The following is a 72,089-nucleotide window of genomic DNA, read 5'->3' as shown; positions in this document are numbered from 1 at the left end:
AAGTTATTTGAGATTGCTGTGTTATTTTTTATTCGTCGTTTTACATAATACATACATAAAGGTACACTTAAAGGTTTCACTTTTTGTTTGTTTGTTTTACAATGTGTTGAATAGAGGGGGACTTATTTGTCTTCATGGGTTAAGGAGAGACGCGATGGAAGAGTTTGAAAGAGCAATCAGTTGGTGAAATTTATAGATGGTTGAACTCTGGACCTCCGATCACAGTTGGAGGTGTTTGTATTGACCGTCTAAAAGGAAGAGAGCAACGGTACCTTAGTAATTCATTTATGATATTTGTAATATGTCTTTAATTAGCATTGGGCGAGATTTTATAATCCCTTATTGTTTTGACAATGTGGTCTGCATAATGTGTAACTGGTGAAATATGCATGATGGGAAAGTGAAATAAAGTTGCGCGAAGTGCGCAAAAACTTTTATGGGGAAAATTTGCCGAAACCAAATTACAAAAACAATTTTATAACCGTGTCGGTCTGTATTCCACAGTTGCGCGAAGTGCGCAAAAACTTTTATGGGGAAAATTTGCCGAAACCAAATTACAAAAACAATTTTATAACCGTGTCGGTCTGTATTCCACAGGGGGCAAGATGTTTCTTTTCCTTTCTCCTAACCATGACCAGGGAGGGTAATGTCTCCTTTTCTTCTTCTTTCCCCTCCTCTCTTTCTCTCTCCTCCTCCCTTTTCTCTGCCTTTCTTGAAAGGGAAAGTATAAGTAACGCTGAAAATGTATAAGAAAAAATACGAAGTTGAATAAAGTTGCCAAGACCTTTAAATACAGTTTGTGATATATTTATTACTAGTGTAAATTCTTAACTGATTCACACAAGCAAGCAGAAAAAACACTCACGTGAAATTTACGTGACCCGATAAGCTGCTTATAGTTGGGGAAGGGGTTGGCGGCCCAAGTCTTTGTTGAGGTCCGGATTGGCGGCGGTGATGTAAATGGCTTCCATAATACTCCACTCTGGTACAATATAGGATCCGAGTCAAAAATGTGGACATCTTTATGTTCAAAAGTGTGTTTGACCGCTTTCATGTAGGAACCAACAGGCAACGCTTCTCGTTTATGATCCGGCACTCGTTTGGACAGTGTACACTCAGTTTCACCGACATACTGTGATCGGATGTCCTGGCATTTGATGTTGTATATTGTCCCAGTACGTTCCAGAGTCTTCGATTTATCATTGGGCGAAACACCCATGCCACGGTGGTGTTCGTAGGTGAATAAGGCAGTTACGTCGTATGACACAAGACATTTGCTAGAACTAAGTTTGAACTGAGACAGCTTGTTAACACGTTCTTCACTGTTCTTTAAATGAGTACTGGACTTGCCGAAAAGAGGGGACAGAATATTGGCTACGTATTTGGCCATTGACATCTGGCTTTGTTGTAGGTGGTAGACCATCTAGGCCTACTTACAACGATCGGTCTCAGAGGGCAGGCTGGTTTGTGCACTTGGGCAAAACATAAGAGTTTTCAGTTGATTTACTAGTTTGGTCTTATATTTAGCTCTGGGGTCCTTTTTAATGTTCTCATAAGTGTTTCTATCTCTTAAAAGTTCACTTGCCTTTTCCTTGTACGTAGCATTATTGAGCACAACAGTAGATTATTATTATGTGATTATTATTTTGATCATCATGGTTCAATGAACATACAAGCACCTTTAAGATGTAATACTTGAATACTATGTACATAACGATACAGGAAGTCACTGTGTCATTTCATCATAAATAAATGGTGAGTCCATTTAGCGAATGACCTATTTTTGTTTTTGTGCGCAAATGTTAACCGTTATAAGTTGAAGGTAAAATGAAATAGTTCCATAACATTCTAAGTATGTAAACAAGAGTTTTTAGGGAATTTAGTGGAATTGGGGATTTTGGCTGCCATCTTTGATTTAAGTTAAAATTGAGGTGGCACCTGGGCTTATTTTACTTCACTTCTTTCATCAAAAGTAACATATATGCCAAAAATGGTTTTGGTAGGAAAAAGCAGTAGTTTTTCCCTGGGATGAACCTGCCTTAGACACAAGGCCGGATTTCCCATCGGGCCAGATCCTTTTAGCCTGAAAGACAGTGGTTAGTTATTCCCAGTTTTGTTTTCTCAATCAATATATTTTTATCGGTTTTTTTTCCACGGAAACAAAACAATTATCTTCACAAACGCGTCATTCTAATGTTCGCAGTATTATGGTTATGGTATTACCCTCCAGCACAGCCTAACATATATAAGGATGACGTTTGTTAACATGCTTTCAACCACTTGATGCGATATACTCCGTAATTGACCGGTAAATTTGATTTTGATTTTCACAACCGAATAATGAGCCAGAGACTTTGGGAGTTGCTGCCTTTTAGTGTCAAAAAATCAGCAGGTAAGTAGAGGCTCTACTAGAGCATTGATTCTCTCCAATAACGATGTTGAACACTTTTGAAGTCTTTAGATGCGTTACATAGAGAAACTACTCCCCCATTCCAGAAAAACACTATTTTTTATTATCTTTTTTGCCTAAATGAAACATAGCTAAATCCTAATCCTTAAGTTCTAACTGGCAATAAAAGTCAAATTTTAACATTTTTGCAATTTGAGGGAAAGCTTGGTCCAAATCCATGCAATTTTGCACGTTTTCTTACAATTATAGTCACAAAATTGTAAGACTTGGCACAAATCTAAGCATTCAAAATCTTGAGTATAGGGTAAGAGTTAGCTCATAATATTAATATCATATGTAATATTTGTTATTTGGTTATGAAAAAGATTGAAAAATTAGAATGCTTAACTTGAAATTAGTCTTTGTTCAAGTCTTAGGGCTTGATTGTCACAGAATACGAAAAAGATCAAATAACGCCCTAAGAATGACCAAATATTAAAATATTACTTGAATTGCCAGTTGAATGCTGTATTTTTCTGGAATGGGGAGTAATACATGACAACACGAACAAATTAGTAATATTTAAATCAGCGTATATCCCCAGCAAACACAAAACGTTTTCGGCATCATTCACAAAAGGTTATAAAACGTTGCCAGAAAACGTTTTAATGTCGGGTTATATAAAGGGTATATTAAGGGTATAAAACGTTTTCATAACATTGAAAAACATTTTTTGATAATCAACTGCCCAGCAATCACAAAATGTTTTACAGAAAACGTTTAAATGCCGGGTTATATAAAGGGTATAAAAACGTTTAAATAACATTCCAAAACATTTTTGAAAACCTGATACAAAACGTTCTAAACAGAATGTTATTTTTGCGAAAATATTTTGCGAAAAATGTTTCCCCAAAATATTTGCAATAACGTTTTAAATACGTTTTTATGACCTTTATGTAACCCGACATTTAAATGTTATTAAAACGTTTTGAAGAAAACATTTTAAGAACATTTCTGTGTTTGCTGGGGCAAATATTTTAACATAATGTTATTTAAGTGTTGACAAAATATTTGGCAAAAAATTTTTGCAAAAATAGTTTACAATATCATTTTTTGAAAACATTTTAGAAATATTGTTGTAGTGTGTTTTCATACAAAACGTTTTAAAACGTTTTCATGACCTTTATATAACCCAACATTTTAATGTTATTAAAACGTTTTTACCTAAACCAAAAGCCAAAATATAACTTATTTAAAACGTTTTAAAAACGTTTTTGTGTTTGCTGGGCATCGCGATGGTTATTGTCACCTGTTGGATTTAGGTGGAGCAACTGTTTTTACCTCAACAACCCGGGTCAAAACGGGTCAAACGCCTAAAATACAAAGGTGCACAAAGTTGCCGAGATTTCCATTACAGAGGTTTGTGCATCTTTGGAGCAATTCTGAAAAATATTTTTTGAGCAATACATTTGGCTAAATCCAATTAGGTGTAAGTTGGGACATGTGTAAACATTGCAAATAAACCAAACATTCAGTTTCCTGAATACACAGGAAACTGCGTTTATACCCAACGTAGTATAAATCTTTCGACATGAAAGCGAACAACCACGGTTTATATTTTTTTGGAAAACTTCATTGTGTTATTATAACGCAGTACAAATATCTCGATTCGGAGAAGAAGAGTTTATTGGTGGACCGCGAAGCGGGAACACCCTATATAAATGTATATTACTAGGTTACTAGCTTACTTACTAACTGACTAACCATTTGGTCTTAAATGGGCATATCTCGAAATGACACGAAGCTATAACCCTCCGAGTGGTGTCAAATGAAAGAGAGAAAAATAAGAAATACAATGAAAAACACCGGGGGTTCTACTCCTAATGCTTTTAAAGTTGCGTTAATTTTACTTCCCTCTCCCATTCGGCCCTGATTTGGTAAAACAACCTAACTCGAAGATAGAAGTTTTACCTAATTAAGGCTCTGCTGAAAAATATTTAGACCTGCTTTGGTAAAAACCTCGAACTTTAGGAACACAATGATAAGCTGGACACTTGGAAAGAAGAAATGGCATGAAGGCTTTTAAACTTTTTTCAGTAAAGTCCTAATTAGGCATAAAAGTCTATATCGAGTTAGGTCGTTTTACCAAATTAGGGCCGCATTGCAAAAGCTAGCTACAATTCAGCGCAGCTGTGTCAACAGGTTAGGACACATACGTGGCAACTTGCCAAATATGTATTGGTGAAATCATGGAAGTACTTCCATGGTGAAATAAAGGTCCTATAGCCCCTTATAGGATTTCACAATTTTGTGCAATGGAGATGCATATTAACCTTTTAAATGAAGAAATAAAAGAGAGTATAGTCAGTTAAATAAAAACAACATAAATAATGGAATTAATTGAATTAATTAATGTCATCCGAGATTTCAACGCCAAGATAGGTAGACGTCAATCCGGAGAGAATTCATCATGTGAAGGTTTGGAGTTGGCGAAAGAAACAGAAGAGGAGAGATGCTACTTGAATAAACTACACAACAAAACTTGGTTATTGCCAACACTTTCTTCAAAAAGAAAGAAAACAGATACTGGACATGGGAAAGCCCAGGAGGTCCAGTGAAGTGATCACGAATGTGGACATTGGCAGCGATCACAGGATGATTAGAGTTAAGATACTATTGAACAAGAAACTGGCAAGACTCAAATTCATCAAGAATCCTAAAAAGAACTTAATATAATGCGACTGAAAGAAAGGAGGGAAGAATTTCAACTACTAACACTCAAGAGTAGATTCACAGCACTGAATATGGAAGATATGGATATAGACTCAAGATCTATACTTATATCCAGCATAGTGACAGAGGCTGCTGAAGAAAGAACAAAGAAACAAAAAACCAAAGAAGATATTGAGATCGAGGAGCTAGATATTAAAAGTAAGATACTCAGAGAAATCATAGACAAAACTACTACTCAGAAAGTGAGTACAAGGAAACTGTGAAAGAAGTTCGAAAGAAGAGGCGTCAGAGACGTAGAAGAAAACCAAGAGAACAAATTGAGTCCATCCTAGAAAGTGGCAAAGGACCAAAACAGATCTCCGAAATGAACAGTAAGAAAACTAGAATCAGCCAGATGAAAGACAAAAATGGTATTCTTACATCTAGTAGAGAACAAATACTCAACATCTGTGCAGAGTTTTACCAAGACCTATATTCCCATTCTAAACAAAGTAAACCAAACTTCTTGTCTCCAGATCAAACAGACATACCAAATGTAACTATTAAAGAAGCAGAGACAGCAGTAAAACAAATGAAAAACAAAGCACCTGGCACTGATGATATATCCAGTGACGTGTATAAGAGATGCGGAAATCATCACTCAATTAACAAGACTTTACAACCACATATTGACAGAAAAGAAGATACCAGCAGCCTGGAAGGAATCCAAGATCATTCTTCTACAAAAGAAAGGAGATAAAGAGGATATCAAAAACTGCCGACCAATAAGTCTGCTATCACATGCATATAAAATGTTCACACGAATCATTCAGAATAGAATCAAGATAATCTTGGATGAAAATCAACCTAGAGAGCAGGCAGGCTTCAGAGAGGTCTTTTCAACAACTGATCATCTACATGATTTGAACCAACTGATTGAGAAAACAAATGAGTATCAGCTGAAGCTTTGTATAGGCTATATAGATTATGAGAAAGCTTTTGATTCGGTGGAACATAGTGACTTATTTGCAGCCTTAAGACGGATTGGAGTTAACGAAGGGTATGTTAAGATTTTAGAAGACATTTACACAAACGCCACAGCTACAACCCACATAGATAAGGATGTCTCCAAGCCTATCCACATACAGAGGGGAGTACGGCAAGGGGACACAATCTCTCCAAAAATATTCACAGCTGCCATGGAACAAATTTTCAAACAACTAGATTTAGAAGAAAGAGGTATTAACATCGATGGAGAATGGTTTACCGACCTGAGGTTTGCAGATGATGTAGCCCTTACATCACCATCAGTTAAAGACTTGGAAGTTCAGCTAAATAGTTTGAACACTGAGCGCAAGAACATTGGATTAAAAATACACAAAGGAAAAACAAAATACATGATCAACTTTGACACTAGAGAGTCCATTGAAATTGACAATGAACCGATAGAGAAAGTGGATAGTTACAAGTATCTGGGCAAGACAGTCAAAATAGATGACAACACAAGAGAGGAATTCTTACTGAGAATCAAGGCTGGCTGGTTTTGTTTTGGCAAGTACAAAGACATCCTTTGTGATAAGAAGCTACCAATGACATTGAGGAGGCGTATGTATGATCAATGTGTGTTACCCGCCATGACTTATGGCGCTGAAACCTGATCGACAACTAAAGATCCGGAACAAGAACTCACACGACACAAATCATGATTTGTGCTATATATATAACAAAATTGTCACTATAATGTTGGAAAATATAAGCAAAATTAATATCAATGCATAAACCCACAAGAAAAATGAACGCGTGTCCGAAAGCATTGCGCGTATAGTACGCTGAATACATGACCCTGAATTAACAATGCATGGTTCTCATTTTTCTTTGCTTTGATTGGTTCTCGCTATCTAACAGTTTATAAATAGACCCCTAGTTGTTAAATGGAAGTAACATTTGCTGTCATGTTGTAATATCTAAAAGTAGAAGATCTGTTCATGAAAGTTTATTTATGCTGGTATATATGAATATTTCACGATTTTCTTACTTTGTTACTTCCTTTTTCATTATAGATGTCAAAATTCTGGTAGTCAGCATTGGTCAAAGTATCATAAGAGCACTAGTGGTAGTCGAACAACAACAGCTGTTTGACACACCATTCCAGGGACTTACCGTTCAACATAAACTGCAAACCATTATACTAACTTGAAGATGTAGGTTCTGAATTAGAACTTACAAAGTGTCACAGTTTAACACCAACATCAACTATTAGGTGAAACAGGTTTTAAAAAGATTGCTGCTACGCAAACATTTGTTATAAATCCTTATACATATAAATTATTAAAATTGACTTTTACTAGTATATAAAAGCTTACTGAAAAGACCGCCCCCAAAAAAAAAAAAAAAAAACCACGACGAAATGGCTGCAAAGTTGCTATCAAAAGACGCAAGATTTGTGTGTTATTGCTGCAAATCATCCGAGGGATGTTTTACAGATTGTAGTGGGTTTATGTGTCAAGAAAATGGAATGATACACAAAAGCGTAGTCTTCGTACAAAATTATATAAAAACCGTTTCATTTGTAGATCTTCAGTCAGGAAAGGTTGATATCAAGACGGTTATGAGACAAGATAGAAAGAAGAATGATGGTGCATGGAAGATGATCAAACAGTTTGGTTCTGGAAAATTGTCATGTGGTCGTGATATAGCAATTACATCGGATAGAAATTTCACTGTAACTGATTTGGATACATCTTCTGTTCTACAAGTGTTCAATCAATCTGGTACTTTCAAACGCAAGCTAGATATCGGCCAAGGATTGAAGTCTAGACAAAAATCTTACCCTTGGAATGTAGTAGTTAGCACATATGGAAGGATATGCACCACACAACAGACATCTCATGTGAATGTTTATGACACAACCGGCACCTTTAAGTATCAATTCGCCACCAGGTCTCCCAGCAATATATCATGTACGGCACAAAATGCAGTACTCATGGGTCTGGCAATAGATAACCAGGGATGCGTACTGGTGGGAGAATGGACACAACAGTATATCAGTAAGCATTTGCTAGATGGATCCCATATCAGTAGCATTAAGGTGCCGATATCACCATGCTATATTGCAGTCACCTCACAGGATCATATCATTGTTTCAAGTGGATGGGGAGGTACAGCACATATTCTTGACACCAATGGCAACATCGTCCATACACTCAACCCTCCTCCAAGTGTGAATACCTGGAATCCTTGTGGTATTTGTTATACATCAGATGATGAAATCTACTTGGCAAACTGTGCGTATGGCGGTGGTTGTGGAGGCATCTACCGATATTCTAGTTCAGGCCAATACCTAGGATGCATCATAAAGGATGTTGAATACCCTGCTGGTCTTACTCTTAGTGATGATGGCAACACATTGGTAGTTGTTGAGAAGAAAATTGTGAAGGCTTTCTCTAGAAAATGATCTTTTGGTTAATTTGGACATCTTGCTATGAAGACATAATAGTGCTAATTAAATCATAACGTATACTGGTACTTGCAGCCTATATAAGGTGTTTCCAAGTTCTATGTTGCTCTATATTATAAAATTAACTGGTAGCATATTTTGTTTGACCCAACTGGTCAGATTGACAATGGACATTGTTGCGATCTGTTATAATGACTCATTATATGTGATGTGATCAAGCAAACTCAGTCTGAATTTGGAAATATTAATTTTGAGATATAGCCAAACAAGTATTTCCTTTTTGTTTCCTAAAGTTTTTGAAACTCTTTAACTGCGCATATCTTTTGGTTGTCCAAATTCAATGGGGTTTTCTGCAAAATGTAGCTATGCAAAATTAATGTTGTTTACAATCCTATAAGAAACCGAAACTTCAGACTGAATTTGCTTGATCACACCACATTATAACAAAAGATGCAGTTATGTACAATGTATTGTTTTACACAATGTAAGTACAGATATGATCTGCGCCATAAACCAAACATGTGTGCCAATTTAAAGGCCCATATAAAATTAACAGATGTGGAAATAGGAGTATAAACTGACCAGTAGATACCGGTTGTAGTCCTGCTTATTCATGGCATATTGGATGGCCTAGGGGAAAGTTAGCCCATATTAGCAAGATTATCCTTGCCTTCAAGGTGAAACAAACCTACTCATGTTACCCTCTGGGCTCTGGCCATGGGCTGGCCTGGTGTCAGATCTTACCCAGGGAAAGATGACGTTCCAATATATGCCTTTAAGAGAATGCAAAATATGCAAACAATGCACACCATTATAATTTTTGAGAACACCGTTCAGTTCCCACCTGATATTTGTTTAAAAGGTCACTCCGTGTGATACGCTTGTGTCTGTCATAATAGGACAAGGCACAAATAAGATAGGCTAAAAGCCTATAATATAAGCATACTGACCTATATGAAAATAAAAGAGAGAAACAAATAAAGATAAATTAGAAAATAACAACAAATCAATTGAACCATTTTACATGAAGCCTTTTAGCCAAGAGAGAAAGGAAATTCTTAATGCAATCTCAACTGCTTATATAAGTCAGCAGTCATCTCAGGCCAATTAATAAAAGACACTTAATGTAATGTTCACGTGACCCATGGGCGCCGCCATAAGAAGACCACCAAGTGATCAGTAGATGTGCTACAATGATAACAGATAGGAACTTTCAGACTAATATCATCAATATTACTATAAATGTGATAGGCTAATTTATTACACATTGAGAGATTCAGTTTTTTTCAAGAACTAAATTTTGGAAGTTTTTACCGACGTAAATTACCGACGTAAAAAAAGTTATCCTCGGAAACTCTCATTTAATACTACAAAGTTGCATAAAAACCGACAAAATTGCTAAAAAATCGCATGCCGCGTTTCCAATTGAAATACATACTGTGACCACCTGCTATGCCAAAGGTCACTTTTCCAGACTTCCTGTCTACAAGCTGTAATGTCAACACCCATCTGGTCACATGGGCATTAAAAGTGCCTTTATTTAAAAAGCCTAAGATGACTGAACAGGAGCGAACGCAGGCAATACAGAACGCAGCTCAGGTAATGAGGGAGGCGCGATGTTTTTGGCCAGCCAAGAGAGGATCATGAAATGCGTAAATATTATGGCCGAAGAGTGGCCATTATGTTGTGATGGGATGTGATGTGCCCCCTCATTTAGGAAACCAAAGGCTCAATTAAAGCCATTTCGTGCACCATTATAGCATGACCAAAACAGAAGCCAAAACGGCAACTATTTTTGTATCCATACACATAGGTTGGCTGAGGGAGAGAGAGAGAGAGAGAGAGAGAGGAATAGCAGGAACAAGAAACAAGCAAAAACGAAAGATGAAAATAATATAGTTCGATGAAAAAAGCAGAGTACAGAATAAAGAAAACCGAAAGTGGGACAGAAAAGATATATGAGGAAGTGAAAGAACGAAGAGTAAAGAAATTCTAAATTTATATTGAAAAACAAGAAATGGAAAAAAGAAAGAGGTATGAGGAAAGGAAAAGAAATGAAATGAAGCGAAAGTTGCATTGTTCAAAATGGTATCGTACTGTAGTTTTTTGTGTAAGAAAAAGATGTACTAAGTTGCATGATTTAAAATGGAAATTGTACCCAAATAATAATGTTAAATCACTTCGTAAACATTTTAGTAGTACTAAGTCTGCAAAATGTGACCCACTCTGACAAAACCAGGAACAAGTCGCATTTCTGACATTTTATAATTTAAATATAAATGTAAGTACTACAAAATAAGTAAAAATTATATAAAGACCATTTTGTAAATGACGATTTTTATATTTTTGCTTAATTGCTATTCTGAGAGATGGGCAAATTAGTTTTCTGCTGTACACAAGATTAAATAGGGATTATTATTTGAAAATTGGATTTTTTATGGGAATGTCAAATCAAAAACATGTATGGTGACTTGTTCCGGGTTTTCTTGGAGTGAGTCACAAATATTATTCATGCTTGAAAAAGGAGACAATGGTCGACACATTTATTGTAACAAACATCTCCTCTCAGCTAACATATATCTATATATTAGAACTCCCACAACATATGTAATGAAAGAATATAATACAACTTTGTTTCAAGGGGTACTTATCTACCGGTACGGATCTACTACTTTTATTTATTTATTTATTTATTTATTTATTTATTTATTTATTTATTTATTTATTTATTTATTTATTTATTCTTTCTTTATTGAGGGTTATACTGCTTAAGTGACAAGCACTACTTTTCAAATAGGCCCTCATTGTATATATGTTATAGCAACAAAATATTTACAAAATATCATACAGTATTTACAATGTATTTGCAATATATTACAAATAAGTATAATGGTATTATCAACTACAAGATAATTATAAATACCATGATTCAAAATACAGAAATACAAGAATTGTATTTATATACAAAAATCAAGTAAGCAAATGAACAAAATGTAGATAAAGAAAGACAGGTCTAAATTTCTTTAATTTTTTTACTGAAATTGGCATATTTTCCATCTGAGCTCTTAATGTCGGTGGCAAAGAATTCCATGCATAGGCGGCTACTACTACTACTACTACTACTACTACTACTACTACTACTACTACTACTACTACTACTACTACTACCTACTACTACACTACTACTACTACCACTACCACTACCACCACTACCACCACCACCACCACCACCACCACCACCACCACCACCACCACCACCACCACCACCACCACCACCACCACCACCACCACCACCACCACCACCACCAGGATTAAGACCACTCTTAAATCCACAACATTATTAATACTACAATGTAAACTCACGATTAATATTTAGCTCAGCACGTGCGGTTTATGCAGACTGTCACCTTTCGGACTATAATAACAGTCGTGGCACTTTATTAAAAATTTCTATATTTAATGTCAAGGGTATTATTGTTATTAATTCCTTTACACGAGAAATGTGTATGGGTATAATAGTACCCAAATCAGAGGCTACATTGTTATCACGATTAACACCCTGAGCTGTAACACTACAAGGCAATGTAGCCCCTTGACCATGTTGACCCTGCAAGTATATCTGCTTATTTTCCTCCATTTTCCCTTATTGTTGCTTTACCTACAACTTCAACCAATTAATGTTTTATGAATCTTTCACAACTTCATAAGCAACAACGGCTGTATGAAAACTGTTAAATGCATTAATGGGAAACAGCAGAATTATCACTATACGAGTAGTGAAATTACCTAACATATAGGAAAGAACAGGAACCAAGTTAGTTGGAGACTCGGTCGCCCATACAGTACTCAACGATTGAATCCCCCATTCGGCAATATTAATGGCAGCAGCATAAAGTAGACCATATTTTTGAAATCTGGTTATTTTTACACCTAGTTTTTGAAGACTGGCCATAGAGAGAATATAGTAAGTCTGTGCCCATAATTCAAATATACACAGGACCGAAAAAACGAGGAGAAAGGACACTTTCACGTCAGATAAATCATCAGACTGTGATGAATATGTAAGGACAGTCAGTGTTCCAATCAAACGAAGGAAATGGTAAATAAATGCGGGAACGCTGGTTAAAATAAGAGCGATTTCTACGGTGTCTGATCTCCGCCAAACTCCCCCTTTTATAATTCATATCCCCAAATTTTAGTTTTCCCCCTTTTTGCGAAATGCTTTCCCCCTTTTTCAAATATTTCCCCCTTTTTAACTTTCCCCGTTTTCAAATAGTATCCCCTTTTCGACTTTCCCCCTTTTCAAATAGTTTCCCCTTTTCGACTTACCCCTTTTCAAATAGTTTCCCCCTTTTCGACTTTCCCCCTTTTCAAATAGTTTCCCCCTTTTCGACTTTCCCCCTTTTCATATAGTTTCCCCCTTTTCGAATCACCCCTTTTCAAATATAATTTCCCCCTTTTCAAATAGTTTCCCGTTTTCGAATTTTTAAATAGTTCCCCCTTTTTATTTTCACCCATTTTGTAAATAGTTCCCCCTTTTTACAAATAATCCCTTTAACTTTCCTCCGCTTTTCACAAATAGGTTCCCATTTTAAATAGTTTCTCCCTTTTAAAATAATACTCCCTTTTGTTTTAATACTCCCTTTTTGTTTGGGTACTCCCCGTTTTCCGTGCGTAGGCTTTACCAGTAAGCCTGGACCCTGGAGAGTACCGTGCACTCACTAGAGCTCATTCCGCTACATCCATTATTGGAAAGGCGTTCTACATGAATTTGGATACCAACGTAGGTAGATTTATAGCCTGTTGTGCAAGCGCCCGCTAAATTCAATGGGTTAGGGATCCGTCAACTTTTATGTACGTTTATAGAGGGGCTGTACAAAGAGCAAACCCGATATGATTGATAACCCAAATGATGTTCAGAATGTTAAACGGGTGAAATGGCATGCATAAATATTTATGCTGGTCAAATTCATAGCAATGATGTTTGAAAGTCTGTGAAGAACTTGTCTATAAACAGGGATATGTCAGAGACAACAAACAACTGGCTGCCATTGTTACAGAAGCCTAGATAGGCCTAATAAGAATTGTTTGTGCTATATATTCAAAAGGTTTTTTTTAAAGTTAGCACCAAAGTTTAAAACAAGACAATAAAAGCATACATTTATAAAACGGGCCTGGACAAAATGGGCATTGCATATTTATGACAAGTGTGGCTGTGTGATTTTATGCAACTTTATTTTTAAGCCAGTTCCGAGTAATTTTCGCTATTCTTTGTTTGTCAACAATCCCGTTAACAATAAAAATGTGCTTTCTAATCAAAGGCTCTATGGCATATATTCAATTGACCAGACAAATGAACCAGGGACTTCGGTCAGTGGTGCACGCCTCAAAAATCCAAAAAGAATTAGTAGGCCCTATATGTTAGATGAAGAATTAAGTAGCAATTAAGCCTAGTCTTTTTAAAAGTCGAGACAAGTCCAAAATAATAACGATTAATAAGGCAATCTAATTGATTCGAATTCCAATCTCCTGGCCTTTTCCTGGGTCTATATTTAGTTGCATGATATAATTCAGATTATGATTTTTCTTCAATGTAGATCTATATCCTATAGAATTAGAATTCATAAATTACATAATAAGTATCATTTTATTCATTTTATTTAGCTCAAGAATTTGTATCAGACAATCACGTGCTTTCAACGTGTAGGCTGGACCTATTTCAATATCGAAGTACATGTATGCACGATCGAAGCATGAAGGCTGGCACTATAGATGGTCGGTGCCTACTGGTTAAGCCTACGCATCGTCAAACGGGGGATAAAAAAAGGAGTAAAAATTTAAGAAGGAGAAACTATTTTAATGGGGGATATCTGTTTTAAAATGGTATTATGTAAAGGTGAAAAGAAAATTCGAAAAGGGGGGAAACTATATGAAAAGGGGAAATTCGAAAAGGGGGATACTATAGGCCTATGAAAAGGGGGAAATTCGAAAAGGGGGTTCTATGAAAAGGGGGAAATTCGAAAAGGGGGAAACTATATGAAAAGGGGGAAATTCGAAAAGGGGATACTATATGAAAAGGGGAAATTCGAAAAGGGGTTCTATGAAAAGGGGAAATTCGAAAAGGGGGAAACTATATGAAAAGGGGGAAATTCGAAAAGGGGGAAACATGAAAAGGGGGAAATTCGAAAAGGGGGGAAACTATATGAAAAGGGGGAAATTCGAAAGGGGAAACTATATGAAAAGGGGAAATTCGAAAAGGGGAACTATTTGAAAATGGGGAAAGTCGAAAAGGGGAACTATTTGAAAAGGAGAAAGTCGAAAGGGGAACTATTTGAAAAGGGGAAAGTTAAAAGGGAAAATATTTGAAAAAGGGTGAAAGCATTTCGCAAAAAGGGGGAAAACTGAAAATTTGGGGAGATTAATTATAAAAGGGGGAGTTTGGCGGAGATCAGACACCGTAGATTTCCCCTCCTCTTAAGTATTTCAACGTCTGTACCTTATGGAGTTTAACAGCTTTCCACGCAGATATAAAGAATAAATATTGAACTCCGTAAATTGCTATTCGAATGCCCTCCCAGACGTAGATTACTTGGAAGTTCATTTTCCCAATGCCTTTAAAGTGACCACTGAAAATGATGTAAATGACGACATAACATACTGCTAGAAAGACGGAGATTCCAACGAAAAGCCGAGTCTTGAATTTTTGTCGTGGAATATTCGGCGCGCTTCGAAATAGATCAATTTCGCTACTTCGGTCACAGCTCTGCTGTTTTGAGCCTGCAACGTTAATGGAAGACGCTGGAATGCTTTTGGATTTTGGTGGAATTTTGCCCATTGTGTTCCAAAGACCAAGAAGAATGGTAACACTTATGGTTAGAAATTCAATGAAAAATGGCTCAAGAAAGTGATTTACGTCTTCAAATACGGTATTTATCCACGAGGAATTTTCTTTATAGGGGTACGTAATGTTGGAGCAGTCGGTCGTAAGCCAATACAGGGGCTGAAATGTGAACGAAAACCACAACCATAATTCCCCGCCTATCATTAAAGCAAGCAGGTAGCGAAAGATTGCGTAATCTTCCAAAATGATCTCTCTATGCCATGTATATAAGACAAAGAACACAATCTGAACCGTCAAATTCACAAAAAGGATCACATATGTTGCAATGGCAGAAATACCTAGAAAGTCGTTGGAGAAAGATATATCGAATTCGTATGTAATAGATACGATCAGCCTCAGCTCGCAAACCAGGTGTATGAGGGCCCCAAGTCCAAATATTATAATTGAAATCGGAAAGTGTTTTGCCCTATTTGCCGGGAAATTTCCCGACGTAGTCACCAAAGGCTCCGTTATTGTGCTATTCTCATCAAATTCGTTTACAGACAGTGGCTTTTCAAGAGATGATCTTGTTCGAGTTGATGCAGATTTGGTTTTCTTTGAAATAATTTTGATATGTCCACTCGCTCTCCATCGTTTCATATATAATACAACACAAATCCAAATCATCGTTAATACACATGCATAAATAACTTTGAACACTTGAAGAATATCATATGTGTGTTTTACGAATGACTGCGTTTGGGTTCTGCAAGATAATAAAATCGGAAGGATAGATATTGCAACTCCACAACTTCCAAGAAGGAATACCAGTATCACGGCGGAATTGTGGTCATGACTGTCTTCCTTCCCTGTCGATTGTCCTCGATGCCATGATGTTGACTTTTTACTGTTGCCCCATTGTCGTCATCTTGACTTTGGGTACCTGTGTAAGGCTCAAAGTCATCGTGTTGTCTTTCGACAAGATATTGGTGGCGACGTTCAAGATTGTCACTATCCCGACGTCCACGTGGTCCACAATTAGGTGTGACTGCTTCGTCTGAGTTCCGAAGTTTGCATGGTATAACTAGGAGTGGCGATTCTTCATCAGTATGACCAATCTGTATGTTATTACAATTAAATAAAATGAGGGAGTAAAATCACACTTTAGTAAAATATACACAAATGTACCGAAAGGAAATTACTGAATTGCTGCAATTTACAATTTTGAAAAGGTTGATTGTTGTTACACCTTTTTATTTAATTGATAAAAGTAAGTTCAAGCAATTGGAGACCTGAAGAAAATAAGTAAGCCTATTGAATTGTTCCTCGAACAGAGGCGTGAAGTATACTAGTTTTAAATTTATTGAAGTGATTTTAAAAAGCAAAATGATCGATGATACATTAAAAACGGAAATGTGTTTAAGATTCATTTTCCATTTCTGGTATTAGGAACGAGTTTTGTGAGCAATTGTCGTCAAAGAACTATATCATCTTGTATAGTGTTGGAGTTTTAGCGGGTGTTACTAGTATATTCATTACCGATTCTAACACATCTAGCGTTTGCAAAAGTAATTTAATTCACCTTGTCAGTAAAGGTCTCCTCGTAAACTTCCACAATTGTCGTGTTCCTCGGCTTAGTTCTGTCATCATTAGAGGCCATTATGACTGTAGATGTGTCGGTATAATATTCAGTTACTTAATGTTGAAGATCCACCAATTCTATAAATGGTGTCATTAGTATGAAAGGTGGTTGTTTCTTCAGTGGCTCTCGTGCGTCTTCAATCAGGCAACCGCATGTTAAAACTAGCCATGGTCAGTGTCCGTCAAAACGCGCTACTGTTTCTTGCACAAATACTTAGCACTGGGCCCAGTACCGTGACCTGTACTCGCTGGAAGTAGCGCTCAGAAGTGCCTCGGCCGTTGTCCGAGGAACTATAAAATACTGTGCGAAGTATTCTTATCATACAACTACTAGTTTCATGACTAATTTTAATATTATCAACAACAAAGCGTATAGAAACTCAAATACACTGTAAAAACAGTGTTTAGAAAGTGGTGGCAAGAATGTGTTTAGAAACTTTATGTTTAGAATATGGATGTCAGATGTTTAGAAATTAAACACCATCACTGACCAATGTTGAGAAATTTGACACATGATGTCTAGCTTTTAAACATGTTTACAAAGTGGTGGCAAAATTGTGTTTAGAAACGTGTTTAATCGCTAAACACTGTTTTTACAGTGTATGTGTATAGGCATAATGCCGTTTTGCTCTACTCTGTAAATTATAATCAGAAAGACCCATGTATGCCTCTATAGCGATCTTTAGAGAAACCGATTTGCGCTTCCTGTGTAATTGTGTATAGTTCCTTTGAATTCAGGTCGGATCCATAAATGCTGATGGCCTATGCCCGGGGGCCTATGCTATGTATAAATATATAAATATAAGTTAAGTAAAGTGTGAGTATTGTGGCGGAAATGGGCGTTGAAGAGAGAGGGCTTCCTTCACCTCAAAATCTAAAAAAACTAAAAATAAGATCTTTTAAAATCGTGTTTTCATCGAGAAAATTGCTCCATGGGGTGCTGGGGAAGATTTTTATCCACTCAAGTTTTAATATAAGAAAGGAAATTAATTCTTAATGCAATCTCAATTGCCGGGCGTGCGGCTCTTATATTGTTCAGTGTTTTATTGTTGCTTTATCTACAACTTCAGCAAATTAAGGTGTTGTTTTAACCATTCTTTTACAACTTCATAAGCAATAACAGCTGTATAAATCCTGTAAAATGCAATAATGGGATGTAAGACCAATATCACTATACGAGTAGTCAAATCACCTATAGGAAAGAATTGAAGCCAAGTTATCTGGAGATTCGGTTGCCTCCATTACTCAAAGATTGGATCCCCCATTCGGCTATATTACCGGCAACTTCATAAAAGTAGACCATATTTTGTTTAAATCTCGTTAGTTTCACCCCTATCCTTTGAGGACTAGCCATAGAGAGGATATTTATATATATATATATATTTTTATATAATTCAAATATAATTATACAGGACCGAAAAAACCAGGAGAAATACTACTTCCGTATCAGGCATGAATATGTAAGGACAGTCAGTGTTAACATCAAACGAAGGAAATGGTACATATATCCAGCAACGCAGGTTAGAATAAGTGCGACTTCTCCCCCTCTTAATTTTAACGTCCAATATATCTTATTGAGTTTAAAAGCTTTTCATGCAGATATAAATAACACAAATAGCGTAAATTGCTATTCGAATGCTCTCCCTGAGGTAGATTACTTGGAAGTTCATTTTGTCAATGCCTTTAAGGGATCTAAAATGAGCGTTTATTGCGTTTCGACAGTATTTTTTGTGGCACATGAGAGCACCTCAGACCTATCGAATTGTATTCTGAATACGAAGCACGTATTTCTGATATCAAATAATTTTCATTTTTTGAAAATCACAATATAGTACAAATTTTATGACAAATTATAAAAATTTGATATTTTTCAAATTTTTGATATATAACAGTCCTCGAAGTAAATTTTTATAAATCTAATGATATATTCTTAAAGTATATGTAGCTGGGAGGAAAAGCCGACGATCAATTGAAAATTTTGACCTTTCATATTGAAGATATGGATTTTTCCCCAAAAGACCTAATTTTTTGGTGTTTTGGAAAAAAATCCATATCTTCAATATAAAAGGTCAAAATTTTCAATTGATCGCCGGCTTTTCATCCCACCTACATACACGTTAAGTATTAATCATCAGATTTATAAAGTTTACTTCGAGTACTGTTAAATATCAAAAATATCAATTTTTAATGCTTTGCCATAAAATGTGTATTACATTGCGAATTTCAAAAATCAAAATTATTTGATATCAGAATGACATTCTTCGTATTCAGAATGCAATTCGATATGTCTGATATGCTCTAATGTCCCACAATAAATACTGTCCAAACGTTCATACCCCTTCCCTTAAAGTGACCACTGAAAATTATGTAAATGACGACATAACATAATTGCTTTTCATATATACAACAAAATCATGGCGTGAATACACATGCATAAATATCTTCAACAACTTGAACAATATCATACGCATGTCTTATTGCGTTTGCACGATCGGAATGATCGATATTTTGCATCCATGTCCTCGATGCCATAAAGGGGACATGTGCGTTGTCCGGCAGGTTGGCTCATTGTTAGCTCTTGTTGTCCACATGACTTTGGGTACTTGTGTAGGGCTCAAGTCATCTTTCGACAAGATATTGGCAGCGACGTTCAAGGTTGCCATTATCCGGACACCCGCCTTGTCCACAACCATGTTTCATCTGATCGAAGTTTATTTGGTGCAACTATGGCGAATCAAAGCGAATTTTCATCAGTATGATAAGTCAGTACCTTAGCTATTAATTAAAATGAGGATTAAAATCACACGTTATAAGAGTAAAAAATACAGATATGTATATAAGGAAGAAATACATTTCCCCCCAAAAGACCTAAAATGTGTATCTTCAATACCAACGGTCAAAATTTTCAAATGATCGTCGGCTTTTCCTCCCAGCTATATACATACACTTAAAAAAATGCGCAGTGATTAATAGTGCGCTACGCAGAGGCACAACGCCTCAGACGTTGATCCACAAGCCTCATACAACACACTTTACAGGTTGTCGCTGACCACTACGGCCCACACCATTCCATAAACCATTTAACAACAATACAGGGACTTTGCTGCTTCAAGAGCGTACACCCTAGACATTCCACAAATAACCATCGCAACCAGGACATCGCAATTTTACTTCGAAGACTTTTAAATTTGAAAAAAAAAAAAAAAAAAAAAATCAATTCTTAATATTAATTTGCCATAAAATGTGTTACTTGATATCAGAAGGACATTCCTCGTATTCAAAATGCAATTCGATATGTCTGATGTGCTCTAGTGTCCCACAAAAATACTGTTAAAACGTTGCTATGCGATCCCTTAACATTATTTGTTAGACATTTTTATTTTTTATTTGATAAGAAAGTTAAAACAATCTGAAAATCTGTTTTTTAATTCTTTTGATGGTAACCTTTTTTTGTTAAAGGGGGTGACTTCTTCTGATCATCCACTCCATAATTCGTTTTGTTTGATATTGCCTTTGTTTAAGTTTTAAAATTTATATTTATGTGAGCTGTTGAAATAAAACAAACAAACAAATAAATTATCTTGATGTTCTCTGGCAACACTACTGGAGTTTATAGTCTCAACTATCGATTTGTAGGGCCTATAGGCAATCAGACTTTTAAAACTTGCAGTGCTCTACTCATATACCGTATATCATAATAATTAATTAATTAAAAAGAGTGTAAAATTAATAAATAAATAAAAAAATAACTTGAAAATATATAGACCTATATAAAAAAAGAAAGAAGAAGAAAACAACAACAAAAACAAACAACCCCAACCCCAAAACCCCCACTATAATATAATAATACATAGGCCTACACATCCACACACCCAAAACATGCATGTACATAAATGTATGATAAAATAATAAAATAAAATAAATAAATAAATAAATACATAAATAATAAAAATAAATAAATAAATAAATAAATAAATAAATAAATAAATAAGAAAATAAATAAATAAATAAATAAATAAATAAATAAATAAATAAATAAATAAATAAATATTCAAAGTTTAGACCTTATAGAAACTTTGAATTTTTATACGCGCTCCCTTCTTGGGATTGAGCACTCTCAGGTAGTCTAACTATGAATACATGTTGTAAATAAATAAATAAATAAATAAATAAATAAATAAATAAATAAATAAATAAATAAATAAATAAATAAATAAATAAATAAATAAATTAATAAATTAATAAATTAATTAATTAATAAAAAAATAAAATAAATAAATAAATAAATAAAGAAATAAAAGAATGAATAAATAAATAATGAAATAAATAAATGAATAAATAAATAATAAATAAATGAATGAATGAATGAATGAATGAATGAATAAATAAATAAATAAATAAATAAATAAATAAATAAATAAATAAATAAATAAATAAATAAATAAATAAATAAATAAATAAATAAATAAATAAATAAATAAATAAATAAATAAACAAACAAACAAACATACAATCATCCAAACCCTAATCATAACACTATACCAAAATATGGTCTCAATCAAATCAATGAAAATAAAGTTCCCGCGAAATTCAATTTAATTGACATGATAGGGACAATCCGTGACCATGTACCACAGGCTGTACATATTCGATGCAATGAAAAAATGTCTGGAATTTCATTATGGGGAAACTGAAACTCGTGATTTTTGAAGTAATCATTGAAGACGAAGACGCAGAATTATTTCGACCAGGAGATATAATAAAGGGCTATGTTAGGATAGTATGCTCGGAGCCAAAAAAGGGTATTCGTGGTGAGTTACAGATCTTCAAAGTGCAGACATTTTATGTACAAAATTAAGCTTACATCAACATTAATGATCAATACATCATATACATTAGGTATCCCAGGCAAACCTTAGACTAGTTAACACATTTGCTAGTCAGCGAAATTCGCCGAGACCGGGGCCCAAACACAATGCATATTTACATAGAAATTTGAATTTTTTTCGAGAATAGGTCAGTGAAGGAAACCTACATAAATATGTTTTCTATACTTCACTTGACCCAAATATATGATTTTTTATGGTGATAATCAAGTCGCACATGGAATTTTGGAGGGATTTTGATAGCAGTTCCATTAAAAAAAGCTGCTATCGCCATGAGACTAAGATCTAGAAACACCCCTAAATGCCGTTTTGGGGAATTTTGCTAGCAGAATCTTTTTGATGAAAGTCAATCTTTGACAAAACAAGATGTAACTTTGTTACGGAAAGTGCTTTGACAAAAATGTTTTCAGTTTTGGCTTTCTTTACTCAAGGGCTTTAATTTGATATGTAAAATGATGCAGTTTGATGGCAAATTTGAATTCACCTAGCATACCTAACATGTATGATCATAATGATGTCGTAAGCTTCTAATATAGTACATGTAGGGTAAGGGTGCACAACACCAGTGTCCGAAATAAGGAAAATATGGAGGTTGTCCCGAGGACAACAAAAGCATAAATTCTGCTTGTCCTCAAAACATTTTGGTTATCCCCAAAATGTGTCATATTTTAGAGGTAAAATATAGTGGTTGTCTGGGACAGGAGCTATGAATATGGTTTTCCCAGTGATTTTTGGACAAGAGGATAAGTGCTTATTTCGAACACTGCACAACACTATGATATATTCATAACAAAACACACAGATGGATCAGCCCCGGGGGGGGGCACTCAACTTAAATTTTGGTAGGGGTGTGCGGCGCGGAGCGCCGCACTTTGGGAACTGAGAACTGATTTTCGGGTAAAATAGGGGCTTGAAGAACTGAACTTTGGGTCAAATTATAGGCTGTTGAGCTAAAAATTTCCGAATTTTTTCCAAATTTGAGCTTAAAGAGCTACAATTGTCTCAGTTTGAGGCTCAAAGAACTGGATTAGATTCAAATGTGGGGCTTAAGGAACTGCCGGAGAGCCTGAAAAAGGGACCCTTGACCGCCGCACATACCCGTACCACCTTACCATGTGAGTGCCCCCCCCGGGGGATCAGCACCTTTTTTAAGCACCAAGTCCAGAGGGCCATCTAGTGCCGTACTATTACGCTATGTTTTAGATTCGAGAAGGATGTCGGTATTTACATCCTCTGTTTTACATGTTATTTTCACCCTTTTATGACTGTATAAAATTCCCTTTGTGAACCTATAGTGATAACCACTTACTTCTCACTCTATTGCAATACTTCAGGTTTCTCGATGTGCACTGAAAAAAGTGAAATTTCTTGGCCCTTTCTTGCAAGTCAGTTGGAGAGCTCAATCCCCACGTTGTTCTGTCAAAATTGATCATGGTTGACCCGGTATGACCTGTGTCATCTGCAAATGACATGGGTTATTCCATTGTTTCTTGAGGGAGATTTTATAGATGGCGCTATTCACTGTTTGGATGAAATGGTCAGCATGTCCACCAATGTGATAGAAAACACCCCTATTTGAGAAATGGATGATCAATATGAGGTCAACACAATCAATTAACCTTTAGGGCCAGTCATTTTGCATTTGAAAATAAACAGGCAGGACACAACGAGATTGTGCTGAAGACGTGACTACAAATTGGTCTTTTTTAACGAATGCAGAACGACTTTTTACGTCGATTGTACACCCAAACCTTCTATTGTATACAAGCAACAATTTGGAGTGCTTCATATGTGCAGGTGAGACAAATTAAACTCAAAAGTGACATCAATAACACCATGCCCAAACGCGGTAGATAGGAACAGTTCAGTCGATTTTATAGTATGTATAATCGACTGATTATTCTGTCTAAGTGCCATCGTTGATGGCAAACACTCGACCTGGGCCGATGTTGTTTCAGGCATCCCTCAGCTCAGGCCGGGGCACGGACCACGGTGCTTGGTTCGTGCCTGCTGTTTCTCGATTTTTTACACATATGATCTTCCTGATAACTTGCAATTGCAATCATCTATTCGTCTATTTGCAGTTGACTGTGTTTGCATGAAATTCAAAATAATTTTGATGCTGGGGAGCTCCACCCCTTGGTTAAATGGGAGAAAAATTGGATTGTGTTTTAACCCTACAAACATGCAAAGTGTTTCATACATATAATGCATCTATAACTCATGTTAGATCCCCCAAACACTTTGATTGCAAACTTTTTGACATAATATTGAGTGAAGCTGATGGCCACCCCTACTCGGGCGTGTTTATCACTTGTAAACAAATTCACTTGGAATTAACCAAATAACATCCAAAGCAAACCGTACTCTCAAATTTATCAAGATAAATGTATGTTTATATTCTTGCCCATAATCCACCAAGGAAGCAGATACATGCCCTGTGACACCACTGGTAAAGTACTCATCAGCTGTATGGAACCCGCACACCAAAGTTCTTTCCAACAAGATCGAAATGGTCCAGAAAAGATCAGCCCGTTTTGTTTTCGATTACTATGGTGCGTCATGATTTGGAGTATAGGCAAGGTGTTAGCCAGGGGGCCGTCCACCCGTGTTTTGTACGGCCAAAGTCAAAAATAGACTGGTGGAAAAATCATCAACACGTTCATAAGACGGCAGAAAATTTAGTGAATCTGGAGTCAACAAGTTCAATACTTTATGTGCTGAAAGTGACTTACAGATTTTAGTGTAAGATGAATGATTTTTTTAAAGCAATAGTGGCTTGTCATGTATACTGTATTAGTTATGTATCAACTTAATGGAGATAAAAATATTGGGAGTTATGCAGACCTCTTAGAATTCAGTATGTACGTTGAAACAAATGTGATCGATCATGTTGCAGAATCGATATTGGACCCCATGGATCGATATTGGATCCTGGCTAACAAATTAATTTTGGACAGGCAGTTTCTGTATCCTGGCTAACACCCTGGGTATAGGAGAAGGTGGGAGTGTTACATTTTTTCATTTTTTTTTCATGACTTTTTGTCCCAGATCTCAAGAATGGGGAGGGGTACTGAACTAGTTTTGGTCTCATCTTTTGCTTATTTATCTAGCTAAAATTGTGAAAAGTAAGAACTTCACACTTTATTTACTTCTTGAGATATTCAAACGATGTGAAGTCAGTGGTGGAGGATCCTATGGTTGCTGAGGCATGTGTTAAAGTATCGGAGATGTTGATTTTTAGTGCCTCACAAATATATATTTTTAATGTAACTTCATAACCCAGCAAGGTATTGAGATGGATATTATACCATTGTTTTGGTATTTTTGTCTAGTTTGAAATGTGACCAGTTTTACTCCGAACTAAGTTAATTTGTTGCAAGTGTGCTGCATTCTGTCATGGGTTATAGCGTATAAGCTTTTCCTATATGTTACTGTACTAATTAAGTATTCATTTATGATCAGAAATGTTCTGAAGCTCATATTTCATATTTATATGATGAGGAATTCAAATATATATGCTACTGGTTTTTGTGTGGGGCATGGAGGAAAAAAGTTTTGATTGATAATGTCATAAAATCATACAAATTATGACTTTTGAACACCCTATATCATTACAGGTTTGCTTTTTTTGAAAGTCTACAATGTTATTAGCACATCTAAAAAGGTTTTAGCAGAAAAAGTTTTTAAGTTACCGGTAGTAAGTAAGAGAGACCTGTACACAAGGTACACAGGCTCACCATCCTGCAACAAACACGCCTAGGTCACTTACCGGGTCACTTATCTCTGTCAACTGACAAACTTCTACAGCCTATATGCGATGTAAATCATGGCATCTTAATTCCAATGCCTGTCAAGTATCCAAAAGGTCACTGATCCCAAACTTGGCTTGCCAGTCTCCAGGGGAAGGTCAACAAAGTTGTGACCAAACATTTGACTACAGTACGTCTTTATTTTGTGTTGAGATCATAAATTTAAAACTATCAATTATATAGCTTGCAATGTTTTCTATTAACCTTGCCTTTTGATGAAATGTGTTTTATATATTTAATTGTTATTTGTGCTGTTTTTGATGTCTACCCTGCATGGGTTTGGGTCTTCCCAAACCCTGTCCTGGGTTTCATGTTTCCATTCTTTGTGTTTTTTAATGAATAAAGAGTGATTTAAAAAAAAAAAAAATCTTGTTTTTCTTCAAACAGGTATCCAGGTTAAATTCAAAGGCAATGCCAGAACTCAATGGTCAGAAGAAGAGAAAGCTGATGATGATGTCAAGTACACATCAAAAGAAAAATACTTTGAAGTCAAAAAACTCCTAGCAGGGAGAGGTAAGTGCTTGGTTGACAAATGACTCACTTCACTTGATCGCATCACAGTGTTACATGTACCTCGATCCATGGTATATCGTTGGGACTATAAGGAGTCCGAACTTGGAATACATATGTACATTTAATATGTAGCCCCATGTGTAATGCTCTATGGTATTAAATCTACCATATTTATATTAGAAACGCTAATTTGAGAAGGGGGATTATTTTAAAGTTATTAGATCGTAATTGTTCATGTAATTAGAAGATCCTATATCTTTAAATTTAAAGTCTCTACTGACTTACAAGTGGTCTAGTTCATAGTCACATAATCTGATTGAACAATTGCATGATTCTGGGACGGGTGTCGTCTATCAGGCCTTGGACGACTCCAAGTCATGAGTATTGATGTGTAACATGCTTGTAGAGGTGCATATATGTAGCGGGTGTATGCATACAATGTAGACCTAGTGGGTAATAGTACTTGCACACGTTTACAGTATGCGCAACTGAAGACATGAAGTTGCAAACAAGTTTTGTTCATTGAGATTTTATGAGGGCAAATTTTGCTATGCCGGTATCCACTACTCAAAATATTGGACCTACCTGTCGTCTGTCACATGGTAGAGGATATTAAAAACAAAAATTCCTATTGTATATATTCTTTAATTCCATGTGTCCAACCTTTTCTTCTAGATGAATCATATGAGGATGCAGATCTGTGCCTGAATACAGGAGAACACAAGTTCCCATTCTCGTTTCACATTCCTCAAATCCCATTGCCAGATCCATTTGAAGCAGAATATGGTCATGTCCGATATAAAGTCATGTCCAAAATCGACAGACCGTTTAAGTTTGACCATGTAACACAGAAATTCTTTAGCATAGTTGGAGTGGGATTGGATCTGAACACAATATCAGAGCAAGCAGGGGTAAGTCCTTTTATTTTCTCAACATATGTTGTATCTTGCTTTAAAAAAATAAATTGCAAAATCATGCAATAATGAATGTAATCAGCGTATTCCTCGAAATATAGATTGTGCTTGTTCTTAAAATGTTATAAGTTGTCCAAAAAATGTGTGATATATTTGTGTGCAAAAAAAAATCAAATTTGCCATTCCATCATGCGGATCTCATGCGGATCTCAATCACTGGCACCACCATGGTTCAATCAGTGAAATGGTTCATGAAAAATTTTGAACTAAACATGCTGCTAAAAGTGGACACCATGGCATACAGTGTGCATTATGGGTGGTGATTGGGAAAAAGTAAATGAGAAATTTGTAGTTAAGAGAATACTGTCAGAGACTGTGATGATACAATGACATTCAGATATGACGTCAATATGAACTCTGAGGTAAAGTTGTCCGCCTTAATTTTTGGACAAGCGAACAAGAGGACAAGTGCATTGTGAAGTGCTTATTTAATTTCGTACTTGGTATATAGTGTCTTTGCTAGAAATTGTTATAATTGTTATAATCTGTCAAAGACATTCATTTTCTCTAGCCCAGGAGCTAACTGCTCATCCAAAATGACAGGTGAATGATTGGCTAGCTAAGTAAACGATATGGGTTTAAATGCATGATATGGGACTAAAATGCATATTAAATGACTTCTGAAACATCATCTGTCTTGCAATTTTTCTGTAGCATAACACAATTCTTAAAATGTGACACGATCTGGTCCATGGGTGCCAAAGGCGGCAAATTTGAAACTGAGATAAAGGTAAAAATATGGAGTAAAAAACAATAAAATACATAAGAAAATAGGCATCCAAAAACTTCATAACTTTAGAAACTTTGGTGTTTTCAGTAAATGATAGGCTATTATTGTATGTTTAATGTAATAATTACAGTAACTCAATTTTTAAAAATGCCTCCTTTGGCCCCCCATAGACCAGATTGTGTCACAAATTGAAGTTAAAATTTTAGATCTGACAAGTTACAAGTGAGAATGAAATGCAAGAAAGTTCAGAACATATTTTGAGTTAGGAATGTATGTAAAGTGTGCATAGGTTTGAGGCATTGTACCTGTGTGTAGTGCACTATAAATCATTGCACTTTTTTTCTTTCTTTTTATGTATGGGGGTGTGGGGATGTGTATGAACCAATTTATCAGAGATGACAGAAAAATAATGGGGAGAAGAGAGGAGAAAAGAGAGAAAAATAAAAGGGTAAGAAAGAGAGGAAGGAAAAGAGGAGAAAGTCACATAGAAATGAGGAAAAAAGAGAAATTAAAGTTGTGTTTATATTATCATTTTATCATGTATTTTAGACACCTAAAAAAGATGAAATAGAGAAGCGAATTTGCTGTTTATGCTGTGAGAGCGGACCTATCAGAGTATCAGCAGAAACAGACAAATGTGGTTATGTACCAGGAGAAGACATCTGGGTGACGGGCTATGTTGACAACCAAACACGTCTTGCTATTGTATCTTGCAGTGCTAAACTTATGCAGGTAAGTGCAGGGATGTAAGTTTTCTGTATTTTTACAGAATTCAGGTTTTTTTGTAGTCCAGATTTACACAATTTCTTTTATTTTCAGCCCATTTTGGGGCTTTTTATCCAGAATTTACTTGCTTTTTCCCCAATTTTCCGTATTTTTTCTTCAGGGTTACTTACATCCCTGTAAGTGTGCTATTCCATTTGAACTTCTTACCCCCTGTGTCTCCATTACCTCATTCCCAGTTGGACTCTATCCAGGTGGAAAGCTTTGCATGTTTTATGATAAAATCCAGCTTAAAACTTTGGCAATGTAGCATGCACAACCATAACCTAGTGAATTAATATATTCCTTCTTTATTTACACACAGCTGGTGTCATATCGTGCTAGACGTAAGGGTGTGGGAAAAGAGCATGTGAAGAAAGAGAAAAGGAAGATAGCCAGTGTGGAGGGAGAAGGCTGTGATGGAGTCAGTACATTAACATTTGAAGGAAAACCAATCATTGTACCAGCATGTCCTGCATCGGGATTAGTAGGGTGCAGTATCCTGGATATTGAGTACTATGTAGAGGTAAGGGCAGATTCATTGTAAGTTGTCTGAAGTTATGGCAGCATTAGGTTACCTACAGGTCTGATGGCTATGCATTGTGCTTTCACTGTGATGCGCACTGATGCAGAACTGTTTCAGTTTCTATTGGCATTATTAAGAGTAGACAAGATATTGTTGGTCATTATCATTATTATTATCTAAATCGATATATTATTGAAAAACAACACTTTGATCTTTTGGAAACCATACACTTTGAAAACTTGCTTGATTATTGTTCTGAATGAGTTATGTACGTTTTTACAACATAACTCAAGAACAACAGGACCTGCAAAAATATATCTGTGATATTTGAATTCTTCTACACACTAGCTATGAAATGATCAATGCATTTTTGTCAAAGCTCACTACCATTCACAAGATGCTGTGAACTACCAAATTGAAACAGTTTAAAATAGTTGCTGACCTTAAGCAGGGTTTTCTTTAAGCATTTTGCAGAAGGGGTATATATATTCCATTTTTTGTATTCTTTCAATTGTGACTCTTTCCTCTGAAGCTTTATAACACATTCCCAGTGGGGTCACTCAACTTGCAATACTGACCGCACGATCGTTACCAAAATTGCGGAAAAAGGGGTCATTTTTAGGGCTTGTCCGCGGACAAAATTGTCAGTGAAATTGGAAAAATAGGGGTGTTTTATCGCACAAGTGTCCATGAAATTGAAAAAAAAAGGGGTTCTTATTAACTTTCTCCCGATCCCCGTGGATAGCTGGCCAGATTCATAAAACATTCATAAAAGCCTCGTCCTTGAAATGTTGAAATGGTCAAAATAGCAAATGTGTTCTCGGAATCTAAAAATAGGGGTGTTTCAGAGTACCATTTTGTCCTTGTTTTGGAGTAAAAAAGGAGGTAAAATTTCACGATTTGTCCTTGAAATCGACTGCGAAAGGGGGTAATTTGTACTTGTGGTAACTGTCCTACGTGTCCCCACTGCCAGGGAGTGACCCCACCGGGAACACATTACCCAGAGGGTATTTTTTTTTCATTTTAACAATGTGTGTCTCAATTTCACTGAATTGTTGAACCAATTTTTTTCGCCAGAAATCTTAAAAGAAGGGGGGTGGGGACCGAAAATTTTTGATGTTGAATTGAATCCTGCAATATCATGTTTTCCTAGTATTGTCTAGTATTGATTGGTGGTGAGGGTTCAGAGGTATTAGGATGTTAAAATGAACAGAAATAAGGCCATAATACAATTGTTTGTCTGTATGTGTCCTGACAGTCATGACAAGCATGGCAGGGAATGGTACTTGCTTGACCCTCAATTTGATATGTATTTAGCCCTAATAACTTTTTTCCACATTGTACGTTTTGTGGTAAACACCAGTCACTTGTGCTGACATGAAGTAATGGTGATTGTTAATGTACAATTCAATTCCTTGTTCAATTCAGCAACTAAGACTATAGATATAAAACAGGGCAAATATGACACAACATCTAATGGGGGAATAACACAAAAGGTATAAACAAAGTTAAAAACCCAACGTTTCGAAAAGACAAAACTTTTCTTTTTCAAAATTAGAGACCTGCTCTCAATCCCTACTATATTCTGTTCCTTGGAATATTCCTTGGAAAAGAAAAGTTTTGACAAATGTCGGGTTTTTAAATTTGTTTATACATTTTGTGTTATTCCCCCATTGGATGTTGTGTCATTACCTGTTTTTAATTTTCTCCATTGCTAGTATGACACTGTTGTAACCTTTTGGATCCATGTTTTGGTTCCCTGCTGGTTAGTTGCAACAGATTTTCCCTGTTTTTATATAAAAACTAAAGAAAGCAGTCTTGCATGATGATTGTACTGCAGTGGGTTTTTTTTATCCATAATAAGCAATTTTGCTGTATTTATTAGTAAAAACTGAAATTTCCACTTAAAACTTGAACCTAATATCTTGCATTGTTTGTAATTTTTAGCTCCAATGAGTAATCATGCATGTGCTTGTGTGACGTGTTTACCCCTAAAAAACAACATCTGGTGTATGTGTGCCCATCAGCGTGACAAATAGAAAAGTAAGTGTTGAAATGTAATTCTCTTAACCCCATGAGAACTACCTGCCGATTGGCCAAAAAGAAGGTTTCATTATCAATTGGCCCAATCAGCAACATTGTTAGAATAATTTCACCACACCAAAAAATTTGGGTGAATTATTTGCAAAGCTCCATTCTGATTGGTGATTAAAGTGGAGATATCATGTAATTGACCAATCAGGGGCAATTTTAGATAGGCAGGTAGTGCTCAGGGGTTAACTGTGTTTGCATGAAAAGTTCAGATGCAAAATATGATATCCATGCATTTTTCTCAATATGAGATATTGGCAAATATAACTTTGGTAAAATATAAAGGAAATAAGAAGAAATTCTGTTCTACCTTTGATCGTAGCTGCAAATATTTACCTTGAAATTTAGGGTAGGGTATCAAAAAAAGGTAATATTATACTGGTTAGGGCAGATGTTGGTGGTAAAAAAGTTTGAAAATGGCATTTATCCGGTTCTGCATCTGAGCTTTTCTCAACATACCAAATGTTACTATTTGTGTAGGTTTTATTCAGTGGTTGTTGTGATTGTCCCAATCTTTGTGTATTTGTGGTTCAATCTGGTCCACAGGCAGTATTTGTAAATTCCAGAAACTGGCCTAAAGTGACGCTGGAGGGGATGGGTAAGGGGGAGGGGGTAAAATGAGTTGTGCATATTATGCTCATATAATACTAGTGTAAAAAGTATACATAGTCGGTGCGAAAGGTATTGTGTTTTTGACACATTTTTATGCCTCCATCGGTGTTATTATGTTTCCTGGTTGTCCATCCATCCGTCCTTCTATCACTCCCGTCATTCTGTCCGAGGTTGCAAGTGCTATTTCTCGGAACTTGGAAATTTAATTTTTGTGAAATACTTTTGCCAAAATTGTAATGTAGAATTAAATATTTGATGTATCCTTAATTATTTACAGTTTGAAGCTGATGTGAGAGGGACACCATTTGATGCTATTGTCAAAATACCCATCGCTATAGGGCATGTGCCCCTCAGTAGTGCCTTCTCACCAGTGACGGACAATGCCAGAGTGATCACCAAACAACCATCATGTAAGTATACTTTTTTTGGCTGTTGCCAGCTTCATGTAAGGCAGACAAATCTCAAACTTAAGCAACTTCAATGAATGGGAAGTGATTATGCTGCTAATGGTGCGTCAGTTAAATGCCAGCACACACACTCTGTTTATCATGTAGAAAAGAACTGGGTTGCGCTATATACAGTTTGTTGAGCAAATAAAGTGCCAGTGTTTCATGCTGTGCTTGATCAGCTAATCAGAACCCTGCTTCTGTGTTTATACAGTGTATCCGGTACTGTGGCAACAAAGTTTGGAAGTTCTCTGATATCCTTCTCTGAACAGATTCATCAGGATCGTTCATAAAAGTCACTGGTAAGCAGATGTTCTCAAAACATATCCAAAATAAGTAAATTAGGTACTCACTAGAAATATTTTGATTCCTATCAAATAGATCTATGATCAGATCATCAATTGGCAAGCAACCCATGTGACATCATCAAGACCAGTCACAAAGATTGCTGATAAGATCTAGAAACACTACCACTCCCCCAAAACCAGAGTGTACAAGATTCCTGATGGGAATCATAATATTTCTAGTGAGTACGGTACTTAATTTGCTTATTTTTGATCTGTTTTGAGAACATTTGCTCAACAGTGTCTCTGTTATATCTTGTGTATAGTTTGATCAGCTCACAATTGGCGGGCCTTATAACATTGCAGATTAATATCAATATATTTTATTTCGAGATTTGCCTTGTGACATCTCCCCAGAACATCACAAATTATTAATGCAAGCCCATTACTTTGTCGTCTTTCTTTGACAAGCACAACATAAACCAGACAGTCAACTCTATCACTCTTAACTTGGATTTACTTTTTGGCGTAGTGGTAAAAGCCTAACATTTCCCGCCGATTACAAGCTGATCAGACTAAAGTGAATATAATACTCTCTAATTCCAGTATACCAATTCATGTCAGGCACAGATTCAATGCAATGCTTCTGAATGGTAGTATCTGGCAGCCTCGCGACAAGTTCCATACCTAGTACCAATAATACGCATGTCGGAAATAGAAATAGGGACATTGGCCCAAAAGCTGTGCCCAGAGCAAAGATTTTAGACCCAAAGAGAACTGACTCTGCCATATATGTTGCTCATAAAGGTCAAAATAGTGAAGCTTCAGTTTTTGACCCACGTACCCTTGAAAACTTTGATTTGAAGTGTGTGTTTATTTGCATTGCGCGAGTAATACATCTTGCTGATAAGGTGTGCTATTAAGTGCTAGGGGCACAAAGTGTAAAAGATGCAAATATCAGGCTTTTGCCGATTTTATGCCGGAGGTACATTATTTTGGTCTCCATGTGTGTTCAACCAATATGGCAGACTTACCCATAGCATTAAATTTAGAATATTCTGACTAATATTGTTAATCAAGACAATAATATTTCCATTCCATTTTTCTTTTTTTTCCATAGCCATCAATTTAACAATCCCACCTTCTTATGAAGTTGCTGTCGGTGGTCTTCAAGAGATACCAAGTAAGAGTGGCTATGATTACACGTTCGGTAAACTTATGTATGCACCAAGATATCCGTATTACAACTTTCATCTTGAGAGTGACATTGTTGAGCACCCTGGGCATGAGGTACCACAAGGTTTCTATGGGCCATTTGGACCTTCTATGTTTGGACCTGATCCTCACCATTATCCATAAACACAGAAATATATATTATTGAAGACAGAGATAAAAAGACTAAAATGCATCTGACGTCATCTGTCAATCAAACTCGAGCACGGTTTGTTTACAAGTGTGTCGTGATGATGAGTTACTGAATGCGGCGGTAAAATCGGTCGCCTTATTGTTAATGTTGCGCACCTTCAAACATACAAACCATCTCAAAAGTTAGGTCTTTATAGCGGGAAACTTTCTTTCCCAAAGGCACCATGTCAACAATGTCTAGAAAAGTTGCTCTTCGACTTGTAAAAGTATATAATTTTTCGCCTTTTTCTGCTATTCCTTTTCTCCGATCGGTACCAGATAAATCGACCTTCCTTTTGCACGCTATTTAACCAATCAAGGATCGTAGGGAATTTGATTGACAGTGACGTCAGATGCATTTTAGTCTTTATCTCTGTCTTCAATTATAGCAGACTGGAAACCAGATATACGATAGCTGTCAGGGCTCAAAATATACAGAGGCTAAGGGCCCTAAATGTAACAACATGGCTCGGTGTCATTAGTGATCACCCGAGGACTACTTAAATAAGGAACTGTTCAAAATTGCTCATCAGGATTCAGAATATGAATAGCTGAATACAAAACCCACCCAAGGAAAGTGATTTTGAGAAAATTAAAAAACAAACATCATACATCATGCTGTATTTCACATGCTCAATAGATGTAGAGAGTGGATTTTATACATATGATAGGCCTATGTATAAGCAACATTTTCCCATGCTTGGCCAAAGAATGGACTTGGGTGGGTTTTGTATTCATGTATTGATATAATTACAATGATTGATCACAATGTACTTATTAGACTAAATGCCAAGGTGGGTACCTGAAATTGACAAGGGGATATCATCTGTGAACATGAACTTTCAAAAAGCACCATTTTCTTTTAGTTTTTGAAAGCTGTAATTGCCAATATCTCAGAAAAAGCTTGTCTGCATTTCAACTCATTCATATGGTTGATGGTCACATAAGCATTGATCTGAAAATGCAGCCTAAAAGTAATTTATCAACGTTCTTTGACTCTAAACCCTGCATTTTACAACTCGAAAAACACATACGCTCACAATGCCAGACAGTTTACCTGATTTCATACAAAAATTTTCTCGAAGGACCCTTAATATTATTGTTTGATTTATTGAACAAGGATACAGCTTTTTCTCTATATTGTTGTTTTAGTGCTGTGATCTTGAAAATGATCCTTTTACGTAAAGCTTTGTTCACTGATGATAAGTGGCCCACTGTAATGATTGAGGTTCTTTGTTTTTCAAAGCCACTTGTCGTCATTGGGCCGGAAAAACCTTGTATGTGTCTTTGGCCCCTGAACATGTTTAAAGCAAAACCTCCTGTGTAACCTGTTGCCAGTTTTGCTTTAATCATGTTCAGGGGCCAAAGACACATACAGGAGGTTTTTCCTGCCCAACGATGATCAAGGCTGATGATTTAGTTGGCCACACTGTTGATTTAAATTCTGCTTCAGAAATTCATGATCATATGTTGCAGAATTGTCCCAAAACAACTTAGTGCAGTGAATTGGTGAGTGATATTTCAGCATGATGTCTAACATGTGAAAAAGTGTGGCTTTATTGTGATTCAAAACTGTAGTGGGTGGGGTACTGGGATGTATCTTCGTAAATAAGGAGTCATTGATAGGCGGAATGTTTTTCAACACTACAATCATGAATTGAACATGTATATCAGCTGAAACAATAAATTTGTAAAATAATGAAAGTTGAAATTCAACTATATATTAAGATGTTTGGTTTACAAAAGATAATGTAGAGGCATAATTTGTAAGGTCTTGCAGGAAAAAACTTCCCCCTTTATGTTCATGAACTTGAACTGTAATCAAAATGTTATTCTAACTTGAAATGAAAGAAAGACAAAATGCATCAGTATTCTCCTAGTATCCCCAAAATGTGACCAAAATTTAGAAGTTTTTGAAATCAACCTCGTCATCAGTATGTATGATTTGATTACATGCTCAAAATGAGGTCTAAATCTTTATACTGTAAAGCAATATGTTTGCAACATGACATTATTGTGAAATTGACAAATTTCCAAACAGAAATAAAATTACAAATTAGGAAGCATTACATATTTGCCAATCCTTGTCAAAAATTATATGGCTTCACAGTATTTTGTTGTTGAATTGCCTGATAATGATTTTGATACAAAAACAATGTAGTAGAATCTAGAGGGTGTTTAGAGTGAAACTATTTTTTTGTTTGACCTTACATACTAGTTGTTGATTATTTGTTTTTGAAATCAAACATGAAATGAAATTTAAAGCTGTACATTTTAATGCTAGTTGCTGTGGCATAGAATTTATGAGGCGGCCATTTTAGAATAGGTTATATGTAAATACATCTGAAATGACCTGCTGAATATGTCCCAGGTGTTTTCTGTGTTCCTAGTAGAGAGAATGACGACCTTTCCAAGCTACATTAATTGCTCTTTAATTAAAGAGACAATCAATAATATGCATAACCAGAATACCCAAAATTCAGATATGGGCATTTTTGGGACAAGTATTAATGTGTTAATAAGCTGTGCTCCTTACTTTATGAAGTAAGTATGAATCACTGTGATCAAATTAATCTATTTTAATTGCTTATTATTTTGTGGAGCAGTTAGGCACAATTTTTATACCAAAAATTACCGATTGTCACTTTAATGATAGCATAATTTGGGCAATTCCATTTAAAATCCACACTTCCTCTGTGGGCGAATTTTTAAATGTCTTCCACGGGATGGAATGAACACATTGGTAAGCAGCTCCATTTGAAACTCATCCTCCCTCTGTGGAATATTCAGATTGAATCTTTCTGAGAGGTGTGGGGAACGTATATGGTGCTGCCTAATGTGTTAACGCCATTTGAAATTCATACTCCCTCTGTGGAAGATGTTTCCAAAATCATCCTCAGAGGTAGTGTGGATTTTAATTGGAATAGCCAATTAAGTTGTTAAATGTGATGCGATCAAGCAAAATCAGTCGGAACTCGGAAATATTGATTTTGAGATATAGCCGAATAAAGGAAATATTTCCCTTTGTTTCCTCTTGTTTTGGAAACGCTTTAATTGTTCATATTTTTGGAACTGGTTGTTAAATTCCAATGGGGTTTTCTGCAAAATCCAGCTTTGTAAATCTTTTTTACTATCCTGTAAGCAACTGAAAATTTATTATTGCCGAGTTCCGACTGATTTTGCTTGATCGCATCACAAATTATATGGTGAATCAAACTGGTGTGGTTGTTTTAGTATTCAAATGTTTCTACACTCACTGTTTTCAGACACACATAGTCAGGAACATCCACATGAAGGTTCAGAGTAAACATTTTTTTTAAATTGGTTAACACAGTATAAGAATATTGCCTTGGAAAAATGGTAATGGTAATTGCCTGTAAGTTTATATCGTCGGTAGAGTGCAACACTATCGTAAGTGCAGTAAAATGTAATAGTTGCCTTTTGTAAAACACCTATTGTTTGCAACACAATCCCTTCATCATGCTCATTGTAAAGTGTTGATGTTCTGTATACTTTCCTGATGGCCACTAAGCTAACCCCAAGATATCACCTTTACATGTAGTTGAGTGTTTTTTCTAGTGTTATTGGTTAAAAGTAAGTACATTTATTGAAATATTGCAAATGGCAGCTATTGCATTCTACTGCACTTACGATAGTGTTGCACTCTGCCGACAATATGAATTTGACAGTTGAAATATGTGTGTAAAAAGTATTTATTGCTAAAGGTTTTTGATATAGTTAATATAAAAATGTATGACCTTGTTTTTTAACTATATAAAAATTGCTGGTGAACTAAAAATTGATACTGAAATGTTATTTGAAATATATTTTAAAAGAGTTATATATACATCTTAGGTATTAAACTACAGTACTTTTTGTATTTATGAGTGCAGCTGAAATTAATCTGAGCAATTGACTTGAAAATGAAAGACTACAGAACTATTAGGTATTGAACATACATGGCTTTGTAATTGTATGAACGTCACTAATTTGCAGTTCAATATACACTGCATGCATGGCGTATTTTGGGGGGCTTTAGGCTAGCCCCCGGAAGTCAAAAATGAGGCGGCAAAACGAAAGGCGGCGGAAGAAGAAGGCGGCAAAAACAGGGCGGCAAAAAGCAAGCGGTGGCAAAATGAATTAGCAAAGAAAAAGGCGCCAAAAATTTCAAAAGCATAAAATTTTTTTTTTTTTTTTTTTTTTTTTTTTTTTTTGCTCTTCACTTTTTCAAACGACCGTGAAAAAATTAGGTCAACCTTTTCGGGCTGTTAAGGAAGGGGCGGCAAAATTGTTTCTTCTTCAGCCCCCCGGGGTTGGGGCGGCCACGGTACGCCACTGCACTGAAGTTTAACATACATGTAATGGCTGGGTGCTCAACAATTCGACTGCTCGGTGCCTGAAGGGGGTGCAATAGCTGCCCTGTGAACATCTGGCAATTTACACATAATATATTGTACTCATCTACACATGGCTACTATTGCACTTAACCAATTCTGGCACTGAGTAGTCAAATTATGAAGTAACACATATATGCCACTGCTTTCAAATTTTCAACATAGCTGTCTTTCGGAGGCATGTGATTCATGAGCATAAAATAGAATTTTTTTGAGGCAGGTGCTAAAATGGGAGACTTATGTGGGAAGGTATATGCTCAAAATGGGGTCTTTCAGGGGCAGATGCTTACAAATGGAGTCTATGAAGGACTGATCATGATAAAGAAATATGAGCATTATTCATGACAATCCCCATTTTTAACCACTTATGAACTATTATTTTATTGTTCTTATGCAATTTATTACTGGTGTGGCAATATATGATAAAATGGGGTCTTTCAGGGGCTGATGCTTACAAATGGGGTCTATGAAGGACTGATCATGATAAAGAAATATGTGACATGATCAAAGGGAATGAGTCACATGTCGACCCTGGTCGAAAATGAGTTTTACATATGTTTCTAAAGAGGATATTTAGAGCTTTCAGAAACTGGAAACCTCAAGTTGATACGACTTTTCTTTGCGAAGTTACGTCACTTTATCAAATCTCCCAAATTGTATTAATATGTATTAAAAAGGGAATGAACCTTCATCATTGTGAACCCAAATGTGGCTGATACTCTGTTTATCTTGTTTTACTTGTATAATTAGCAGTGGTGTAGCCAGGGAGCTGAGTGCCCCCATAAAATTTTCCAGGGCAAAATGGGGATGTAAAGAGCAAAATGTCTTTAAAATGACCAAAAATGGGACAAAAATTGACAAATGGGGACAAAAATTTGGCCTTGCCCCCTAAATGGGGATGAAAATTTGGCTTTGCCCCCTCACACCAAATTCCTGGTTATGCCACTGATAATTAGAGTTCATTATTTTTGTTACGTAAACCTACAGGAAAAACACTTGAAAATCCCTGTCACCAAATAGTTTAAATACTTAATGCACTACCTACCTAGCACTCTTTTGTTTTTGCAAATCACATTTTCTATCTTATTTTATTGAATATTTTGAGATTGCTTGTTTACTAGTCTCTAAGTGTCAGTTTCTCAAAGCATGGCTAGTGGTCAGGCTTCCTAATCCAGTAAACTTAAGCCCAATTAGTCCTATAAAACAGTACATTGTACATCCCCTAGAAAGATAAAACAATAAAATGGTTCCACATTGGTAGAGCTAGCCTGTTAGCTTTAATAGGAAACCTGACAACTAGCCAAGCTTTGAGGAATCGGACCTAGGTGGTTTATTCATGGAATTTATTCCACCAAGTATAACATGTTGAAAGAATCTGTCTTGTGTATTATATTTTCAGGGGTCCATTTCTCAGTTTTAACTCTTTGTAACTCATGTAACCGTTCGTAAAGTTCAGAATACCCAATACTAGATGTAACTTTACGAAGGGTCCCTGTAGAAAATCTCTTTTACTTTCTTGTAAGTAAATTTAGTGAAATGGATTTTATGACTTGTTGTAAGTAAGTTACAAACAATTTCGAGACTTACAAAGCTTTGTAAAGTTTAGTGAAATGGACCCCTGGTATGTCCAAGCTGAAGTTGCTGTATAATATGAATATATTTGGTTTGATCATTCTGCAAAAACTTTGCACAAATTTTATTGAATGTCGATCAACTAACTATGCAACAGTTCAACTTTGAAGTAAACATTCACAATTTTTTTTGGGACCCCATTGGAAATAAGTTGGCATATTTACATGTAGGTAACCTTATGGGTTATCCTGGCTTATTGACTTGGTTGTTTGTTTCATGTGTGATGTCGCCTAATTGGTTTATATGTTCTTGCTTTTTTTGTACTGCCAAATAAAAAATAAATGTGACTGTCCACCACAAACAGCAAATTGCATGTACCTCAAATTGGTGTAACATGTTTCTCATTTTGTTAGTGCCAGTCAAACACCTATAAACCAATCATTAATCCTATTGTTGAAGAGGATAATAAGCTTCTACCTACAACCTGTATCAAAATGATTGGTACCCAGCAGTTTTCGTTGATAATGGATGAGTCTGACACATCAAAATTCAACATCAGATCCAAATAATTTGTAGATCATTATTGTATAACAAGTCATAAACTATACACTCTGGACATTTCGAGACTATTCAGGCAACATTGCATTTGGAAGTGTCATCCTTTTCAATTAACATCAAAAATGATTGGTACCAATCATTTTGATACAGCCTGTATATATAGAATTTTTAAGTAGCTCAGAATAGTCTTTGTTTGCTTTAGCTAAATCTTGTTCAAGTGGTGGGATTTAACAAATAACAATGAGAGGACATTCCCAGTGCCGCCGAGAGCCATTACGGGCCAAGGGGCAATGTGAACGCACAGGCCCCTTTGATCAGTGATGACGGTGCAGGACTTCATAGGGGTGTGTGTGTGTGTATGGGGGGAAGCAGTGGCCTAAATTTCTTGGTGACATGGAGGAGGGAGGTTGATGTTAAGTCCTTGAACATATGTTAAAGCGGAGCGAAAGTAGCATGTTTAGCTGCCAATAATCAAATATGAACATTGAAGGAGACAAATGCGCGCGAAGCACATACAAATTTGCAATTTGAAAGTGGCATTTTGCTCCCAGATGAAGTTCCTCTTAATAACTTCCACGCGAAGTGCAAAAAAATTGCCAATTTGAAGCTAAAATGATCCAAGTATGAACCGTTGAATTGGACAAATGCGCGCGAATCGAAATCGAATTAGTGACGACTTTTGCTCCCATATTGAACTTATTGAAACAAACTCCGTGCGAAGCACGGAAAAATTGCTAATTTTAAGGTAAGTGATCAGATAATAAACTGAAGGGCACAATGCGTGCGAAAATTTGCATTTTGTTCCCACGATTAAGCTGCACTCCCCGATTTCTCGAAAATTTCATTATATCGAGAATGATCATTTTGGCAAAAGCAAACAGTAAATTAGCGTGTGTGCTTCAAAGGCTATCTTGTATTTAAAAAAATACACGTCTCTTTTCTTTGTTTTTTACGGGCCCGCTACTTTTGTTTGCTTTTTATGGGCCGTAAAAGAGCGAAGAAAACAGACCTTACCCATAAAGGCAAAGAAAAGAGACCGTAGTGGTAGTGGGCCCGTCCGTAAAAAGCAAAGAAAAGATACCATAGGCCCTTATAGGAAAGAAAAGAGACCTTAGTGAGTATGTAAAAAAGCTTATTAAAATAAGCAAAGAAAAACGATACCTTAATGGACCCATAAAAAGAGACCTCGAGGGCCCGTAAAAAGCAAAGAAGAGATACCTTAGGCTTAATGGACAAAAAAAGAGATCTTTGTTGGCCCGTATAGCATGTATAGTAAACAAAGAAAATATGCCTTAATTACAAGGCATCTTTTTCTTTACCTTTTACGGGCCCCAGAGGTCCCTTTTCTTTGCTTTTACTGCCCCATAGTAAAGTATGTTTTCTTTACTTTTTATGGGCCCCCTAGGACCCCGGGCCCGGGGTAACACACCCGGTTACCCTCCCTTGTCGGCGGCACTGGACATTCCTGAACCTTGTTGACTTGGGGATGATTTGAAATGACCGCCAATTATGACTGTTTGATATTTATTACCAGCCAAATGGAAAAATAGACATAATAGCACTGAAATAAGGTACCTTTTGCTGAAGAAGTTCAACAAAACTTTTAAAGCTTATGATATATAAATTCTGAACAGGGAATAAAACAAAAGTTTACAAAATATTGGTAAAATATACGATGTAAGATTCTGAAAACATGGTAATAATGCTCAAATGTCGGTTAAATTAAACTCAATATGATGGACTGTTGCATATTACCTCAACACTTTGCCCACTGTTTTTGCAGTGTGCCTGCTGTATAAAAGCTATATATTGTGGTCAAATTGGTACCAATTTATAGAATTTGTAGTACCATATTCAGGATATTTTCAAAGTCGACTAATGAGTAATGAAGTACCAAAATAGAAAATTAGACATTCTTATTGTGTATTCAAAAACTTGTGCCATTACTTTAAAAATAGTAACATAGTAATATATGTGAATACTTCTAACTTTCATGATAGTAAGATAATGTATTTCATATTTTCTGTGATTATAATATCAAATTCAAACTTTGGTGCTACCTGTTGGATAAATGGTTTAACCAAATAGGGAACAAACTAAAATTTTGATGAAGCCATAAAGTTTACTAGTTTCTTCCCACCCTTCTAAAATGAAGAGTATACAAAAAACTCCTAAACGAAAATGGTTTATTCTTAGGTCTTCATCAATCCTTTTGTTGGTTTTTAATATTGAAAAGGTCAATGCATTTAAATTTGAAACTTTGGTGCTACCTGTGGGACAAAATGGTCGAACCCGTTAGGAAAGAATCAAAAACATTGACATAGCCTTATAAAAATAACTAATTTCTTTACAAAGATACTCACCTCCTGCCCTTCTAACATGAAGAGTTCACTCCTCCCAATGAAAATGGTTTTGTTCTTACCTTTTCAGCAATCTTTATGTTGGTTTGTAATATTGAAATGGTCAATGCATTAAAATACACTTGAAAACACACTACATGTGGGACTAATGGTTAAACCCATTAAGGAACATGTAATAAGTAGGTACCTTTAAGTTGCCCATCTCTTGCCCTTCTAGAATGAAAATACAAGATCCCCCCGAACAAAAAAAAATTGTTTTGTTCTTAGGGCTTCATCAATCGTTTTATTGATTTTTTAATATGAAAAAGGCCAATGCTTGTCAATTTGAAACTTTGGTGCTAACTGTGAGACACATGATTGAACCTATGGGTAATAAATGATAACATTAATAAAGCCATCTGATATAAAGTAAACAGGTTCTTTACTATAATGCCACCACCCTCCCTTCTGGAATAAAGAGTATAAGAAACCCTTCCCAAATAAAAATAGTTTTGTTCTATTCAATCCTTTTGATGAGAAACGTTGGTGCTACCACAATTGTTAAATTCAGTGTACAAATGGTAATATTAAGCACTTGTACAAGGGTAATTTAAAACCAAATCGCATCAGATGGTTATTAAGCTGCTGCTATCTACTGAAAAAAGCAGCAGACTCAAGTATAGGTTTGTGGAAATTACAAAAGAGCTAACGTGTAGGGAAGTAGAGATATAAGGGTTGGGGCAGAATATTTTGAGTTTCCTGTAATTGCTCACAATATGAATGATTAATTATGTTCATTCTATTTGAAATTCATACCCCCCTGGAAGGTATTTCCAAAATCTTCCACAGGGGTAGTATAAATTTATAAATGGAATGGCCCAATGATAAGTATGTTACAACTAAGTAGAATATTCATGGATTAGCTTGGCTTTGGAATATCTTACGAAGAGGCTCTAGCTGTGTATCCTTTGGTACTTCCTTTCCTGTAAAGTTCATAAAATGCTGTAAATAATTCAAAATGTTTATGAAGACAAGAGTTTGAAAATTGAGAATAAAATGACTGTTATTGGCATTTTATTACATGTGCTGGAAAGTATTAAGTTTCAGTTTGTATATAAAAATTACTTTCATTGCATTACATGTTGCCAGAAATTTTCTTTTATTACAGTGTACAAGGCCGGGTACAGGAAATTGAAAATGGCTAATAGCTCCTGAAACTGGCAATTTGCAATCAAGCAGTCCGTACTGCATACATTATAGTGCTGCATAATGGTGAATCATAGTAAAAAATTGTTAAATTTTTGTGAAAAGTGTGAAATTTGGCTCGGATGTAGTATTCCTTTTTGCTTATAATTTGAGAACCATACATCACAGATAGGTCAAACTATACTTTTTCTGAATCCTTGTGACCAGAGGAACACTTTGGCATGGTTTATAACTCAATTTGAACTTGAATTGTTTCCCTGTACAAAGTTCAATGACCTCTATGGTGGCCATATTGGGCAAAATATTTTTGGCCCTCCCACTAGAATTGTTCACCAGACTGAATACTACATCTGAGCCAAATTTCACACTTTTCACAAAACTTTAACAATGGTTTCACCATTCTGCAGCACTATTAGAATGTACAAAACCTGGAGCTAGTGGTCTATGTACCGGATAAAGCATTGGATTAGTAAATAGAAGGATGGGTTTGAGTCCCACGTTAGCCCATTCCCTTTCATTGTATTACATGTCGCCAGAATTTTTCTTTTATTACAGTGTACAAGGTCGGGCACAGGAAATTTGAAACGGCTAATAGCTCCCGAAACTGACTATTTGCAATCAAGCAGTCCGTATACTGCATACATTTGAATTTACAAAACTGTGAGCTAGTGGTCTACATTGTATGTACCGGATAATGCATTGGACTAGTTAACGGAAGGATGGGTTTGAGTCCCACGTTAGCCCATCCCCTTACCTTTTTCCAACTTGTCCTTCTTTCCTACAAATTATACTCAGTTACCTGAGCAATTGTTCCTCATTTTATGTTCATTATGTTCTTGTGCAGTTTCCGTAGCCCCACTTATATGCATGCATGCATGCCCCACTTTTAAATGTCATACGGTACATACTTCTTAAAGCTATGAGCTCTCAATTAGAGGTTGATAAAATGGGTAACACTTGTTGGGAGTAAAATTGTACAAAACAATGCACGCTTGTTGATGCATCTAATGCATGAGCTCCGCAGGGTGTAATGCATTAGACGCATCAACATCTCACCAGTACAAGTACATTAACTTGTATAATTTGTCGAACAACAACTGATACGCATTTATTATAACAAAATTGTTACTAAAAAGTTGGAAAATGCAAGCAAGAAAAGTCCGAAAGCACTCTGAGTACTAGTAACACCTCACAGTACATAAATACTTGTGTGTATATAAAATGGATGCACATCTTACAGGAATTTGTATTCAAATATCACACTTGAAGCGCCCAGTCCTCCCCATACAGGTCTTGAAGGCTCTGTGTCCATGCATGGTGTTTGTAGGCCATGAAAGGGCCGAAGTGAGTTATTTCCTTTCCGTTAATATTTACACATATCTCAAGAATCATAATACCCTTTGAGTTGAAACCGAACAACTAAAAGTTCTTAGTACAAAAAGTACCATGTGATATCCTAGCAAACACAAAAACGTTTTGGTTTAGGTAAAAATGTTTTAATAACATTAAATGTCGGATTATATAAAATGTATAAAAGCACACTACAACAATATATGTTTTCAAAATGTTATTGTAAACTAGTTTTTGTAAACACTTTTTACAAAATATTTTGCCAACACTTAAATAACATTATGTTAAAATATTTGCAGTAGGTTATCAAAAAAAGTTTTTTAATGTTATAAAAACGTTTGATACCCTCTTTATACCCTTACCCGTCATTTAAATGTTTTCTGACAACCTTTTATAACCTTTTGCGATTGATGTCGAAAATGTTTTGCGTTTGCTGGGATCACATTTCTCAGTCTTGTCAATATTAAAAGTTATTGTTTATCGTCACCTTTATGGACATCATTTAAATATTTCATATGCCATAACGGCCGAATGAAAACGATACAGTTCCACTACAGGATAAAAAAGAAAAATTAATGTTTTTGCAGTCACCTCACCGAAGCAGTCAGTCAAACCGGGGCTGGAGAAACTGGCTTGGTTCAGAACGAAATCACGAGCTATAGCCATTTGCAACCACTCTGATAGGTTGATCGCGGCCAGATATATCAAACAAAATCGAGTAAATTTTGAATTTGGTTGACCCATCTGGTGGACACTTTTAGCAGCAAGAAGCATTATGGTTTGGACCCAAACTTGTATGATACATGTTATGATGTAACAGAACATTAGTATTACCATGATTACGTCTTGATCGCTGTCCGGCTCTTCCGTACTACTCATGCTCAGAACAGTAGCCGCAGCAATCATCTTAAATATGTACCAAATAAAACACGAAGCAGCCGTGAAAAACAAAAGATAGTCACTGCTTGTGAAAGTGGTTGACGTGCACATATTGTTTTGGTATATCTTAAAAGTTGACCCAATACAAGCAACTGCGACAGATAAAAACGCGGCAAATTGAATACCGATATAAATCACGGACTGCGTGTTCTCTTGTATCGCGGTTGCTAAGTATGAAAGTGGACCTTGGTTCAGAATGAGATCAGCAAGAAGAAAACCTACTGCGACAAAACTGACAAATATGACAAATGAACCTGTTTTGATTTTGTTATTGTTGCAACCATTCTCCCTGGATCCTAGTAGATTTTCCTGCTCCGATTCTGTTGCATCGCAGCCACCGTAACTCGCTATCTGTCCACCTTGTTGAGAATTTATCACATAGCCGTAGTCGTCAAAGCTATCATCTTGAAGGCTTTCCGTACCTGTAACCCTGTCATCTTCAACTTTTGTATCTTCATGTTTATTTCCAATCAGATTCCACAAATGGAACAGAACACCCATTGAAATGGTCAAAAACTCCATGAAAAATGGTTCTAATGATATCAAAGTCAAATCGATGGCTCTGACAAACGGTGATTCGGTGGAGTTGCAACACGGGGTGGAATTACCAGTCGGACACACCGGGGATACGGGAATGATATCCTGTGATATAATATCAGGAAGTTTTCGTAGGGAAACAGCTAGCCACACCCAGATTTTATCAGCGATCATTACGGCAATTGAATAATGAAATAAGCCGTTGTTCGGAAATACGGCTTCGTCATATTTGGCGAGAAAAATGATTTGAATGACTATATATATCAAGTAGATGAATACATCTATGATTGACATCCAGTCTTCATAAACAGTGCTGTGCTCATAGGATACGGTGCGAATTATGTTAAACATAAGCCACAGAATGGCTCCAACACCAAAAACAACCATTTCTAAGAGGGGCATTCCATGACTACTTGTAGCTTCCTCAATGCTTTGTTCTCCGTCCGAAATCTGATCACGATTAATCGAATGGTACACATGTCTTGCAGAGATATTAGGAGAATTTTTAGAATGTCTTTGCTTAAATCTAACTTTACCACTGGTCTTCCAAGTTTTCTTTTTAATAATGAAATATAAGCATAAAGTGGACAGCATGACAGTGGAAAATGCACCGACTGGTTCTGTTACATTTCGCGCGTTCTTCGAGATCCTATCAGTGGTTTCGTTCGACGTTGGGATCAGAACTGGAACAAAAGCTACCGCAACAGCAGCACTTCCAAGTAGAAAAATCAGCATAAGAGCTGAATGATAATTCCCATTACCACCAGTGGATTGTGCTGAATCCTGAAAGAGATAGGAAATTGTTGCATAAAGTAAAGCATCAGGCATAATAGGGCTATATAATTTTATGTTCTATTAGGTCGAACGCTGCTTTTATTTCCGTTCTCAGTTGCAATGTTTTTTGTCGCTGCTGCACATTTTGTACTAGAGCGGAAATACAACACAGCAAAATTCCCGTTGTGATCATTATCGCCACGGCAAAAACGCGCGTTAAGGGCTGGGGTATGAACGTTTGGACAGTATTTATTGTGGGACATTAGAGCACATCAGACATCGAATTGCATTCTGAATACAAAGAATGTCCTGATATCAAATAATAATATTTTGATTTTTTGAAATTCGCAATATAATACACATTTTATGGCAAATGATTAAAAATTGATATTTTTGATATTTAACCGTACTCTAAGTAAACTTTATAAATCTGATGATTAATACTTACAGTGTATGTAGGTGGGAGGAAAAGCCGACGATCAATTGAAAATTTTGACCTTTCGTATTGAAGATATGATTTTTTTTACCAAAACACCAAAAAAAATCATATCTTCAATATGAAAGGTCAAAATTTTCAATTGATCGTCGGCTTTTCCTCCCAGCTACATACACTTTAAGGATATATCATTAGATTTTTAAAATTTACTTCGAGGACTGTTATATATCAAAAATGTGAAAAATATAAGATTTTAATAATTTGTTATAAAATTTGTATTATATTGTGAATTTCAAAAAAAAAAAATTAAAATTATTTGATATCAGAAAGGCATTCTTCGTATTTAGAATGCAATTCGATATGTCCGATGTGCTCTCATGTCCCATAAAAAATACTGTCGAAACGCTCAAAACGCTCATTCCAGATCCCTTAAACATTGAACTATATACTTGCTCCGTCTATTGACAAACTAATTCGTCATGATTCTTCATTTCGCAGTAGTTACGTAAGTGTTTTTCGTGGTTTAATAAACCATTTCATTCGGTTGCGTAAACGTTTTTAACAGTGTTTAAATTAAATGTAAATTATTATAGATATGGGAATAAAACGTACCTGCTGACGTTCATGTGGGGAGTTTTCGCTATCGGATTCGCCGACATGGCCGAGGGAAGGATCCATGTTGTAAAGCCGTATCGTGAGAGTAAATTGATGTTCAGAACAAGAACTGCAAACTGAATTAATAAAGTATATAGTTTGTATTTTACCTGGCACGCACATGAAATGAAATGAATTGACTCGATACCGGGAATTGAAACTGAAATATTGTTTTATCTTAGGAAGAAGACAATAGAGTGACGTTCGAGTATGTGTTTTGCCTTGGGATGAACGGAAGTATATGCGATGATTTTATTTTAACTCAACAAAACAATATATTCGGAATGAGTAACCCAGGCAAAAGAAGAAGCAAAACAAAACAAAACAAAATTCTCTATAATATTGATAATATATCTTGATTTATGCAATAGTCTTATAACTCTCTCTCTCTAGGTGCCATATCCTAAGACGTTGGCGATCATGTCGTGCCACAATTCTCTGTTATAAGCCATCTCCAGAAGCTCTGTCGCTTTATGTTCAGCTCCCTTTCTTTTAGCCAGTCTTTCAGATTTGATAACCACATCACTCTCTTCCTGCCTCTGCTCCTTGTTCCTTCTATTCTTCCTGTCAATACTAGGTTCTCGAAACCATCCTTTCTGAGGATATGACCAAGGAATTTGAGCTGCTTAACTCTGATTTCAAGTAACAGCTTCCTGTTCACATTTGCTCTACTTAGGACATCGTCATTAGACACTTTATCAGTCCACGGGATCTTCATCATTCTTCTAAGGAACCACATCTCGCAGCTCTCCAATCTTCTTTTAATGTATGTTGTTATTGACCATGCTTCACTTCCATACATTAATACAGGGACGACATAGCAGTTGAGTACCCGAATTCTGGTCTCTATACTGAGGGCACTGTTTTTAGGATCTTGTCTAATTTTGAGAACGCAGACTTAGCCAGTGCAATCCTTCTCTTAATCTCCTTAATACATCTGGCATCTTCTGTGATTAGACTGCCAAGGTAGTTGAAGGAGGAAACTTGCTTAATTCTTTAATCTTTCACCTTCAATATGCATGTTGGGCTCTCAGTCTTTGATACCACCATACATTCTGTCTTCTTGCAATTTAACGATAAACCTTTCCTCTCACTTTCCTGAACCACCACATCAAGAAGCCTTTGCAGATCCTCCTCAGACTCAGCTAATAGGACAGTGTCATCTGCATATCTTATGTTCGTGATGTTATGTCCACCTATACTGAGACCATTTTCCTTTCGCTCCCTTAGAATCAGCTCACTGTAATAATTAAAGAGATCTGGTGACATCACACATCCCTGTCTGACTCCTCTCTTAATGCTTGTATATTCACTACAATCTCCATCCACCCTTATGCACGCTGTTTGGTTCCAATAAAGGTTCTGCAACAGTCGTAGATCCTTTCCATGCAGGTCGAGCCTGCCAAGATCTTCAAAAAGCTGATCATGTTTCACCTTGTCAAAGGCTTTTGAGTAGTCAATGAAACACATGAAAACATCCTTCTGCATCTCTACCGCTCTCTCTGTTATCATTCTCAAGACATAAATCGCATTCCTGGTACCAGCATCTTCTACAAAGCCGAACTGCTTTTTACCAATCTCAGGTTTTATTCTACTTCTTGCACGCAGTAACAGGATTCTTAGAATTATCTTTGTAACATGGTCATAAGGCTAATTGTACGGTGTTGTTCACAATCCACAGCGCCAGGTTTCTTGGGAAGAGCAATAAAGATTGATTTGCTCAGGTCTTCTGGAAATATCCCATCATCATACATTCTGTTGATGACTCCTGCCAGTTTCTCAATTCCATAATCCTCTAATGCTTCAATCATTTCAACAACTATTCCATCTGGCCCAGCAGCCTTATTTCTGCTCATCATTTTTATAGCTGATCGAACCTCTGACTGCAATATCTTTGGACCCTCAATAGAATCGGGAAAGCTTGGCAAACCATCCCTTACATCGTGAAATAACTCCCCAACATACTCAATCCATCTTTTCATTACATCATCTTTCCCTACCAGCATATTACCATTCTTTGCCTTGATGCACCCAGAGCTTGAACAGCCTGATTTCCTGCCTGAGATCTCATTTATCCTCTGGTACACATTCCGATTCTCTCCAAATTGACTCTCAATTTTGGCACATTCACTATTCAGCCAGGTCTCTTTGGCCTCCTTGCAACGTTTCTTTATTTGCCTGTCCAACTCTCTATATTCTTTCTAATCCCTGTCCATGATCTTTTGCCTGTCTCTCATCATTGATAGAATTTCAACCAAGATATCCCTCATTGATTCCCATGTCATCTCTTCTCCTTCGTCTGTAAGTTGCTCAAACCTGTTCTCCACCTTGATGGAATACTCCATTCGGATCTCTGGTTTCTTCAGCTGTTCAAAATCTACCTTCTTCGTGATCTTCGCTCTCTTCAACTTTCTCAGCTTACAACGAAGTGTGCATACTACTGGAATATGATCACTTCCGCAGTCTGCCCCTGGATATGTCTTCGCATGTTTCACTGCTCTTCTAAATCTATCATTAATGGTTATGAAATCTATCTGGTTCCTTGTGCGATCCCCAGGGCTCTTCCATGTATATATTCTTCTGGGGTGCTCCTTAAACCAAGTGTTTGTGATTACCATGTTGTTTGCTTCACACCACTGCACCCATCTATCACCACGCTCATTTCTTTCTCCAAGTCCAAACTCGCCTACTGTTTTGCCATCTTGTCCTTGCCCCACCTTTGCATTCAAATCTCCCATGATCAGTTGTATTTCATCTGATTTGGACTGAGACTTTGCTTCCTCCAGTTTATCATAAAAAGCATCAATCTCCTCTTCTGTGCTCTCTGCTGTGGGAGCATATACTACAATAACCAGAGATATTGAAAGGTTGTCCTTGTAGTTTGACCAGCAAAACTCTCTCACTTACAGTCCAATAGCCCAGCACACATTTAGCCATATCTGCATCTAGCATTAGCCCAACTCCTTTCTCATGCTTGTCACCACCTGCATAAATCATCTTGAAGTCATCGATTTTGAAGTCTCCATTATTTGTCCACCTGGTTTCATTTATTCCTAGTATATTGATTTTAAGTCGGGTCATCTCTTGCTTAACGTTTTCGAGCTTCCCACTCTGGTTAAGAGTTCGCACATTCCAGGTTCCAACTCTGATGATCTTACTTTTTCGCAAGATGACCTTACTATTTCGAACAGTAGCTAGCTGACGGTCTGGGCCCACCTGCTCTCCATGGGACACCCTACCGGGCGAGGAGCCGTCCACATTAGGTTCCACAGCCCCCTGCACGCCGTTAGTCTCTAACATCAAATTGTGACCTTCCATGATTATTCTTGGGAAACAATAACTAATTGAACACAAAATCTAAATACCAATAGACGTTTAAGAATTATTATTATTATTATTATTATTATTACAAGGATTTATTGAGCGCATTTCCACAATGTCCAATGCGCTTTACATAATAAAAATACATACAAAGTACAACTACAAGCTACAAAATACATATCAAAAGCCTTATATAAAAATGGCAATATTACCAACTTCAACAACAACTATACATAAACATATCTGCATGGAAATTCAAAAGAATAAATTATTATAATATTAAAACCATTGTATTTATATGAAACATCATTAAAAACCAACATACATAAAAGTAGCCAAAATTAAAACAAATGACTACGGCTTAAACCTTTGGGAAAAGAAACGTTTTTAAAAACTTTTTAAAACATTGCACATTCTGAGCGGCGCGTACGTGCACAGGCAAGTTGTTCCATAGTCTGGGCCCTAAAACAGAAAATGACTTGTCCCCAAAGGAACGTTTAGTACGGGGTATGGCAAGACGAGTATGATCTTGGTTAGATCTGAGCCCTTGACGGCCTGAGTTGTATTTAGTTAAGACATCTTGTAAATAAGTAGGTGCAGAACCATAAACACAATTGTACACATGCACTAAGATCTTGAATTCAATTCTCTGCTGGACCGGCAACCAATGCAACTCACGAATGAGTGGGGTCGCGCTGGTGCGTTTGCTGACCTGATAAATAAGACGTGCCGCACGATTTTGCAGCTTTTGCAGACGCTGAACATCAGAAACGGACAAACCCCCAAGCAAAGAGTTGCCATAGTCCAGCCGAGAAAGAATCAAAGATCTCACTGCATGTGCACAAGTAGAACGATCAATATAACGACGAATCCTATTTAAATTTCTCAAATGAAAGTTCACACTTCTACACAAAGAGCTAACTTGATTTTTCATTGCAAGGCTATTATCAAAAACAATGCCAAGATTTTTAATGGAAGCAGATGGGGCAATCACAGATCCACCGATTTTCAAATCAAGGTGAGATACAGCATTTGCATGCCTAGCAGATGCAATCAAGAAAAGCTCTGTCTTCGAATCGTTTAACTTTAGCTTGTTTGCAAGCATCCACGATCGTATTTCTGCAATGCAATTGGTAAGCCTACAACGTGCAGCAGCTGTATCTTCCTCAGAATTAGGATTGAAACTAATGTAGAGCTGCGTATCATCAGCATAAATGTGATAAGCCACCTGAAAACGCCTGATAATATTAGCGACCGGTTGCGCATACGCTGTGAAAATCGGTGGACCTGCGACTGACCCTTGTGGAACACCATACTTTAACGGATGATTTTCAGAATAGTCTCCAAGAACACAAACCCTGTTACTACGATCCCTAAGGTAACTATTAAACCAATTCTTGGCAGAGCCTGTTATGCCAAACTCCCTCTGCATTCGATCAACAAGAATATCATGATCTATTGTATCGAATGCAGAAGAAAGGTCCAAAAGGACCAACATTATTGCTTTACCTTTGTCAAGTTCATTCAACATGTCGTTTTTCACCCTAAGGAGAGCAGTTTCTGTACTATGGGAAGCTTTGTATGCTGACTGATATGTTTCAGTGAGATTGTTGTCCTGGAGATGATTATTGAATCTAGAAACAGCCGGATACTCTATGATTTTACCTAGAGTAGGGAGGTTGGAGACAGGGCGGTAATTTTAAATAAATCAGGATTGAGAGTGGATTTTTAATCAAAGGTGTGATAACTGCTTGACGAAGAAGAAAAGAGGGAATGAACCAACTCTGAAAGAATTGTTGATAATGGACGTGATGATTGGCAACAATGTATCAACGCAACGTTTCAATAACCAGGTGGGGATTGGATCAAGAGGACTGGTCTTGTTGGGAAGCTTAGAAATTATTTTTCTAACCTCATCCTCACTCACATTAGCAAAACTTTCTAAAACCTGTACACAGTTACTCTTATTTTCATAAGAAATATTGCACAACCCATTATTTACATTCAGCAGTTCATTGGCAATTTGACAATCAATTTCAGAAGAAGCATCCTCCACCATGTTCATAGAATCAGAAATATTACAAACCATCAAATCGTTTGAACTAGATATATCACTTACATCGTCAATACTTTGCAAATTACACTGTCCATCAAGCTCAGACCTGATATTAGACACTTTATCGCTAAAATAATGAGCAAATTGATTGCTAAGAGCTACATTGGAACTACACGCAGGTAGTTTATGAGGTGATGAATTGAGAAGTGTGTTTAGAGTTCTATATACATGGTTTTAGCATTTGCATTATCTAAAGTTTCTTTAAAATAAACAGTCTTACTATTCATAATCATTTGGTTAACTATAGAGTTCTGTGCAACAAATTTATCGCGATCTTCATTTGATCTAGTCTTCCTCCACATGCGTTCAAGGGCTCTTCGTTCGCGACGTGCATTTCTTACATCATCAGTATACCAAGAATGAAGTTGTACATGTTGTAAGGTCAAAACTGACTATGAAAAACATGTGCAATGAAGTTGTACATGTTGTAAGGTCAAAACTGACTATGAAAAACATGTGCGTATTTTCTTTTGGGGGGGCTTTGGGGCGCCAGCCCAAGGGGTAAAAGCAGGGGCAGCCAAAATGAAGGGGCGGTGGAAGAAGAAGGGGCGGCAAAAACAGGGGCGGCAAAAACGAAGGGGTGGCAAAAAGAATTAGTAAATAACAAAGGGTGGAAAAATTTGATAAAGCATAAAAATTTTGACAAAATGGTACTATACATCAAAATTTGCTGCTTTTAGGGCGCTAGCGCCTGAAACCCTTTTTTTGCTCTTCACTTTTTCAAACAACCGAGAAAAAAATTGGGTCAACCTTTTCGGGCTGTTGAGGAAGGGGCGGCAAAATTGAATTTTCTTCAGCCCCCCGGGGTTGGGGCGGCCACGGTACGCCACTGAAAAACAAAATGGGGCATTTCATAGGCAAGGTACTGCATAGGATAGTACTGTTGCCTTCAGGTCCACGAAGGTTGAGTAGCATGCAGGTTGGGTAGTGGATATTCTTCTTTGTCTTCATAAAAATGGAGGGATTGTCAGGAATTCGAGTTTTTGCGATGCAGTTGTCCAGGCCTTGTGGTTTGGCCAAATAAGTGCCTATTTTCAAAATGATTGGTACCCAGTAGTTTTGATGGTCACATTGGAAAGCCTGCTTCTTCCAAATGCAACATATGGCTTTATCAAAATGACCACCATTTATTAGTTATATGACTGTTTATGACATTAATCAACAAATTATGTGGACCCTATGTTGCATTTTCATGTGGTAGTCATGTTCATATCACTGGAAACCGATGGGTACCAATCATTTTGATACAGCCTGTATATCGACATTCGTAATACCTGTTGAGGTAAAATGAACTATTTGAATTTCTTAGGGTTATAGTTACAATAACAACCACGTGCTGCTACTGAAACAAAAATTATCTTTATCGTTCTTCTCATTTCAATATTTCATAAGTCACAACGGCTGAGTGGAAAAGATACAGTTCTAGTGCCGGATAAAATAGAAAAATCAACGTTTTTGTCATCACCTCACCGAAACAGTCAAAAATGAAGGGGTGTGAGAAATCGGCATTTTGCAGAAGCCACTCACGAGCCATAGCTGTTTGCAACCACAGCGATAGGTTGATAGCGATCAGATATATCAAACAAAATCGAGTAAATTTTGAGTTTGGTCGACCCATCTGGTGGACACTTTTGGCAGCAAGAAGAATTTGAGTTTGGATCCACACCTGTATGATACATCCTATGGAGTAACAGAAAATGAATATTGCTTGGTCACGGTCTATTCTATCTGCTGAGTTGTTCATATTTAGAACCCTAGACACAGCTATCATTATGAGTATGTACCAAAGAAATTCCAAAGAAACCGTGAAAAACAAAAGATAGTCATTGCTACTGAATCGTTCAGAATGAGATCAGCTATAAGAAAACTTACTGCGAATAAAATGACTAATATGACAAATAAACTAGTTTTGATTTTGGCATGGCTGTAACCATTGTAGATATTCGCTAAAGATCCCAATAGACTTTGCTGCTCCGATTCCATTGCGTCGCAGCCATTGTAACTCGTTGTCTGTTCACATAATCACATTGCTCAGAATTAATCACATTGCTGTAGTCATTATCGTCTTGAAGGCTTCCCATACTTGTTATCCCATTACCCTCAACTTCTGTAATTCCACGTTCATTTCCGATTAGATTCCACAAATGGAACAGAACACCCATTGAAATGGTCAAAAACTCCATAAAAAACGGTTCTAATGATATCAAAGCTAAATCGATGGCTTTGAAAAACGCTGATTCGGTGAAGTAGCTGTTTTGGGTGGAATTACCGTTACACCCAGACTTTATCAGCGATCATCAATGCAATTGTATAATGGAATAAGCCGCTGTTAGGCAATACAGCGCCATCATATTTGGCTAGAAAAAGTATCTGGATGACTATATCTATATATCAAGTAGATGAAAACATCTAAGATTGATATCGAATCTTCATAAGCAGTGCTGTGTTCAAAGTAAATGGCGCGAATAATGTTAAACGTAAGCCATAGGATGGCTCCAACACCAAACACAACCATTTCCAAGAAGGGCATTTCATGGCTACTTGCAGCTTGCTGAAGTCTTTGTCCTACGTCTGAAGTGTGATCGTTCATTGCAAAGCGATATGGAGAAAACCCAGCATTATTATATTACAATAGATACAATAGAGTCCCTGATCATCACTGATTTCTGCCTTTGGCGAATAATAGCCTATTATTAGAATGTTTGAATCTCGCGCGTATAGGCATAGTAGTGCACAGCACTATGTTGAACAAAGGGGAAGTCGTGCGATTTATTTGTTAAAAGCAATTTCTCAATTGATTTCATTACATTGAAAGGAAAAGATTGAAATAAAACATGTTTGCATTTTTTTAAAGACCGTTTAGTGCCTAAAATCCAAGATGGCCGCCGTGATTGAAAATTTGCCATATTTTACTCATAAATTGCGCTTTAGTAGGATACATAATGGAAATCCCATTCTAGGGTTGAGTACAAGAAGTTTTGAAGGTGTTTCTTTATAGATTTGAGGACGCTGAATAAAATGAGAGGAGTCTGCACCATCGAAAAGTGTGGGGAACTCTTGGTAGAGGGCGTTTTTCAAGATGGCCGCCAAAATCCCTTAAAATCACCATAACTTGGTCAGAGAAGCACCCAGCAGCACGATTATGATGTCTATACCCATGTTTTCAGGGTCAAGGAATCCAATAGAATCATTTACAACTGCCTTTGACCTATCATTCCAAGATGGCTGGCAAAATTTCAAAATGGCCGCCAGTGAAAATTAATTTGGCTATATCTCGGGTGCAGAAAGTCCTAGAAGTATGATGCTGGTGTCTATATACCCATGTTTACAGGGTCTAGAAATCTATTGGTATAATCTAAAACAGCACAGGACCTTAAATCCCAAGATGGCCGCCAAAATTTAAAAATAACCACCACTAAAATGTAGAATTTAGCTTTTATCTTATCTTATCAGTGGTTTATACAGCCCTATCCGGGCTTTACGATCCTTACCTGGGGCTAAGATACCTTAACCTTAGCATAACACAGTCTAAACCCCAGATAAGGTATCTAAACCCCAGATAAGGCGCCGTAACCCCAGATTAAGGGACATAGATTCCAGATAAAGCAGTCCAAACCCCAAATAAGGTGCCTTAACCCTAAATAAGGAACATAAACCACAGATAAGGCATCTAAACCCCACGTAAGGTGCCTTAACTCTAGATAAGGATCGTTAACCCCCGATAAGGGTCGTAAACCCCAGATAAGGCACCTAAACCCCAAAATAGGGCGCCTTAACCCAGATAAGAGACGTAAACCCCAGATAAGAGACGTAAACCCCAGATAAGGCAGTTTAAACCCCAGATAAGGCACCTTAACACCAGATAAGGAACGTAAACACCAGATAAGGCATCTAAATCCCACATAAGGCATCTAAATCCCAGATAAGGCGCCTTAACTTCAGATGAGGACGTAAACCTAGGATAACATAGTCTAAATCCCAGATAAGGCATTTAAACCCCATAAGGCTCCAAATAAGGGATGTAAACCATAAGGGATGAAAAAAAAAAAAAAAGGATGTAAACCATTATACATAAGGCAGTCTAAATCCCAGATCCATTCTTTAGGCATCTAAATCCAGATAAGGCGCCTTAACCCCTAATAAGGGACGTAAACCCCAGATAAGGCAGTCTAAACTCCAGATAAGGCACCTTAACCCCAGATAAGAGATGTAAATATAGGATAATCCAGTCTAAACCCCAAATAAGCTGCCTTAACCACTGATAAGGGATGTTAACTGGGGATAACACAGTCTAGACCCCAGATATGGCATCTAAACCCCAGATAAGGGACGTAAGCTCCAGATAAGGCAGTATAAAAAACCCAAATACGACACCTTAACCCTAGATAAGAAACACAAACCCCATATAAGGCAGTCTAAATCCCAGATAAGGCATCTAAACCAAGATAAGGTGCCCTAACCCCAGATAAGGGACCTGAATCTAGGATAATGCAGTCTAAACCCCAGATAATGTGCCCTAACCCCAGATCAGGAACGTGGATCTAGGATAATGCAGTCTAAACCCCAAATAAGGTGCTCTAACCCCCGATAAGGGACGTGAATCTAGGATAACGCAGTCTAAACCCTAAACCCATTACACTGTTGTCAATGGCAAAATGGCTGATTTTGGGTGAAATTTTCTCAAATTTAGAACTCTCACCTGCTTTAATATAGTTAAACGCCACCAATATCAGGTGAAACTAGATGATTTAATGATCAAAAATGATCAAAAACTCAACATAGGTTGAAATGAGACTTTTCTTGTACCACAAACAAAATGGCATTGCGCCCTCGAAGCTGAAAGATGCAATTAAATAGATAGGGCGAATATATGCTAAAAGGTGTCATATAATGAGAAAAATATACCATTTCGAAGCATCAAAACCCAAAATGTACTTATTTGGCAATATAACTTGGTCAATTACAGTGATTTTAAACAGTCTTTTCAGATGCCACGCAAACAAATAGTTCATCATTTCCATGCATCGCCCAGTCGCCCAGGCCTATTAGTGGTGTATAACCATGCACTAGTGCCATGAGTAGGTACTGTATCTGATATGTCGTCCATCTTGGACCTGGCAAGGGGTCTGGTCATGTAAAACATTGTGCTTTTGGTTTAAAGACATAATCACTTGGAAACGTGATCATAAAAACAAACTCATGCATTTATATACATTTAAGCAGTACCGGTATATAAGCAGCCATATTGGTCACCATATTGAATAATAATCATAATTCTAGAATATTTTGAGTGCATGACACAATGCTAGTTCCAGTGTTTGAAATTTAGATTTTGAGCATACTTTGAGAGAGGTATAAGGCTTTTTTTTGCAAGTGTCAGTCAGTTTTACAAGATTTTGGTGGCCATCTTGGATTTTACCACTTACCCTGAAATATTAAATCTTTCTTTGAGTGTCTGACACAAGGCTAGTCGTTCCAGTGTTTGAAATTTACGTTTTTAGCATATTTTGAGAGCGATATATAGCTTTTTTTTTGCATGTGTTAGTCAGTTTTATAGGATTTTGGCGGCCATCTTGGATTTTACCACTAACCCCGAATCTTTCTTTGAGTGTCTGACACAAGGCTACATAGTTCCAGTGTTTGAAATTTACATTTTTAGCATATTTTGAGAGCGATATATAGCTTGTTTTGCATGTGTCAGTCAGTTTTATAGAATTTTGGCGGCCATCTTGGATTTTACCACTTACCCCGAAATATTAAATCTTTTTTTGAGTGTCTGACACAAGCCTACATAGTTCCAGTGTTTGACATTTACATTTTTAGCATATTTTGAGAGTGATATATAGCTTTTTTTGCATATGTCAGTCAGTTTTATAGGATTTTGGTGGCCATCTTGGATTTTACCACTTCCCACAAAATAAAAAATGAAAACATCTTTTTCCCATTATTTACCCCCACAAGAGACAAAATCAAGTGAAAGTTTGCTTTTAACACCGAAATCACACGACTCGACATAGTGCTGAGCACTATAGGTCTATACAACAGGAAATGAGAAGAAAATTGAAATTTAGCAAAACAAATGTTCTAGCCCCTGACATACGGCCATAACACGTTCCGAGAATTCTATAAATATACTCAGGTCGAGGAGTTTATGTAGATCGATGTTTAAAGCACGCAACTGTTATAAAATATTCAAAAAGTTAAAAAATCGAAAAATAAAAATAAAACTGATTATTACTGAAAACAAAATACTCTTTAATTTCATATTCAAAATTTTCAAAAGTACTCAAATTGCCTTTTCAAAATCTGGAAAAAATGTAGGCCTAATAATTTATGTAATAATTGCTTAATCGCCCCCCCCCCTATCCGAATAGGAAAAAAGTTGACAGTAGGCCTATTCTCCAATTAAATATGCAAACCAAAAAAAAAGGAAATCTTTTTGTATGAATTTGACCAGTTCTATATGATTAAAAAAACAAAAGCTGGGAAAATGTAAAAAAGAAGAAGAAGAAAAAAAAATCATTTGAGAAGGCTTGGGTGGGGTTCGAACCCGGGATACACGCGTGATATGAAATAAATACGTTAATGCGCGCTAACCGATTGCGCCACGCAGCCAAAGATAACTAATTGAGGTAAAACGACAAACTTAATGAAAAAGAAGTCGAACGTTTATAAAACTAATTGATATCTCTCATCTGTGTTTTATTTGCATGATTAACAACAGAAATCAAACTTTATCCATATTTAGGGAAAATACAAAACAAAGGCAATTCAAAATCCCACTTTTTTAAGGGGGGGGGGGGTACGGAAAAACACGCCGCCGCGAAGCGTTCAGAAATACATTTGTTATTAAAACAATGCGCCAAGTTTATGCACGATATATCATGTCCGACTGCCTTGGAATATTTCAACTTTTATATATTTTCCTAAAATGATGTAATACAAATATTTTTGTGGAAATATGGATATACTCATATTTAAGCTTTTTAAGAACTATAATGACACTTCCGGTCCGTTGGAAGTGATTTGCCTCCATGTGATTTGAAACATCATCAGAGGGTGTCTGACTTGATTTAAATTAATGTGTCTGGTGTGATTTTCTATTTTTTTAAAGCAAGTTTCTTGGGGGGGGGGGGGAGGGTGAATAACTTAAACTCCAGAGACCGTTAGTGTCTAAGTGTCTATTTTCTGTGATTCTTCAAAATTTATTAATCATCACAGCAACATACGGAGGGAATTTAACTTCAATAGGCCTATATCAACAAGAGAACAAAGGCCTATATAAATAAAAATTACTATTGGACCCCTATCTACATGTGGGTCGCTCATTAGAGATAAATAACACTTGGCTTTTTCCAAAATGATTTTCTAATGTTATCAGTAGAATGGTATTCGGGTCTTGTAGAGATGTTAGGAGAATTTCTAGAATGTCTTTGCATAAATCTAACTTTACCAATGGCTTTCCAAGTTTTCCTTTTAATGTTGAAATATAAACATAACGCGGACATCAGGACAGTGCAAAATGCACCAACTGGTTCTGTTACATTTTGCGCAGTCGTCGAGATCCCTTTATGTTCGTTCGATGGTAAAATCAGAACCGGAACGAAAGATATCGCTACAGCAGCACTTCCAAGTAGAAAAATTATTGAAAAAATTATACCAGCATCCAATTTTGACTGTTACGTCTGCTTGTCTTTCAGAACATGACAATCTGCTTTGGGAACATCTGTATGAAATGACTTTTGAGTTCTGTTTCAGAGCTGAAAGCTAAAAATAAAGACACCCAAAAACCTTATGTCACTTCCTATTTTCAAATTAGTTTTCTTAGTATTCAAATATTTACAGGTCTAACACGCTTCCAATCAGCCATTTTTTCCAATTCCAATAGACACAATTTCTGCATAAATGTCGTTTGGGCATTTTAAAGAAAACTTTGATTACAATTAACTTGATGTTGCCCAGGAACTGAGTCCACCATATCACATTCTTGAATTAAAGAATCCACTCACTCATGTAATGATATAATATCGCCAAATAATGTCAGGCAGATCTACGACCGCAATCAATAGTTAGCTTGCCTGAATAAAGAATCAGGTAGCACTGTTTTATAATTTTGAAGGCCTGTGCGTTGTGACATATTCACTCCCGTGTTGAAACTTAATATTTTATCAGGAGTTGAAAACAAGATTTCAGTTTTGTTGAAAACAAAGCCTGGCTTCAGAATATAATATCAAATTTATTGAATAGAACTTTCATATATATTGTTACATGAAACAATATGAAACTGAAAGCATTTTTAATGTCATGGTTTAGAATAAAAATCATTTATGTTACCATTGGTTACCATGGTTACCTTCACAAACATTTTAACCAATGCAGTTATGAGAATTATTACTACACATTTTTTACACATAAATAGACACACCAATAAATATACAATATTTTGATATGCACTTTAGAGAAATGACTTTTCCAGCGTACTGTACTTGCGTTATAGGCAACAAGGAAAAACAAACAGCAAATTTTAAAATGAAATAAAAAAAAGAAGAAAAAAGAGAGCAAATAATAGTTTGACAGGTGTTTTGGTACCAACCCAGCAAATACAAAACGTTCGACAGTGAACGCTTTATTGACAAGTTATATAAAGGAAAGGGTATTATACCATTTAATAGCGTTCTAAAAATATTTTGAAAACTAGAGGCAAACACTTTGACATGATGTTGTTAAAGAGCTGACAAATTATTTTGTAAAAAATAACATATTGACAATATCTTTAAAATTTTGATGTGGTGTTTTTCATATAAAACGTACATGTATTATGCCGTCATGACTTTTTAATAGCTATAATTGTGGTGGGCGATTTCTGAGACGTATTTGGTCGAACACAATAATGACCAGGGGTGGGACATACAGAAAAGGGAAGGGCTATACCGATGGCGAATTTGTAACAACCCAGAATGGGTCAAAAGGTATTGAACCCTGTTGACCGTGATCTATTTCGTGATGTTGCCTATGTAACAAAACATCCAAAACAATACAAGACATTCTTATTTCACTTTAGTTTTACGAAAGGGAAAATTTAAGACCATTTTGATTAAAATCTGAGCATTTTTCAGTGAAAGCTATACTTTGACCTTTGATTTGCCAACATTTGAAAATCAATGCAGACGGTCACTTTCTGAACAGCTAGGTCATCATGTCATCAAAATAAATTAACACTTGTTAAGAAACATAAAATGACAAAATATTGGATATTTGAGCCGATATTACGCATATCCTAATTTAGCAATGCACGCTACACTATCGTATGTGGCACATACGATAGTGTTGCACTCTACACTTATTTCTATTTGAGTGCAACACTATCGTATGTGGCACATACGATAGTGTTGCACTCTACACTCATTTCATTTTGAGTGTAACACTATCGTATGTGGCACATACGATAGTGTTGCACTCTACACTCATTTCATTTTGAGTGTAACACTATCGTATGTGGCACTTACGACATCTAAATCAGTAAATAATTCATCGATGTATTAACTTTAACACCATTTATATAGTTTATATTATTTAAATCAAATTGCTTTACATTCCCATGTCATTTTATTGCTACTTGGAAACAAACGGCTACGCTAAACACAAAAATGCTCCTCCTGTAAAACAGTCCAAACTGCACTTACGATAGTGTAGCACTCTGCCGACGAAGTGATTTAATAAAGTTATAAAATATCACAAGCCGTTCGGGCATACGGCCACATTCCTCGACTATTGTTTTTTTGTAATATCGTTATTTCAATATTTCGTACGCAACGACTTCAGAATGAAAAGAATAAAGTTCAATTGCCAGATAGAAAAAATACATCAGCGTTGTGGTAGTTGCCTCACCGAAACAGTCAATCAAAACAGTGGTGAAAGGTGTTCTGTGTGTAAGGAGTTCGCGAGATATAGCAATTGCCAACCACTGCCATATGTTGATTACAACGAGATATATCAAGCAAAAACGCGTCAATTTTGAGTTAGGTCGACCCATTTGGTGGACACTTCTCGCAGCAAGAAGCATCTGAGTTTGAACCCAAACTTGTATGATACACAATATCGCATAACATAAAATGATTATCGCTTGGTTACGCGTATCTTCATTGGTACTAGTACTCAGAATAGTGGTCGCTGCAATCACGCGGAGAAGAAACCAAATAAAATTTGCAGCAGATGTGGAGAACAATAGATAGTCACTACTCGTAAACCTTAGCGACGAATACGTGTTCTCTTTGTAGATTTTATATGTTGCCACGATACATGCAAATGTTATCGGTAAAAACGCAGCGATTTGAATTCCATAGTTCAGAATGTACTGCGTGCTATGACCGCAACAGAGAACTAGGTAGTAAAAAAACCGTAAAAACGGCTAGCAATTTAGGAGTAAATTAGAAGAAAATATACATTTGAAACAATGTGATTATGAAACCGATAAAATGATATAAACAGTCAACAAATTTCAAGAGAAAACTATCACACTTTTAATGTCATGGTTTAGAAAAAAATCATTTATTTTTTCTTCATAACATTTTAACCAATGCAGTTATAAAAATTATTTTTACACTTACTTTACACAGCACATCAGTTATTTAAAGAATAGACAGACACACCGATAAATATATAATATTTTGATATACACTTAGAGAAATGACCTCTGCAACGTACTTGCGTTATATAGGCAAAGAGGAAAAACAGCTAAATATTAAAAGGAATAAAAAAGAAGAAAACAAAGAGCAAGGAATAGTTTGCCATACATTATCTCTCAGGTGTTTTTGTACCAACCCAGCAAACACTTTAGTGACCAGTTAAAGGGTATAAACCGTTTCAATAACGTTCTAAAACATTTTTAAAAACTAGAGGCAAAACATTTTAACATAATTGTTGTTAAAGAGCTACCAAACTATTTTGTAAAAAATAAAATTTTGACAATATTTTTAAAATTTTGTTGTAGTGTTTTTCATATAAAACGTATTATGACGTCATGACTTTTGTATAACCCGACATTTAAATATTATTAAACATGCTGAATAAAACTAAAACGTATATATAACAGGTTTATAACGTTTTAAGAACATATTTTGCTAGGTGGGTTACAACCATGGTAAATCTACAATCCGGGAGCAATCGTTATCCAGCTCACATATCACTCAATTTATTACGAATCACGGTATCCAAGCTAGTGTATTTGGCTACTTATAGCGATTTGTGGTGGGCGATTTCTGAGACGTATTTGGTCGAACACAATATGACCAGGGGTGGGACATACAGAAAAGGGCTATACCGATGGCGAATTTGTAACAACCCAGAATGGGTCAAAAGGTATTGAACCCTGTTGACCGTGATCTATTTCGTGATGTTGCCTATGTAACAAAACATCCAAAACAATACAAGACATTCTTATTTCACTTTAGTTTTACGAAAGGGAAAATTTAAGACCGTTTTGATTAAAATCTGAGCATTTTTCAGAAGATATATTTTGACCATGTTAACATTTGATTTGCCAACATTTGAAAATCAGTTCAGACTGTCACTTTCTGAACAGATGGGTCATCATGTAGGTGATACGGTATATAACCCTTGTCTGTATGACACAATCGTCAGATTGACAAAATAAGTCCCAAGAAATCGGGGTAAGTAGAGGTTAGTAGATCCGAAGGAAGCCACAAGCACCGTGCCCTTGAGCAAATTAAGTTATTGAGGTCAAAGGTCACACATGGGGATGAATTTTTTTTAATGCTTCAATGAAGTTATAAAATATCACAAGTCGCTCGGGCATACGGCAACTTTCCTTCACTATTGTTTTTTGTAATGTCATTATTTCAATATTTCGTACGCAACGACTGCAGAATGAAAACAGTAAAGTTCGATTGCCAGATAGAAAAAATACATCAGCGTTGTGGTGGTTGCCTCACCGAAACAGTCAATCAAAACAGTGGTAAAAGGTGTTCTGTGTGTAAGGAGTTCGCGAGATATAGCAATTGCCAACCACTGCCATATGTTGATCACAACGAGATATATCAAGCAAAAACGCGTCAATTTTGAGTTAGGTCGACCCATTTGGTGGACACTTCTCGCAGCAAGAAGCATCTGAGTTTGAACCCAAACTTGTATGATGCGCAATATCGCATAACATAAAACGATTATCGCTTGGTCACGCTGATCGGCATTGGTACCGGTACTGAGAATAGTGGTCGCTGCAATCACACGGAATAGTAACCAAATAAAATTTGCAGCAGATGTGGAGAACAATAGATAGTCACTACTCGTAAACCTTAGCGACCAGTACGTATTCTCTTTGTAGATTTTATATGTTGCCACGATACATGCAAATGTTATCGGCAAAAACGCAGCGATTTGAATTCCATAGTTCAGAATGTACTGTGTGCTGATCGGCCAAGAATTTGACCAGGATAGAAATGGACGCAATTGATAAATGACAAGATCAAGCGTAAATAAGCCTAAATGGATGACAATGACAAATACGGTAAATAGACATGTTTTGATTTTATCATTCAAATGCAGCCGATTGTTGCGATTTGTGTTGGCCCCTAAAAGGCCACATTGCTCTGATTCAGTTACATCAGAGCCGTAGTACCTCGGCATCTGGTTTCTATCTTCCTCAGATTCTATCACATAGCTGTAGTCATATCCTCCATCTGAATGCCGTCTCGCATCTGTTGTAATCCTGTTATCTCTCGTTCTGGGCACTGTACGGTCTTTTCCAATAAGATTCCACATGTGGAATAGAAGACCCATAGAAATGGTCAAAAACTCCAGGAAGAATGGGTCTAAAAATACCAAAGTCATATCAAGGGCTGTTTGAAATGTTGATTCAGTGACGTTCCCCGCCGTACTGTTTGGGTCAGTGTGGTTATGTGCATGTGACATAACATCATCAATACCGCCCAGAGTTACCGTTATCCACACCCAGACTTTGTCAGCAATCATCAACGCAATTGAATAATGAAATAAGTAGTTATTAGGAAGTATGGCGCCGTCATATTTTGCAAGAAAAATAATCTGAATGACTACTGAAAGCAAGTAAATAAATACGTCCAGAAGTGACACCCAGTTCCAGTAAACACTGTTATCCCCGAACTGGTCCCCGAAGCATATGATATATACCATGTCGCACGTTAACCACATTCCAGCTCCGACACCGAACATAACACTTTGCTTGAAAGGCATCGCATGAAGATCTTCAGCTCTTGCTTCGGTCGAATTGCGAACTAAACTTTCAGTAAAGTTGTACATGTTAGGTCGATCAACAGTATTTCTCGAGTGTCTTGGCATAAATTGTACTTCACCACTATCCTTCCAAGTTTTAAGCTTTATGATAAAATAGATACATAAAGCGGACATCATTACAGTACAAAGCGCGTGAATTGGCTGTGTGATGTTTCTGGCGTTCGTCGAGATTTTTCAGATTCGTGTGATGAAGGAATCAGGACAGGAACGAAAGCTAACGCGACTGCAGCACTTCCGAGAAGAAATATCAACATGAGAGCAGAATGGTAATTGCCGTTATTGCCACGATGTGATTGCGTTGTACGCTGAAAAAGATAAATCAGGAAAACTGGTCAACCCTGGGTAATAACAAAAGTTATTGTTTGGTATCCAAGGGGAAAGAGGAAGAGGCGAAAACAGCATACGTTAACGTACACCAGGTGTGTACACGTATTATGGTTAATTAATTACAAAACGGGTGCTTTACGCTTTCATTTTATTTGATAAATAGTTCACCTAATCTTACTACACAGTAGGAATGATAGACGAAAGAGTGACCACCTAAAACCCTACTGCAGGATTGCAATTTTCCGGTGCGTCGCTCTTCCACTTGAGTAGATACTACTTAAATTAGAAGAGTGAAGAGCATATAAATATCAGTATTACAAATAAAAAAGGATTAGAGCTAAAAGTAAACTAAACAGTACCAATTGACCAGCAGGGGCACTTTGGATTGATATAAAAAAATTAAAAAAGTATACACATCAAACACTCTTCTCCTGTGTGGGGTTTTTAGGGTGGTGGGGGGTGGGGGTGGTGGGGTGTATGGAGGTTATCCCTGGTTGAAGGTTTGCGGGGATGTGCCACGGTTTTGGGTACCTTGTCAGCGATTTTGGTGTATCGATGAGTGAGTTTTCAGTGGAAACTAATGCGCCGAATTGAGCGCATTTTTGCAAAGTGAAAGATTTGACAAAAAACGAAGAAAACAGCAGTATCGACGAAGTTGAATCCCCATTCAAATACACGTAGCTAATTTAGTATACTGTCAGTATATAAATTACAGATTCGTGTAAATGCCTTATTTTGTCTTAAATACACGAATTTCGGCTGAACCACTAGCAGAGTAAAAATGGCACATTTATGACAATGACAAATGTACCACAACCACAATAATGATGATTTTTACGATCGTCCAGATGAGCAAATCACTGACTGGACCTTTAAAGGCGCGCAAATGGGGCAAATTTGGATGCCTTGGATAAAACAGTAAAAAGTATGTATAGAGAAAGTCAGCATCCGAAAATCTGCGTGACTCATACCCGTATAAAATGCTTTGAAGACCCCCGGATATTTCTAGTGAAAATATAGTCAAATTCGACCCAAAATTATGTCTAGAATCAGGTCACATTTGTCTTGGAAAGTCTTATGAGATCTTAGTGAAGGACAACCAGAACATTCTGTGATTTTGTCGTAAATTTTGGATGTTGTTGTACATATTAACAACATAAGATTAGAAAATTATTCAACAATTGTCATTATTGCGTTTTGCGATATTTCGATGTTTGTTTTAACCGCACAATTTCAACATAAATAAGAAAACTAACCTGAGGTTGCCCGTGTAATGAGTCCACCCTGTCACATTCCTGTATTGACGAAGCCATTGCAACTCATGTAATTGTATAATATGGTACAATATGATATAATATCGGCAAATAATGTCACGCAGTCCTATGACCGCAATCAATAGTTAGCTTGCCTGGACAGAGAACTAGGTAGCACTTCACTCACGTATTGAAACTAAATGATATACTAGGAGTTGAAACCAAGATTTCAGTTTTGAAGAAGACAAAGCTTGCCCTCGGAATGCAAGTTCAATTTCATTGAATAGAACTTTCATATCTATTATTTCATTTTGAAGTAACCCATGAGCTATTGTAATAAACGGCTAGCAATTCAGGAGGAAATTAGAAGAAAAATATAAATTTAAAACAATGTGATTATGAAACTGATAAAATGATACAATCAGTCGACAAAGAGAAAGCACTTTTAATGTCATGGTTTAGAAAAAAATCATTTATTTTCCTTCATAAACATTTTAACCAATGCAGTTATAAAAATTATTGTTACACTTGTTTTACACAGCACATCAGTTATTAAGAATAGACAAACACACCGATAAATATACAATATTTTGATATACACTTAGAGAAATGACCTCTGCAACGTACTTGCGTTATAGGCAAAGAGGAAAACAGCTAAGTCTTAAAAGGAATAAAAAAGAAGAAAACAAAGAGCAAAGAATAGTTTGCCATAGATTTATCTCTCAGGTGTTTTGGTACCAACCCAGCAAACACTTTAGTGACAAGTTAAAGGGTATAAACCGTTTCAATAACGATCTAAAAACATTTTTAAACACTAGAGGTAAAATTTTTTAACATAATTGTTGTTAAGAGCTACCAAACTATTTTGTAAAAAATAACATTTTGACAATATTTTTGAAATTTTGTTGTAGTGTTTTTCATATAAAGCGTATTATGACGTTACGACCTTTATAAAACCCGATTTTTAAATATTATTAAACGTGCTGAATAAAACCAAAACGTGTTGGTAAATCTGAAAGACATCTGCAGAACAGTGAGGACTTAGTCAATAAGATGTCTAAATTCACTCTCGGTCCTGATGAATGCCTTGTGTCCTTTGATGTCACAGCCCTCTTCACATGCGTTCCGGTGGATGAAAGTTTAGTGATTGTTAAGGACTTGTTAACAGCGGACACCACCTTAGAGTCCAGAACTAATCTTAGCCCACAGCAAGTTACTGACCTTCTGAGCACCTGTCTTAAAACCACTTACTTCGTTTACAACGACAAGTTTTATGTTCAACGTGAGGGTGCGGCGATGGGCTCCCCCGTGAGCCCGATCATTGCGAATCTCTTCATGGAGAACTTTGAAGAGAAGGCTCTTCAATCGTGTGCTAATCCCCCCAAATATTGGGGGCGCTATGTCGATGACATTATGGTTATTATGGACAATGCTGAGGTAGATACGTTCACTCAACATCTGAACTCTGTACACCCATCCATCAAATTCACGGTTGAACTTGAAAGTAACAATGCACTCGCGATGCTTGACACCCTCATCACTCGTGCTCCCGACGGTAAGCTGGTCTTCAGTGTCTATCGCAAAAGTACCCACACCGACCAGTACTTAAATTTCTCCACTCACTAGCCATTGGAACACAAGCTAGGAGTGATTAGAACTCTGACTCACCGCGCAAAAACTTTGTCATCTGACAGCACTCTTCTTGAAAAAGAACTAGATCATGTCAAGAAGTCACTGTCCATATGCGGATACACCAAATGGACCTGGTCTGCGCCGAGTAGTAGGAAATGGGACCCCAAACCTCGCAGGAATGAGACCCCCTCCAAAGGACACGTCTCGTTACCCTACGTTCAAGGCGTGACGGAAGCGATTAACAGGAAAATCAGGAGTGCTGGTGTAACTGTTCATGTCAAACCCTCGAACACCATCAGGAGCATGGTGGTGTCGCCCAAGGACAAAGTAAAGACACTGGACCGTACGGGGTCAATCTATCAAATCCAATGTAAAGACTGGCCATCACAATATATAGGTGAGACTAAAAGAGCTCTCGGAAAAAGGGTTTCCGAACATAAAAGAGAGCCCTCGCCGGTTGGAGGACATATGAGATCTGCTAGACACTCCTTTGACCCTGGAGAGGTCAAAGTGTTGGACAGCGATTCCAGGTGGTTTCAGCGAGGGGTTAAAGAAGCGGTGTACATCGCAGCCTCCGAACCGGACCTCAATAAAGATCAGGGACGCCACCCCCTACCAGCCGCCTACAAGAGGCTACTCGGGTCAAGTGGTTTGGGTTCATTGCCCAGATCACGTGTCCCGAGTAGCGGTACGTCTTCCAGTACTGCGCCAACTCAGTGCTGAAGAAGTGACCTCGGATGAGACACGAAAATTCCACTCGTAAGTGAAATTTTACCTTTGCTTGTGTGAATCAGTTTTAAATTGTTCTACATAGTGTTTATATCATGTTTATAAAGTTTTAAGAACATATCTGTGTTTGCTAGGTGGGTTACAACCATGGTAATCTGCAATTCTGGAGCAATCATTACAGCTCACATATCATTCAATTTGTTACGAATCACGATATCCAGGCTAGTGCATATTGCTATTTATAGCTATTTGTGATGGCAATTTCTGAGACTTATTTGGTCAAACACAATATGACCAGGGGTGGGACATACAGAAATACCGGTGGCGAATTTGTAACAACCAAGAATGGGTCAAAACATAATATGAACCCTGTTGACCGTGATCTATAGTGATGTTGCTTAACATCCAAAACAATGCTAGATATTCTTATTTCAATTTAGTTTTACGGACGGGAAATTTTAAGACCATTTTGATTAAAATCTGAGCATTTCTCAATGGAAGTTATACTTTGACCTTTGATTTGTTAACATTTGAAAATCATTTCAGATGATCACTTTCTGAACAGCTGAGTCATCATATGTAGGTGACACGGTATAGCCCTGGTCT

The 72,089-nt window shown here is 36.6% G+C and overlaps 3 protein-coding genes across 3 annotated transcripts in view; 2 read left to right on the top strand and 1 right to left on the bottom strand.

The window, feature by feature from the left end:
- Positions 1 to 21,669: 21,669 nt before the first annotated feature.
- LOC140171345 (arrestin domain-containing protein 3-like) lies at positions 21,670 to 38,039 on the top strand. The gene is made up of 7 exons (XM_072194584.1): positions 21,670 to 21,830; positions 26,105 to 26,230; positions 26,906 to 27,141; positions 28,484 to 28,666; positions 29,022 to 29,222; positions 32,203 to 32,335; positions 33,776 to 38,039. Exons 1-7 carry the CDS (start codon positions 21,701 to 21,703, stop codon positions 34,012 to 34,014), a joined length of 1,248 nt encoding a protein of 415 aa, XP_072050685.1. The 5' UTR covers positions 21,670 to 21,700; the 3' UTR covers positions 34,015 to 38,039.
- A 31,547-nt stretch (positions 38,040 to 69,586) lies between these two features.
- The window catches only part of LOC140171344 (uncharacterized), a 5,319-nt gene continuing 2,816 nt past the window's right edge, over positions 69,587 to 72,089 (bottom strand). Inside the window, exon 2 of the mRNA XM_072194583.1 lies at positions 69,587 to 72,089. This exon is cut by the window's right edge and continues 1,970 nt beyond it. The gene's annotated coding sequence lies outside the window, so the exon portion shown is untranslated.
- Positions 70,176 to 71,477, top strand: LOC140170756 (uncharacterized). Its single transcript, XM_072193984.1, has 2 exons — positions 70,176 to 70,559; positions 70,749 to 71,477. The coding sequence occupies exons 1-2, from the start codon at positions 70,176 to 70,178 to the stop codon at positions 71,475 to 71,477; spliced, it is 1,113 nt and encodes a 370-aa protein (XP_072050085.1).

Source organism: Amphiura filiformis, chromosome 15 (assembly GCF_039555335.1).
Source record: "Amphiura filiformis chromosome 15, Afil_fr2py, whole genome shotgun sequence".
In the NCBI taxonomy this organism is placed as follows: domain Eukaryota; kingdom Metazoa; phylum Echinodermata; class Ophiuroidea; order Amphilepidida; family Amphiuridae; genus Amphiura; species Amphiura filiformis.
Note: the sequence above shows the minus strand (reverse complement) of the source record. Positions and strands in the feature narration are given on the sequence as shown.

What these genes read in the sequence shown, in the direction of transcription:
- LOC140170756 (XM_072193984.1), top strand. Translation starts at nt 70,176, where the DNA reads ATGTCTAAATTCACTCTCGGTCCTGATGAATGCCTTGTGTCCTTTGAT. An exon ending in TTATTATGGACAATGCTGAG is followed by an intron (nt 70,560 to 70,748) that starts GTAGATACGTTC and finishes TCCACTCACTAG; the next exon opens with CCATTGGAACACAAGCTAGG.
- LOC140171345 (XM_072194584.1), top strand. Translation starts at nt 21,701, where the DNA reads ATGGGGAAACTGAAACTCGTGATTTTTGAAGTAATCATTGAAGACGAA. An exon ending in GCAGTGCTAAACTTATGCAG is followed by an intron (nt 28,667 to 29,021) that starts GTAAGTGCAGGG and finishes ATTTACACACAG; the next exon opens with CTGGTGTCATATCGTGCTAG. An exon ending in GATCACCAAACAACCATCAT is followed by an intron (nt 32,336 to 33,775) that starts GTAAGTATACTT and finishes TTTTTTCCATAG; the next exon opens with CCATCAATTTAACAATCCCA.